This window comes from Streptopelia decaocto (assembly GCF_964273445.1).
Source record: "Streptopelia decaocto genome assembly, chromosome: 12".
In the NCBI taxonomy this organism is placed as follows: Eukaryota; Metazoa; Chordata; class Aves; order Columbiformes; family Columbidae; genus Streptopelia; species Streptopelia decaocto.
The window spans coordinates 6,052,639-6,122,270 of record NC_138667.1 but is presented as its reverse complement, the minus strand read 5'-3'; the positions used below and the strand labels follow the sequence as shown (position 1 = coordinate 6,122,270).

The 69,632-nt window shown below is 48.2% G+C and overlaps 3 protein-coding genes across 8 annotated transcripts; 1 reads left to right on the top strand and 2 right to left on the bottom strand.

The window, feature by feature from the left end:
- Positions 1–13,356: 13,356 nt before the first annotated feature.
- On the bottom strand, positions 13,357–27,975 carry LOC309445164 (LON peptidase N-terminal domain and RING finger protein 1-like). Its single transcript, XM_082063674.1, has 12 exons — positions 27,406–27,975; positions 24,232–24,350; positions 23,482–23,604; positions 22,594–22,722; positions 21,739–21,868; positions 20,911–21,004; positions 19,147–19,261; positions 18,398–18,519; positions 17,841–17,999; positions 16,962–17,124; positions 16,724–16,870; positions 13,357–15,655 (listed from the first exon to the last, which is right to left on the bottom strand). Exons 1-12 carry the CDS (start codon positions 27,794–27,796, stop codon positions 15,458–15,460), a joined length of 1,890 nt encoding a protein of 629 aa, XP_081919800.1. The 5' UTR covers positions 27,797–27,975; the 3' UTR covers positions 13,357–15,457.
- Positions 27,976–44,666: 16,691 nt separating this feature from the next.
- On the bottom strand, positions 44,667–55,652 carry FAM114A2 (family with sequence similarity 114 member A2). Of its 3 annotated transcripts, none has more exons than XM_082063792.1 (14): positions 55,462–55,652; positions 53,767–53,987; positions 53,194–53,293; positions 52,634–52,729; positions 52,264–52,376; positions 51,174–51,308; positions 50,850–51,008; positions 49,253–49,376; positions 48,224–48,303; positions 47,411–47,539; positions 47,071–47,210; positions 46,230–46,302; positions 45,586–45,639; positions 44,667–44,869 (listed from the first exon to the last, which is right to left on the bottom strand). In XM_082063792.1, the coding sequence occupies exons 2-14, from the start codon at positions 53,974–53,976 to the stop codon at positions 44,768–44,770; spliced, it is 1,515 nt and encodes a 504-aa protein (XP_081919918.1). In that variant the 5' UTR covers positions 53,977–53,987; positions 55,462–55,652; the 3' UTR covers positions 44,667–44,767. The 3 variants fall into 3 exon arrangements, with proteins under 3 accessions (XP_081919918.1, XP_081919916.1, XP_081919917.1); XM_082063790.1 differs by lacking the exon at positions 55,462–55,652 and adding an exon at positions 55,175–55,277; XM_082063791.1 differs by lacking the exon at positions 55,462–55,652 and adding an exon at positions 55,175–55,277 and having other exon boundaries at positions 53,767–53,978.
- On the top strand, positions 55,272–64,888 carry MFAP3 (microfibril associated protein 3). 4 transcript variants are annotated; one of them, XM_082063794.1, is made up of 4 exons: positions 55,311–55,361; positions 59,046–59,137; positions 59,655–60,116; positions 61,470–64,888. In XM_082063794.1, exons 3-4 carry the CDS (start codon positions 59,837–59,839, stop codon positions 62,213–62,215), a joined length of 1,026 nt encoding a protein of 341 aa, XP_081919920.1. In that variant the 5' UTR covers positions 55,311–55,361; positions 59,046–59,137; positions 59,655–59,836; the 3' UTR covers positions 62,216–64,888. The 4 variants fall into 4 exon arrangements, with proteins under 4 accessions (XP_081919919.1, XP_081919920.1, XP_081919921.1 ...); XM_082063795.1 differs by lacking the exon at positions 55,311–55,361 and adding an exon at positions 55,788–56,295; XM_082063793.1 differs by lacking the exon at positions 59,046–59,137 and having other exon boundaries at positions 55,272–55,361.
- The last annotated feature ends 4,744 nt before the right edge of the window (positions 64,889–69,632 follow it).

Genomic DNA, 69,632 nt, shown 5'->3' with positions numbered 1-69,632 from the left:
TGGAAAGGGCTGGAGAGGACACAGCTCCTCCTCAGAGAGCTATAATTAATATTTGGAAGCTGCTGGCTGCTCTGGCAATCCCAAGCTATCCACTTTGTGCCTGTGCCATTCACATCTCTCTCCTCCTGCTTTGTGGAAGATATCTATTATTATCTTTATTAATTACATACTGCAATGCACTTAAAATAGGGAGGAGGGGGAAGGAATGGCCAGCACTTTCCCACCATGGAAAAGCAAAATGTTACATTTTGTACTTGTTGAAAGTAAAAAAAAAAATCTTTCCTTTCACAAAGTGTGAGATGCATTACTAATTGCACAATTATTTTGTTCTACGGCACTCGCGAAACAGAACTTGGAGTGCTTTCAGCAAATTCTGATGTTGAGGAAATAATGACTTGTTTTTAAAATAGTACTAAATTAAGTGGTCTTCCTTTATGAGAATTTTTTCTTGGGTTTCTAGGATATTTCTTCCCTAACTGTTCTTAAGATAAAAGAAGCAAAGCTTTGCTGAATTAGTAATACACTGGAGTTGGTGTGGATGCTGAGAAAAGGAAGGGGATGAGCAGGGGCTGCTCCCTGCCCACCTCCCACTGCCTCTTGCAGCATTTGAGCCCTTTTCTGGCAGGTGACTGGGCTGCAGAAGGTCACTTGGTTCTCTTCAACAGATGTTCCCAGGAAGGCCAGATGACACCTTACATGGAAAATGCATTCTGTGCCCTACAGAGGTGCCACCAGACATCACGAATGCATGCAGCTGGAGCAGCTCCTGCTCCCCAAGGACAGAGCAGGGTGCTACAAGTGCTCCAGCTGTCCAGTGTGGAACTGCAGCAGTGGAAAAGAGAATGGTAGTATGTGGCTTGTGCTCAGTGAGAGGGACAGTGGCAGAGCTGGATTATGGCAGATGAGTTCCTTTTGCAAGGTATGCACAGGCTGCAATATGTAAATACTCCCAGGGAGTTGGATTTTGCAAGGCTTTAGATTTGAAGGTCCTAAAAGTTCCCCCAGGGTGAGAGGTAGGATAGCGCCACCACTGCAGTGCTGGGCTGCAACATGTTCTTCCCTGGATGCTCTGGGTAAGCCCATCCTGTGTCCCTCTCACACCACATCTTGGCCAGCGAAACTCAATGTAATACAACTACAAAGCTAATGACACAGAAAATAGCACTATGGACTTTTTTGTGTGTGTGCTTCTCCCTTGCTGCTCTCCCAGCAGTACCACCACATACATAAAAATTGAACCTTTGGGCCAGGCTCAAGACTCTCTTCCAGCCCTGCCCTAAGCTGAGCCTGTGCTTGGCAGCATGTGAGAGCAGCACGGACAAGAGAGAGCAATCTTGCTCAGCTCAGCAGGTAAGCACAGATGTTTGGAAAACTAACCTCTTCAAGACTAGAAGAAAAATAAGTCTGTTTCTGCGAGATTGATCTGCTGGCACCAACAGAGCGATCAGCTGGACTTCTAGGAGAGCGGCAACAAACAGCAAATTAGAAGGTGTCAGCCCGCTGAGATTTCAGACAAATTAGAAAACGAAACGGTGATGCTGCTATGCTGTGCCTTTCAGTGGCTCTTGGCTTGGCTGAGCCAGCTCCTTGCTTTCCTGCAAGCCAGCCCGTGAGTGCTGCGGTGGCTGGTGGACCTGTGCTAAGGCGATGGGAGGTGGTGGCAGGGTGGGAGCTGCTGCTGGAGCATCCCAGGGGATGCTGCACCCAGTGCTGATCTGGCAGCAGCCACCGGGCACCTTCAAACAGAGCTGTTCCTCCCACCAGCCAAAACTTTGAGTTCTTGTCACTTACCTGTATTGTTAAAGCAAGCTTGAAGCTCTTCTTGCTTGTCCTAGAAGGCTTTGAAATACAGCTACACAAACCCCAAAATACCAGAGCCCTGTATGCAGCAGGAGTGCGGGGCAGACTCTGCAGGGTGCTTTGGCCAGTGTGAGCACACACAGTGAATCAACCTTCTGCTCCAGCCTGCTGTCAAAATGAAATTTCTGCATCCACTAAGGAGCATCCTTAAGCAGCATCCCTGTTAACTTCTGCAGCCCAAAGGCGGATCTGGATTTTCCTTAATGTCCCCCCAATTCCATCTAATTGTGTTGTTTCTAAATCTCTCTTTTCTTCTGACAGAAACTGAAGAAGAAAGTGTGTTGTCTTCAGAAACCACCATTCCCACAGGAGGTCAGTGGGTCAAACAACTTGAGTTGCCTTCACAGGCTGTGATAGTCTGGTGACAGATGTTTCCACCAGTGTACAATATTTCAGTTACCGTTGTTTAGCAGCACTAAGGAGGATCTGAGCACCCAATGGAAAATCTGTCTTTATCGCCAGATGCTGGGGACGGATCCAAGGGGATGATCCTCCCAATACTTTCATCCACCAAAACTGGTATTGCTCCAAATGAGATGGATCATTAAATATCTCTGCTGATTCTGAAAGCCTTCAAAAGAAAAATTCCCACATTACAACAGCACGTTATCGAGGAGTGCAGGTTGACAGTCAAATTCTGCTCAGGTAAAAGCACTTAAATGTGTGGGGTTTGTCTTTTTCTGAAGTCACAGAATTATTAAGAAATATTTGTCCTTGGTTCTAAGGAGACAAAACTTCACCTGACATTTTTGAATGTAGATTAACGAAGTCTGCTTTCACTCCTTCTCCCATTCCCATTGAATAAAGGGAAACACTTGCCATTTTCTCCTGCCACTTTTACTGTAGATATTAATGCTCCTGTTTGGCTGGAATGTCTGGAGCGACTTAAACTACCTCCAAGAAATTATTGCAATAGCTGGATGTGCAAGACAGGCAGAATGAAGAATCTGCAAATAAAGTGGGGGAGGGAGAATGCTTTCAAGTGTTTTATAATTACTGAGTTTTTTAATCCTGTTTACATTTAACTTTACACATTAAATTCATAACCGTGGTGTGCAACCAGGTGCAGCAGCAACATACTAAATCTTATTAAGAGGAGCAAATGAAGAAGATGGGAGGATTTGGGATGAGAAAGGAGGTTGTGATGGAATTAGCACCTGCTGATTTTCATCCTTTCTAACAATAAATTGCTTGTCAAGAAACTCAATGGGGACCAACTACTGTCAGTTAACTATGCACTTGAGAAAAATAATTGGAATGCAAAATGCAATGGCTCACAGCAGTCTCCAAAGCATCCTGGCTCCTTGAGCTTCCATCCACTGGCCTCTGCCTTGCTGCAGCTTGGCATTGTTCAGGGGCCTTTCCGCTCCTCTCTTTCTCTCACTGATGCTAATTGCTATGAGGTTTATTTAAGAAACCCTTGTTCAAACTTAAATACAAAATAATCTAGAGCACTCTGTCTGGATTGAACCACTGCATCTGCATCTTTTCAGCCCTGCCAGTGATGCTCGAAATGAGTTAGATTTGAACCAGGTTTGCTATTAGAACAGAAACAAGGACCCACTGATTACGTGACTCGCTTAGGGAAGTCTCTTAGCTGACACTGGTGCTTAAACACTATCAGCCACTTCATATTAATAGCTGTAGAAGTGAAAGTCAAGTGCCATCATCCTCCTTATACAGAGGCAGAAGTCCTGACCCCAGTGACAAGTGACTTTCAGTATTGCTCAAAAAAATAAGTGCCAAACCAGAAATTTAATCTCCACCTGGGGATTCTTTAAAATTCTCATTGCTGACACAGAAACAGGACCATGAATTGTAGAGAGAAAAACAATGGAGATGTGGACATAACTTCAGAATTTATATTTCTATTCTTTTTTTCTATGATCAATAGGTACACCTGATCCCATGGGCTGGGCTGCATCCTGCACCTTCTCTTGAGCAGTGTGTCCCGAGAGCCCTCCTTGCATCCCAGTGCCTCTCGCCCATAGGAAGGAAGGTAAGGTGCCAAATCAAGACCTGAACCCAGGGTTAAATCTGGGTTCAAAAATACAATGAGCTTTCCCCCCCCAGCCTCAGTCATCTGGAGGTAGAGGGTTCTTACACAGATGAGTTACACTTGGTCAATTGAAGGATCCCAAAGTCTTTGCTCATCATCCCTGGGGCCACCCAAAAGTGTCACCCTGTTCCCAGCAAAACTCCAGAGACTCTCAGGCAGGGCAAAGGCACTGAAGCAACCATGTGCCACATTGTTGTGCCCTGTGAACCCACAGCTGCAAACCCAGGGCTGAGACATCCCTGTCTCCCCATGAGCACCTGGAAAAACTAATCTTGGTCTAGCACAAGCCCAGGAGCCTGGCCAGCCTGAGCTTGCTCATCAGCAGGATCTTTTCATTCATGTAAGAAAACATTTCCTGCAGAAAACAGAGAAATGAGAGCTTATCTCTGAGATATGTCATCTCCCAGTGCCACCTTCAGCTCAGTGTTACTGTGGAGCTGCTGGGGGACTCTGACCTTCATGGGAAATGTTAAATCATTGCGGTTTTCATATTGTTTAATATTCCTCATTGATTAGTTTCCATCTCCCTGAAGGGAAGAGAATTTGACTGAGAGCCAGAGATCAGCAGCACTCAGTGCTGTGGGTGGTATTGAGCTTTGGAGAGAGAGAAATCTGACAAGATAAAATGCAGCAAACAAATTTCAAAAATAAAGGCAAGAAAAAAAAAACTTTCAGAAGGGATGTTTTTCTTGACCTGGACTAAAACCCAGCTGCCATTTCCATAAATCTTTAACTCCCAGAGACAAACATTGACAGTTTATTTCAGCTCCAAACCACAGATTTCATCTGTTACAGCTACAGAAATATTGTGTGGGCCTGGTTGTTTTGTTGTTGTTGTTCGATTTTGGTGTTTTTTTTTTCTTTTTTGCCAAGAATTGGCTGTATTTGCTATGCCCACCCAAGTGCAGGTGTGTGGGTGCAGCAGCCTTGTGTCTTCGCCAGTGATCCGGGCTTCCAGTGGCAGGATGCTGTGTGCCAGCTCCTCACCTCACCACCCTCGCATGGACAGGACTTCCCAGCCCAGCCTGGAGCAGGCAGGAGGAGGCCGAGCTGCCTGTTCAGCTGGTACAAGCAGAGCCACTGCCAGGGCACAGGCCAGCAGAAGCAGGGCACAGAGCTTGGGGGAGGCAGTTTTTCATTGATGGGGGGACAGCACAGCTCCCATGAGGATATCATGGTTCTCCATACCTGGAGCATCCATCCTCATAAATCCACCCCTGTGCCAGATGTGCTGAATGAAGCAGCGCCTCTGAGCAGGGAGGGGACCCATTGTTACAGCCTGTTTAATTGCCTCAAAGCTCATTTTGAGGAACCGTAAGCAGTAATCTCCCTTCTAATAGAATAGCCAAGAATAGCCATGTCTGGGCAGCTCTTTCTTTTTAATTAATCTCATCTTGGCCCTGGCCTCCCTCTCCTAAAGCTTGTCCCACAAAGCCCTGACTCGTCTCTTTCCACTGAGTCATGCACAGCGCAGATCCCTCAACTCCCAAGCTGTTTCTTCCATCTCATTATATTTTTAAAGCCTGGGTTGGTTCTTTCCCTCACCCTGTGTCCAGCCAAGTACACACTGAGATCTGGTTTATCAAGTCAGGTTTTCATCTCCTGCCAGGAATCCCAGTAACAACCTCCAAGGGGGATCTGGTGCTCAGCACATCCTGTGCCACGCCGCCTGTGCCGCAGCTTTCGGCATGGGCAGAGGAGCAGCCCCTTGCAGCAGCTGGTGCAGGGGAACACACCACTCTCTTCTGCACAGTCATTGCCTCCCTGGTCCCAAGTTTTGAGGTGTCCAGCTTCATCAGATTGTTGTTACACCTCCCCAAACTGCCTCCCTCCTGCCCTTCCCACTCGCCCGCTCCTCTGCTGTGGTGTTCATTAATGGGGACCTCCCGCCCACCGAGCTGCGAAATCTCTGCTCTCGCTTCTGCTGCTGCATCACAGAGAGAAAAAGGAAGAAAAACAAGAAGAAAACGTTGAGCCGAAGGATGGTCATCACTTTTGTAGTTTTCAGGGTTTCATGCTATTCCATGTCAGCTTAAAGGAGGTAAATATAATAACAGCAGTAGATAATGGAGAAACACTGAGAATTAGGAAATAGCTTTGAATTAATCTCACCTTTTTTATTTATTTTTAAGCACAGCAGTGCACCTCCTAGCTCCCTTATCTTTTTGGGTGCACCTGGAACTGTGAAAGCTTTAAACTTGCAAATCCTAAGCTTAAACAGGGTAAATAGTTTTTCTTCAAACACTCTAGATTGGTAAAAAAATAAAAGGAAGAAAAATCATGCTCTATATTTGGCCTTTGGATTTGTTGCGTGTGCAGAAGAGGAAGGTTTGGGGGAGCTTATGGATTTATATAGGAGCTGAAAAGCTTGTGCCTGCTTAGCAGCCTTCATTGAAATGCACACAGAAAGGAGAGAACTGCTCTTCTTACATGCCAGTGTGAGACACAGTGCTGCCCGGCCGTCCATGAGAAGGGTACTGCTGCAACATGAGCGCTGGGGATGGATTTCCCCCAGCTTTATTCAATGCCTTTAAAAATTACTTTCTAAGCATCCTTTTTCCCATTTCAGAATAAAACTTGCCTTCTCCCTACTGCAGTTATTCATGCAAGCTTGATAAAATACCCGGGAAGGAAAACAATTTTCCCTGTTCTCAATCTTTCAAAATTCTAAAAAAAAATAAATGTAATCATCTTCCTAGAAAACCAATAGTGATAACAGTGTGTCTGAGTGATGTCAGGAGTGGTGATGGAGACAGCCTGGTACCCAGCTCCGGCAGGATCCCCAGGGATCTCCGCTCCAAAGGAGCCTGCGATGGGCAGAGTGGGGAGCGGTGTCCTGACAGTGGTGCCAGGGGTGACTGTCAGCAGAGGATGCTCCGCCAGCACAGATTTTCATCCCACTGCTCAAGAGCTCTGACAGCACATGCCAGCTAAAGCCAGGAGTGTGCATCAGCCTAACGGCACCGCCTGCATCCCTTGCTGGGGAAACACACTCCAGCCACACCACCCGTGGCATCTCTGTGCTGCAGAATGTGCAGCCAGGGGCACCGGCCAAGGGGCTGTGACCTTGCGGCAGAGGCTGGCTGGAGGGATGAGGACAGCTCAAGCCATTTCCCAGAAGCAGACAGATCACATCCTGTCTCTGTGAAATAAATAAGTTTTCCAGCCCGCTGGGAGCAGGACAGAGCATTTCCCTCCACTCAGGGCTGTTCACCGTGGGATGTTATAGACCTTCAGTCTGAGCTGGGACCTAAGATGCAAGAATGAGATTTTTCCCAGCATTTGAGGTACATCATGCCAGACTTCTTCAGGTTTAATTTTTGGCCAGGAATTTGCAAGAGCTGTAAAGAGGATTTGCACTATGCAGTTCATTTTTTTTAGCTATTTTCAGCAAAACAGGGCACTGCATATAAGAAGAAGAAGAGCTGCTGCAGCAATTCACTGACCTATGAATAAAATTTGATGAGGAGATGCCCCCATTCAGTCCTGGGTATGTTTTCAATGTATACCACACTCCCCAAGTACCTGGTGGTTGGTCATGAAGAGTGAATAAATCTGCCCAGAGAACAGAACTCAGGTGGATTTCAGTGTGATGTGAGAAACCCTAATGAAAGAGCTTTTAAGGTTAAAACTCCTGTTTTTAAGGTATCTTTTGGAGTTCAAGAGCAGGTTAATGTGCCAGTGGAGCCAGATCCATTTCCCAGCTTTTCTTTGGGAAGAAAAGACAAGGATCCACATGCTTTCTGCATGCTCAAAAAGCAAGAAGCCAGAGAAGGCTTCCAATCTCTTCATATTGATTATATTCCTTTCCAGTCTTGACATTTACAGCACTCCCTAGTTTGAGCTCCTCATTTTTCAGTGTTTGGGGCTAGCTGGCAGGTTTTCAGTTTCCATCAGTGGAGTAAAGTGCATGGTTACCCCCACGAGAGCACCCAGAAGAGCCAGGGGAAGTCTGGAGGAGGGAGCAGGACGGTGTTGTCCTTACAGCGGAGAGAACGAAGAGGGACAGATGCAGCTCCACGACACAGCCTTACCTGCTGCTTTTCAGTAATCACCCTATTTAGCTGTTTTTCTGGGGTTTTTTTGTTTTTTTTCCCCCGTCTCTTTTTTCACTATTAAGATTTATGGGGAGGAAGGTGCCCAGCTGCATCTGAACGCAATAAACCTCTTGTGGCTGGTGAAAACCAAAGAGCTATTCTTCCAGCTTGTTAGCAGTCAGGAAGATGGAAGGAAGTGGGAGGAATCCAAAGGGTGAGGATTTTTAATGCCTCACTCGTCACTGCCGAACCCAGCGCTATTTATGGTGCAATTATCACTGCAGACAGACTCCTTTATCATCCAGCCAATATTCTGGGTAGAAATCCTATTGCAGCCCAGCCACTCCATATATCATTCGGTCGCAGGCAATGGCCAGATGAAGAAGTTCACAACTGCCAGACACTGCTTGTCCGGGGCATCCCTGCCCACCCCATATTTGCTGTCCGGGAGGAGGCTGCTGTCCTTCTGCCCTCCCAGCAGTGTCCAGAGCAGCGGGAGGAGGTGAGGATGGTATAGGGCTGTTCTGCACAGCAATGCCGATGAGGGCTTCCTACAGGAATCTGCTTCTCTTGGGGCACAAGAATGGTTTTTTTACTAGTTACATAGAGCCAGCAACAAGTCTGCTGGACTGAGGGTGGTTCAGGGCAGCAGGGGAGGGACAAGGATTTGCAGAAAAGTGACAGGAGCTGGGTTTTGAACCCTCTGTGGTTTGATAAATGAGCCACAAGGCAGAAGAGAGGGAATCAAGTGCCTTACACCCTGGCCGTGTCTCTGAATAGCAGTTCCCTGGGTCTCCGCATACCCCCATAGCTCTGGTGCACCCTCCTCACCTCCTGCCTGGAGCCATTGCCCCAGCCAGCGCTGCAAGCATCATCCTTCAGGAGACTTCTTGGGTGGGCAGTGCAGCTCCGAAGACTGAAATTTTGATTTTTTCTCTTCTTTGTCATCCAAAAATTCTTTTTCTCTAGGGAGGAAACTGCATTTTTCTCCTTATTTTGTGTGGAAGTCCCTCCCGAAGTTTGGCTGTGCTTCTCCATGAGGCAAAAGGGTCTTGGGCCAAATTCCCACACAACCCACTCCTCTGGCTCATTTGGTATGAGAGCGGAGCAGACTGGCTCTTGCACAGCACCAGTGAAGCCAGGTTTCCTCTTGAATACTTATCCGGAAAAAGATTGTGGTGTAGATTCTCTGGTGTCTAATAAGGCATGAGCATCACCTTCTCCCCATTGGCAGATGTAATTCTCTTTTCTTCTTCTCCTCCTCTCTTCTCTTTTTCTCTTATGTTTCATTGCCCATTTTCACAGACCTTGTCAGGACTTCAATATATCTGGAAGCTTCTTCCCCTGTGTCAAATGTGGGTGGTACTGGGCAGCTGCTAGTGGGAACCAGCAAGGACGCACGCAAGGTTGCTGAGTCACAAAGCCTAATTTTCCTGGAGAATCAGACTAAACTCCCACCCACATCACTGTTTCCACTGCCAGGGCAGAGCCGGGATGCGCCCTGGTCTCCACTCCGCCATCTCCCCTTTATCTTTCATTGCACAGAGCCGGGCTGCATTTATTAAGGGATGAGCCTTAATACTTGCAAGAAGTAGAATTCTTGAGGCAGATAAGCTAAATAACCATTGCTCACGCTGCCTGTTTACCTTCTAATTGTCACTGACACCTGCCTTTTCACGTTCCTAGAGCTTGAAAAGGGAGGAACAGATCTAGGCAATGTAATTTAATACCACAAACATACTGGCTTAATTGCAATCCCCATAAGCCAGCCACACAAAACTCTAAACAAATTCGACTAATTTATTTCAATTTGCACGAGTCCCCCTCTCAAACTGTAATTAATGGAGGAAAACAACTAAGGTAAACACAGCACAGCTGAGAGAGCTATCCTTGCTAAAAGTCACATTTTATTTTAATAATGCTGTATTTATATAAGTTACACACTTTTAAGACGTTTCTCGTTTCCTCAGCGTTTAATCGGTCCTGTAAATATTTTGCCTGGGCTGAAACAGTTTTGTGAAACCAGAAATCAACAGGGAGAAATCAACTGTCGTGGGACTGGGGACAGTCACACACTGCGTGGGATTAATTCCTCCCCCAGGTGCTTCCTAGGGGCTGAAAGCTAGTCCTGGATCAGGCAGTGTGGGAGAGCTGGGAGGCAGCCCCGTGCAGCTGCCCCAAATCCAGGGCTCCCCAGCTGCAGCTTGGCAGCATCATTGGTGTGATGGGCCCAAATGGGTTTTATAAAGCCCATAGGAAGAGTCCATCACAGTAAATCTGTTTCCTAAAGGTCTAAATGACCCCTGGTCACACTGAGACAGCTCTACCTGTTGGATCTTCCAAGGTTTCCTGCTCCTACTTGAATCAGTGTTTGGCTTTGCACAGCTCCTCTGCGCAGCACAACTTGGGGACGTGCTAGTGAGGGACCTCCAAAATGCTACTTGATCTCTGCTCTGGGTTGTCTTCGGTGCATGTCTGCAATCACCCTGCTCTGCTCTGTACAGGACAGAGACTGATTTCACACCAGGTACAGCCTCGCCAGAAGAAGCAATGGGCCATTTCTTCAAGGAGATGGGTAGGTCCTACTTGAAAGCTCCAGCAGTGGCTTTGAGTTGTTTTCTTCATCACTTGTCATTTTCCATCTTTGAATACATCCTGTGGGTGAGTTTTCTTGAAAGAGATGGCACATCTGTCTTCATTGCCTTCTTTTTTTTTAAAAAAAAAAAAAAGCAGGAACAATGCAATCTATCCTTCATTACACCAGCTGGTATTGCTAAAGGATGGAAAACAATTAGGTGCTGGTTTTCTTCCTTTTCTTCCCACCTTCATTAACCTTAACATGTACTGTACTCTTCTTCCAATGTGAGTGCAGTCTTGCTAGAGAGGAAGATCTCAGCTCAAACAATCTCATGTTGATTTTCCACTATCTCAAGTACCAGCTGGTCTAATTAATTTGGAAATGCACCATTTGTTAAAGAAAGACGAGGTGCTGTCTGACACCTGTTTTATTAATTACTTGCCTCTTTAGATAATTGCTTGCCCACACTATTAGGTGAGGGAAGTTGTCACCTATGTCTCAAGCTGAAGGTGCTGAATAGGAGGGGAGGAAATGGTGCTGTTGACAAGGAGGTCAGGAAAGCTGGAGAATGCGTTTTGGGATGATGGGAGAAGTGCCAGTGCTGGTTTACACCTGCCCAGAGATGTGAAACACAGGTGCAGGATACATCTCAGTATCCACAGAGGTGAGGGCTGGATGTGGGGGGAAAAGGGACCCATTTGGAGAGTGGTCCCCTGAATACCAGGGACTGTGTCAGGTGACCCTGGACAACATGTTGCCTCTTCCCACCCCCAGTTCCTGCCTGTAAAATCCAGAGAAAGATAGAGAAGTTTGTTTGAAAAGCTCTGATGACAAGGGTTACATAAAGGCCAGAAATCATTAGTGGATACTGTTGGGATGTGCAGGGGAGAAGCTCACACAGAGATGGAAAAACACAGGGAGAAAACAAACCTGAGAAGCACAAAGCACCGTGGTGCCGAAGGTCCAGAGCTCCTGTGCGGTGTGGCTGGGCAGCTCGTCTCTCCTTGAACCCGAGTGCCTTCGAGAGCCTATACGAAGACGGACCACCTCCCCATGGATGTGGGCTGCTGACCTGGGGGTGAAGCTGCCACGTGTGCTGCCATGGAACCTGGGGCAGAGAGGCAGAAGGTGCCTGGAGCTGCCAGCTTCAGCTGTGCCAGGCAGGACCAGATCTGGCCTCTCCACAGGCTCATGGTGGAGGATGTGTAGCAGGAGCCCTTAGAGATGGGGAAGGAGCCCCTCCCGGCCACCCTGATTCCTCTGTGCCCCCACAGACAGAGTCAGGTCATAGCAGCCTGGCTCCAAAAAGCTGCCAAAAGGGATCTTGAAGGGAAGTGTATCTCAGGAGAGGATGGTTTGATGGGAGCCAGTGATGAGCCCAACATCTATCTCACGGTCCCACCTGATGGTGGGGATGCTGGGGTTCCCTTGCCCAAGTAGACATTTGGGGCAGGGTTGGGAAAGCGGCAGTGTGGATGTGACCAGGTCCCTCTGAGCTGCCCCTAACCCGATCCCAGCTACTTAGTAAAGAAACTCATTGTCCCAGTGGGGCTGTGAGATGCCATGTCTGCTTTTGCAAAGGGTCATGGGACACCATTATGTCCTAGCTGTGTGCTGGGACAAGAAGTTACCTCATCTCCCACCTCTGAGCTGAGGCCATGACCAGCAGAGTGGCCAGAGGATGAGGACACTCCCCAACTGCTCCAGTCCCAAGAGGGCAAACAAGACCTCCCTGGTCAGAGTGGAGAAAGGATCTCCCAGGACAGACCCCGTGTACCTTGGAAAGAGGACGACATCACAAGTGATGCACTGGACCAGTCTCCGTCTTCACTTCTGTGCTGATGGATTGCTCACGGCAGTCCAGCCCTACTTGCTGTGAAGGGCCAGGGCTGAGAGCGGGGCTGCTTTTGGGGCTGGGGGTGAGAAAATCACGGCCAAGGCTCTGGCAGCAGCTCATGCTGCACATTTCGCCGCTGTGCCTTCCTCCTCACCCACACTCAGCCTCTTCCTGACATCTAGTGGGAGCAGGGGAACATGGCAAAGGGATGCAGTGCCAGCTGCAGACTCACGGACATATAGACACACGTTATCTTTCTTCTACCATTGTTCCAGGTTTCCAGGTGTGGTACCAACCAGAGATGTGCAGAGGAAGTTCCCTTCCTGCCCTGGGTTTTGGATGGCACATTTGGGAGGTAGAAGAAAGAGGTGAGGCAGGAGCAAGAGACAGGTGAGAGCTGTCCCAGCAGGACATCCCTGTGCTTGGGGTTGAAGACCATCCCCTCTCCATCCAGGGACACTCCCTCATTTTAGACCCCGCACGTCTCCCTCGATCATCGCTCATCTCTCATGTCAGCTGCCAAAAACAAACCTGCTCCTGGCTCGCAGTCCTCTGCCCACAGTTGCAAAGGTGGGACAGAAACACTTGTTCTTCACAGCATCTGAGGGACAGACACCCTCCAGGGTTATCCCACTCCAGTCAGCATCTCTACCATACTAGCCTCCTGGATCCCATCCTTCCCCAAAGCCTTTAGCTGCAGTGATGGACAGGAGCTAATTCCTCCTGCCTTGTTTCACACACTTGCTTTCTGTGAGCAAAGCCACCTTATTTTTTTCCCTTGTTGCCACTTTTGCTGGACTACGTTCACCACGTCTATCTAACTTGCTATCTGAAGGCCAGGGTGCCACCTCTTCACACATCCTCATCTTCCCTCCTCATACCCAAGCACTTCCATCAGTGAGCTGCTAAAAGTCAAGCACCAGCAACAAAACAACAAAAAGGTCTTTATTTCAATGACCAGAAGATAATTTAATTCAAAGAGCACAGATACTAATACAATCCCCAAAGGCGCTCCAAGCAAATGGGACTGATTTGGGAGTCCCTTCCCAAAGCAGCCAGGCAGCTGTTGCTCTGGTCCCCAGCTCTCCCCCAGTGTGGCCATGGGGCAGAGCCACATCTCTCCCCTGCATCCCCCCCATGCCACTCCCTCCCTGGAGGGATCCGCAGTGGCCCAGGGAGCTCCCACAGCTGGGGAACTGGCAACTTGGGGTGTAGGTGAGGGCCTTGGAGTGGCGTGGAGGTGTCATTGAGAGAGCTCGCATTGACCTTGCAGCAAAGGCAGGCACTTCCCAAATTTCAGCGCCACCAGCACACACCCACCATGGGACCACGAGGCATCCCTCCATCACCTGCCCCTGCCCACTCCGATCAGACATCCTGAGGACGTAGCCCCTCGGGGGAGTTATGGTGCCCCACAGACAGCAGCAAAGTGTGGGAGGATGTGGCTCAAAGGCAGAGGAGCAAATCCAGCTCTGAGCTGTCCCCAGCCACCCTGTGCTCACTCTGGTCCCTGGGAGCAAACCCCCAAAGCCCCCAGCCTCCCCTGACTGTCGCTCCAGGGAGGCACTTTGCTGAGAGGAGGGACCGAAACCTCTCGCTCCTGGGGAGAGCAGGACAGGGAAAGGCGGTGGCCCCGGGCAGGGACCTCTCCAGAGCTGTGTCCAGAGCCCCCTGCCCCAGGCTCAGCCCAGCAACACATGCAGGAAGGAGCATTGCAGCCCCGGCCTGATTTTCTCTCCCCGCCACACACCCAACAGTCCCTATATGTGTGGCAGAGCCTTTGGGAAAAGCAAGGATAAAATTCTGGAAGCAATGTTAATCCAACAACTAAGTGGATGTCACTCCTAAAATTTAACTCAAAGCCACTGAAATTATGGATGAGACAAAAAAATCCAAATGTTCAGGTTTTCCATGGAGGAAAGCCTGGGCTGTCCAGGGGGATGCTCGTTTCCCTATATCTAGAGACAAGCAGCTGCCAGGCACTTACGGGTAGGCACTTGCTCCCCGACATGGGCTCACAGCCTCGGTCACCGGTCCTACCTCCTCCCCTGAGGTTTGGCTCCCTGTGACTTCATCCTGTGCTTTTTGGGGTGATCCTGAACTGTTCTGGGTCTGAAGTGCAAAGATCTGACCTCGGCTCAGATCCTGATTTTCTCCTGAGGATGCAGCAAGTTCACAAGAAACACTGAACATGGGAAAATTGCACTAGTCAAGGAGCAGAAAGTCTCAAAAACCACTCCTAGGCTTAATCCCCTCACGCCATCAGCTCCTTCCAGCCCCCAGATCTGATCATGCAACCTGAACCCAGCCAGGCTCGGGAGCAGAAGACTTTTTGGGTGTGAGGAAAAGTACCAATGCTGCCAAATTCCCTGCTTCCCACAGCATTTCATGGCAGCAGAGCAGCCAGCAGCCTCCAGCATGGGGAAGCTGCTGGCGAGTTTGGCACTGCACACATGGCACAGCACCAAGTAGAGCGGTGGGAAAGGAGACATCCAGACCCAGGAGCACTTGGAGAGCAGCATCTCCTTGCTGTGTGGCCATGGAGCTGGTTAGGAGCAGGGCCGTGAGTTTCAGATTAATTTAATCTTTCTTCTTGTTGGAATAGGCATCAGCTCCTGAGGTTGGGGGAAGCCACCAGGACCTCTCTGCCTCCCAGTGCCACCACTCCCAAGCATGAAAATCTGCTGCATAGAGCAGGACCATCTACCAAAAACCCTAAGTTGTCCTTCAAAAAGGAAGAGACAATATTGGCACTTGATCCACTGCCCTAAGGAGAATCCTCCTTAGCACCAAACCAGCTCAGCAAGTGATTTTGGTTCCTGAGACAAAACCCAGCTTTCCATCCCAGTCCCCGCTTTGGTGGCACAGCACAGCCACATCATCGAGCAGCTCCCGGAATGGTGCGGATGGTGTGGTGTCACTGCTGGTGCAGCACTGGCCCCACTGAGTCAGGCAGAGGGTGCCCAGCTCATCGCTGAGGCCACTTTTGGGGAGGCTCAAACCACACGCAAAACCATGAGGCAACACATAGAGAAACCCAAGGGGTTGCGGGGTCTCCCCTGCAGAGAGCACGGGGGCCGGGGGGCTCAGACGCGGCCCCGGGGGTTGTACTCGAGCAGTGGGTGGCCGGGGGGCGGCTGCTGCAGCAGGGAGGTGAGGATGCGCTGCAGCTGGGTGAGGCGGGCACGCAGGGACGTGCTGGAGAAGAGGTTCAGCTGGTAGGACGGGTCAAGGGGCAGGATGGAGATGAGCCACCAGCACCACGTCGGGCCATCTGGCAAAGCCTGGAGGGGACAAAGGGAGAGATCCTCACGTCAGGAGCTGCAAGGCGAACACGTGGCCTTTGGGCAGCATTGCTGATGGGAAACTTTTGCTTTTGTCAGGATGGCAATGCCAGCTCTGGCTAAGGTGTTCCTCTGAACAGCGCTTATGTCTGTCCAGGCTCAAAACTGCTGGATAAACTAATTTAATTTCCAGACAAACATTCCCCAGAGAGTCTCCAGATACAGATTTAACCAGGAAAAGTCTATACAAAAGACACAAAGAAATATCTTGTGCATTTCTTTTTTTGTAAGGCATTGTTTTTTGTGAAAATCATCACTCAAAAGGTGAGGTGCAGGCCAGGCAGGCACAACCGCTGGGCACTGCTTTTGTATATCGGCTTTTTTAAAACCTGAGCCAAACTAAGAGGGAAATGCTCAATTCAGCTGAAGGAGGATGAGTCATTTTGTAATTTTGAGCACAGCACGGATGCTACTGCTGCCCAGGACAGCCTTAGCCTTGGACAAGCCAGCAAGAGCATATTTGTAACAGTCCAGACAGGAAACACTTTCTTAAAAGAGTGAAAGCTAAATTTGGGGATTTTTTTTCTCCAGCATCTGATTTTGTTACAGCAATTTAATATGCAAACTGGGTCCTGCCTTCTTAGCTTCCCAGCCCTGGCCAGGTATCGCTGTCTTAAAGGAACAAAATAAGAAAGGAGACCACAGACTTGCTGAGCTGTGGTGTTTGTTTCTTTGCCCATTTGTTTGTTTGTTTTTCTCAAGTGTTTTCAAATCCTGATAGTTCAGTTTCTTGGTTCCCATTCAGGAAAAGACTCTGGGAAAGCTTTTAGAACTCAGTGCTCAGTTTCCAAGAACAGTTTAAAAATTAAACATTAAATAGCTTTAACAAACAAGCCCTACCATCTCCCTCAGTGAGAGGTGACATAACTGGTAATGGGAGTGAAACACAGGGTTTGCTTTGCTCATCTTGGGGGTGGCCAACAGGGTGGTTAGTGCAGGAATGGTGCAGCTTCAGGGGCTCTCTTGGTACCTTTTCTATTCAGAGCATCCCTTCCCACAGGGCATTACCTGGATGTCCTCTTCCTTCTCCGGTAGAGGTCCATGCTGCATCAAAACATGCCTGGAGGCAAGGTCTCCATGCTCACAGAACCGCTGAGCCAAGCAGTAGGTACTTTCGTGCAGACACTGCAGCTCCTGCAGCTCCTCCCCGGCCACCTGCATGGAAGGAAGAGGGATGCAGAAAGTGTTCATGGCAAAGCTCTGTCCCACCCCAAGCAAGGGCTTTTGCCCTGGCCCTGCCCATTACCTTCTTGTCCTCCAGGTACTCGATGTCTGCAGTGTTGTAGCCGTCCCTGTGTCCGCGGCTCAGCACCCGGAACCGCCGCTGGCCAATGGTGTCCACCAAGGACCTCCCGTCCGCCAGCAGCTCGATCTGCCGGATCTCCAGCATGCAGCCATAGTCAGCAAAACTGGAGGGAGCCAGAGAGAGAAGAAAGGGGCTGAGCTGGGATACGGGTGGTGGGAGAGCTGCTTCTCCTGAAGGCACCATCTCCAAGGAGGAAAAGGCCCAGGAATGAGCTGGCTGGGAGGGGGCAAATTCAGAGATTCACTCAACACTGTTGAGTTACCACTTGCTGCTAAGAGGGTGGGGAACAGCGAGCACACCGCCTGCACTCCCTTGGATTTGCCATATACTAAAATAACTTTGGTCCTTATACTGCCCTGATGTCTACTGGTCCTGAAGATACCATCCCTTGCAGAGACATCCTCCCAAAGCCCAGAAGATGTTATTTATCTCATTTCATTTGAACAGGACTGAAGCATGGTGCGGATATGTCATGTAAATACAGGTATTTAAGAGAGCACTTGGGTTAGGAGCCTGAACATTGAGCCCATCTGAGGTCTGGAGGTGCCACCAGGAACATAAGGATGGCCACACTGCACCAAACAAAAGCCCGTTTACCCAATGTCCTCTCATAGCTTGTTAAGGACAAAGTATGAGAAATACAGCAATTTTCAACTGCTCACTAAGAGGAGCTGTAGGTCACAGCCAGGGAACCACGCAGCTCAGAAATATCCTGAGCCAGAAGCTGTTCCCAGACAGCTTTAAGAGCCACTTTAAGTGGCTCTTTTAAGACAGCTTTAAGTGGTTTAAGAGCCACTGACACCTTGCCCAGGAGCTCACCTTTTCCCGTCCTCATATATACACATGCCGAACCTCCTCGTGCCGGTCTCCTGGCACCGCCGGATCATGAGGCGGTAACGAGGTTCGAAGACATGCAGAGGGCAGGCGATTCCAGGGAAGGACATTGTGCATACAAAGATGGGGATGTTGTTGGTCAGGCTGAGGGATAGGAGAAGAGACCACTATGAAACCTCCCAGAGCAAATCCCATCCCAAGGGCACCGCATCAGCTGATCCTCCCAACCAGGTCTGTCCTTTACCCCAGGAAGTGATGCTGCAGTGGGGAGCAACACCAAAGCTTCCACTTGGCTCACCAAGAGCCCAAGGACAGACTCTGCCCACAAAACAGCTCCTTGCAGAGATGCTCCCTTATCCCCAGGTACCCCATGGGGGATGTCTGCACGCACCCGGCACTGCTGTGACGTGGTCCTAGAAATGGGACGGCCATCAGTTGAGCAGAACCAAGTCAGAACAATGGTATGTGGTATGGACAGTCCCCTCGGAGCACCTCCCAGCCCCCGTGCACACACACACACACCAGAGCAGATCCCCGCTTACTTGGAGAGCTCTGCCATCTCTGCCTGGTGCAGGTCCCGGCGCTGGGCCAGCTGTGCAGGGAAGGTGGCCAGCATGATGTCCTGCAGCAGCACGGTGGGGCTGTAGCTTCCGTCCTTCAGGTACTGAAAGAAATCAGACCCAGAAATAGGTTGGAGAAGAGCAGGGGGGGAGCCCTGAGGCCCTGCCAGGCTCTAAATCACGCTCACTTTTATTGGATCTGAGGGTAATTTTAGATCAGAGAAAGTCAGGGATAAAACCTATTGAGGGATGTTGAACCATCTAACAGGATGGGATGTCACCTCCACTGAGACCTCCAGATGCGGCTCAGACCCAGGGTCCATCCAACACAGTGTCCTGTTTCTGACAGTGATGCAGCCCTTGTATGACAACCTAATTTCCCTCACGGTCTCATCCGAATCCCTTTTCATTAAAGATTAAATCAAATCTCCAGGCTAGCAGGTTTTCCATCCATTTCCATTTCTAAAAGTAATTAGCATTCACTTCTTTCTCTCTCTCCACCTCTCAGTCCTGTTTACAATCTCACTAAATCACTGTGGCATCTTGTGGAAATGAATCTCTTAGTCTTAATTATCAACTGTCTGGCTATTCCCACGTGAGTGGAGATGACACCGCCGTGCCAGGGAGCTGCTAACATCAGAGCATCGCTCCTTCCCACCCCAGCTCTGGGCACGCTGCCAACAGTACCCAGCTGTCCCCTGGGCTCCATCCTGTGGGACACATGCCCTCACCTCTCTCAGGCTCTGTTTGCAGAGGGGACAGTTGGGCCGGTGGTCCAGGCAGCGTTCGAGGCACTCCTTGCAGAAGGTGTGTCCACACGGCGTTGTCACCGGCTCGAAGAACATCCTGCAAAGGGACCAAAGTTAACAAACCGCAGAGAGCAACATGGGGGAAGGAGTGCAGGTGACCCCAGCTGAGAGAGACTTCACAGAGCCTCTGTCCACAGGGCTGGGTGCCCTCAAACTGCTGTTCCCCAGGCCTGGCACAGCACCCTGCTTTGGAAACCCCAGCTGACCTCAGTCCCATGGTGCAGGGGGTCCCAAAAAGCCCTCGGGGACTTGCAGAGGCCCAGGCTGGTGCTGCAAGGGTCAAGCAGGTTAGGGTGGACAAAGCCATGGATGCAGCTTCTGGTTATCCCCAGCCTTGTACCTGCACCTTCCTTTAATCACCTTGCTGACAGCAAGAGATTTTGCTTCCAGCAGGAATAAGACATTTCCTACGTTCCTTCCTACCATTTCAAGAGAAATCTGCTGCCTTCACCAGCCTTCAGCACTGAAGACAATGATGCTGCAGGGATGCGATGTCATGGGAAGTTATCTCACAGTGTGTCTTCCAAGCTCTAGTAGTCCATGGCTATGAAACTTGCCTTCACTAAAGCTGCATTGGCTAAGGTTTGTTCATTACTCCTGTTCATTAAATGTAAATGTTCCTAACTGACTTATTCCTTTAATTAGAAGTCTGGCCTCAGACTGTTGGACTTTCACAATGATGTAAGACGAGAACTGTCCCAGGCCAGAGCACTGCTCCCCATCCCTGTGAGGTCCCCGTGGAGCCCATCAGTACACACATGGCACTTCTTGGTCCTGGCAGGGCTGCGGTTACTCAGACACACAAAAAGCAGTGACAGGAAAAGTGCCTCCTTCTCCTCTGCTCCAAAAGCAGAGCTGCCAGCAAGCACTCAGATTGCTCACAGGTAGCTCCCGGATCAGAAACGAAATGAAGGTGTTGGGAAAGCCCTGCTCAGCACGGAGCCCTGACTCCTCCTGAACACTATGTTTCTCTGCTCTCAGAAGAGACCTAAATTCACCTAATTCAGATCAGATGCAGCCTTGACCTCTCTTCCTCCCCTGTGTCATTATCCCATGCCATGCCCAGACCTGGAGAAAGCTGCTGTGACAGAGACCTTGACCGTCTTGCACATCCAGTGGTGCAACATCCAGCCCTCTGCCAGCAGCCACTTGCACAACTGCTCGAGGTCCTGGGACACACCAGAAAAAACGGCCTGGTTTCTGCCTGTCCTGTGGCAGCACCCAGCCCTTCCCCAGCCCTGAGTCAGCAGACGGACACGTGCACTACCCTGTTCCCTTTTCCACCTCCAGCAGGCACAGAGCTCAGAAATGCTCCCCTCTGGATTTGCAATATCCCCGTCACAGATGGCATTTACGTGGGGCAACACCTTCATGTTCCAGCCTGCAGTTACAAAGGACAACCACTGCCTCCAGTCTTTGACCCCGCTGAACATCCCCACCTCCACACGGATGGCCCAAGTGATAGAGACCGAACGATGCTGCGCCCTGAGACAAGGTGATTTGAGCTCTTACAGCCTGGCAGGGCAAAGCATGCCCCTATCTTCTCTTATCTCTACCAAAACCTGTGCTTCAGCAGTACTGGGGACTGAGTGTGCAATTAAGATGTGAAGAAAGATCCACACCAGGAAAGAAAACCCAGCAGGTGCTAACTTTTCATCCTAAAAGCTCTCCTGCCAGAGAACTCACCGTATGCAGAGGGAGCACTCCAAGTCAGATATGCTCAGCAGCTCCCAAAGGGATGGCTGGGTATCCTTTGCTGCTGCTGTTTCCTCTTCGTTATCTAGTGGCAAAAAAGAAGGAAAGAGAAGAAGATGCCCCATTTCAATGCCGAAAATTAATCTTTGCTTTCTGACCGTATTCTGAGGTGTAAGTAGTTAATTGCTACGCAAAGTGCTTTGAAGGTTAAAACAAAACTGCTAGAAAATGTGACATAAACCCCCTCTATTAACCCACCCATGTTCATCCATTGCTTTTCCACCTGTGGGTAGAGGAAGGTGGTATCTCCCTACCTCCTTTTGCAGGCAGGGAAACTGAGGCACCGAGAGGTGAAGTGGCCTAAGAAGCTCCCAGATGGAGGTCTCTGGAGACCTACCACAAGGCATCATCACTGCTTTATGAAACCCATATACACAGCATTAATTGAATTAATGTCAATGGAGGTGTCACTGCCTCCAACACATGACACACTGTGTCCCTCACAAGGGAATTTAAGTTCTGATCTAAAACCCATGGGAACCAAAGGAAGCCTCTCCCTAGCTCTACACAGGGAACAAGCCATGTCTGGCTTTAGCAAGAACTTTTCACCAAGCTAGACCCGAAGGTTTGGTTCACCAGCTCAACACAGGAAGATCGGATGCTCCTCACAGGCGTGAGAATCAGTGAATGTGCTGGTCAGAGCTGCCCCTGGGATGTCTGCTCCCTGAGCTGGCACACAATGCCAGCACAAAGTTTTCAGTGCCAAAATGGATTTTAAGCAAGTATTTTGCATGATATGAGATTTTGGCAGATGCTCACCTACCAACCACCGGTCCTGCCTCTCTGCTGAAGTGTCTTGTTCCTGCTGTCGTCCCGGCTGGGAAAGGGTGGCTGTCCCCTGGCCGTGCTCAGCGTCCCCTCTGCCATCCACTGGCTCTCCCTCCTGATCCTAGACACAGCAAAGACAAAATTGAGACCAAAACCTCTTCTCTGTTTGAATACACAGCCTCATTCACCCCACCGAGCCCAACGGCACTGGGAGGTTTCCTGGTGCGTTGCTGCGTATTAACATCTTGCATCTGCGGGACAGCAGGAACACATGGTCTTCACAGACATCCCGGCTCATCTCATGCTTAAAATGTGGGTTTACTCTGTCCAGATGTACCACCTGATATTTGGGTGTATCTGAGCCCATTTTCTCAGATTTTCTCCTCTCCCTAAACCTTTCAAAGGCAAAGTGCAAAAGATGACCTTTCCTTAATAGCTGCTAATGGTCTGAATTGTTCTCAAATGTCATTTTTGGACGAAAAAAAAATTAAAACCTACTTTTTTATTTTCTCTGAATATAGCGTGACTTGGTTGTTTTAAACCCAATCAGAGTCTAAAACCTCACCGGAAGTATTGCAGAATAAACCTGGGAAATGAATGGAGGCAGAAGGAGCGTCCTCTCTTTCCCCAGTCTCCACAGCATCAGCTCCAATGGTGTCTTTGCTCTCCCGCCCTCCACTCCTTGCACCTTCTCTTCCCAGCATGCAACCATGAGCACATGGCTGTGGTCCTGCACAGCCTCCCCTTATCACACCTCCTTTCCCCTCATTGGAAAACCCCAATTTGGGATGTCCCACAGGGACAGTACATCCCACCGCAGCCTCAGATCTTTGCAGGCTCTCTTACCTGAACTTGTGGGGAGGAGGATGGGAACACAGGGCTCCCTCCATCAACCTGGGGACCAGTTGAGCCCTGGTGAGCAACATCTGGGTGTGCAGCAGCCGTGCATGGCTGAGGAGCATCCTCTGCAAGGATCTGCAAGGAGAAAACAGGGCTCAGGTGGTGTGGGGAGAAGGAAGCAGGGATGTGGGTGGGCTGACAGGCTCTCCCTTTCCCCAAAGCAGCCTCGCGCTCCCTGCATGGCACATCAGGGTTACCTGTTTCAGCGCCGGCTGAGCTCTCTAGCAAACAAATACCAGCACGTAAGGAAGAAAGCAGCATGAGCTAGCAAACAAAATTGTGTGTTTTAAGGGCTGGGACCCATGTTCTCTACCACCCACGAAGAGCAGGAAGGGAGTGAGCTGTGGAGGGTACAAGGTCATTCCCCATTCCCCCACCCTTTCCCTCCTGGAGGGCAAGTGTCCATTCATGGCATGAAGTCCCCATGCTGAGGACACTGCTGGAGGCCCCACCATTGTGAGTGATTTTGGTACACAGGTGAGTGCTGATGTGAAATCACCTACAGAAAAGACATTGACTCTCCAGTGGCAGCTTTCAGCTGGTTGCTTTGCCTTGGGTGACTACTGATGCTGCCTCAAAGCCCACCTCATGCCACGTCCGCATCTAAACTCTGCAAAACCTCAGACTTGAAAATATGGACTGAGGAAGGGGAGTTTTGTTCATGGGTGAACCTGCATCGGAGCGATGGGAAGGCTCTTAGACCACAACCTGACTTCACTTGATCGTGCTGTCCAGAGCAGCACAATCGTGATGGACACAAGTCCTTCAGAGGACAAAAGCATCTCCCTGTGTGATGCAAGGACATGGGTCCCCACCATGGTACCTCCCACGCACCTTCTCCATCTCTCTCCGAGCAGGATGGAAATGAGGACTGAGTGTCAGGCAGTGTTCCCATGCCATCAGGGCTTCAGCTCTCTGTCCCATCTTCAGAAGCACCTTCCCTTTCCTGAAAAAGCCCTGCAGAGTAGAAAAACCTGCGGTGACTATGAGACAGTGACCAGTTGAGTATGTGTCCCTTCAGCTCCCATGCAAGCCCCAAGGGAAACTGACTGCAGCCTCCCATCCCAGGCCAAAGCACCCAGACATGTCATTTCTTCCATGCTCAGACCTGCCTAAAAAAGACAGGTCCACCCAGAGCCATAAAACAGGACTCTCCCAAAATGCAGCAGTTGCAAAAGCCAAGCAAACAAACCCTACAGAGACCTAGAGAAGGTGTCAAGGGCTTCTGCCTTTGAAGTTGAAAAACTCTTGCCAATGAGTGCTTGGCAAAGCAGAAGGCAAGCTCCAGGGTTGATTTCACTAAGGGCAGCTCAGCCTCTGGCCAACAATTCCCCGAGCCCTCAGCTGCCATCCCGCACACCAGCACAGCTCCGTGCGAGCAAGGAGGGATGTGGTGCCAGAGCTCTCCTGTTCCTGCAACGCAGCGCTTGCAGCCTGGATTTGCAACTTAATGGGTTTCGCAAGTGTATTTCTGAGCAGGACAAATCCAGCAGTTAGGAGAATTCAGGAAAGGGGGAAACTGCTCCCATAGAGTGAGATTTGGCTCCAAGCACAGCCAGTCGATGGGCCATCCCCTCTGCTCACCTCATGCTCTCCAGGCTCAGCCTTGCACACAGCGTCCAGGTCTTCCAGCGCCCGCTGGTGCTGTCCCAGTGCTGCGAATGCCTCTGCCCGGCACAGCCACAGGGAGCTGGCATCTGGGGCTGCAAAGAGAAATGCCGTCACTCATGTGATGAGTCCATGGTGAGGCAGTAGGGCTGGATGGGGCCAGGGAGATGCCACTGCAGTGGAATAGCCTATGTGCTGCTGCCTTGTGCTGAGCACAGCCAGATTCTGTGCTTCTCTTGGGCAGGAGTCACTGGCCTCATAAGTCTCTGCAAGGAAGCTATTTCCTCTAAATATCTAGTTTTAAACTCTTAGAGGCTCTTGCCTTTGTTTTTCCCCCATCTCACCCGCAACGGCCTCAGCCAAGGGGCTCCACCACTGCCTTGAGGCTCAGCCACGCTGGGATCTGGGCTCTCATCCATCCTTTTGGGATGCAGCAAAAAGGCTGTACCATACACATATCTCCTAAGGGGGCTGTTGCCACAGGAGGCTCCGCAATGTGATTCATCCAGCAGAGCCACAATAACATGTTACCAAACAAGCCTGCAGCTGCAGAGACCTGCAGTCCCAAAACACCAGGGAGCCTCATGGACCCACCTCACTGCCACCGCTCTCCCAAGGCAGAGGAGGAGCCAGGCGGGGGTGCAAGAATCTGCCCCCATCACGAGACCCAGGGTTTTCAAGTATGAGGGAAGGTTGAAATTTCCCAAAGTGGAGGAAGGGAACTGAGCATCCAGTTCCTCGTCAGTGGGATGTCACTGATGGGATCTCTGTGGTGGGGGAGACACTGTTCCCTCAGATGCTGCTGGCTGTGACATCTCAAGCATCACGGTGCTGGGTGCCCCGCACGCTCCTGCCTGCTCCTAAGTAACAGGCAGTGAGATCCTCTTCTCCCCTGCCTCAGAGAAACCCTGTAAATACTCTCTACCAGCACTGACAGCAGGGGAATTGGGGTAGGGGCTGTCAGGAAGCATGAATGAACAGCACCCAAAAGCCCACACAGTGAGGCTCATGGAGTAACCAGGTGTGGTAATGTTTGCGGGTTTGAACCATGGATGATTCCCAGATCCACCCCGTTATATCACAGCTTGCCGCGGAGGTGACCTACATCCACCACGCTGCCGGCTTTCCAGCTAAGGCAACGGGTCCATGCACCCAGCCCTGTGTCCCGCCCCCAGCGCTGAGCATCACCAACAGGATGCTGGCTCTGAGGCCAAACCTGCAGCTCCCTTGGAGCTTATTTTACAATGTTAGTAGGAACCTTAGGGCTCAAATTGGTAAATGTGGGAACTTGCTGCTCCATATCCCATCCTGCAAGCATGCATCCAGAGATGAAATATTCCAGCCCCTAACAACACGTAGAGATGGACAAATGGGTACAAAGTCTAGAGGCTTATTTTCCATGTGGGCAAACCCATTCGAACATCTGCACAGGCTCGCAATAAAGCAATCGATTTGGTGAAAACAAGATGTGTAAAATGGGGCTATGAATTCTGCATTTCTCCTCTGCTGCAGCTATTTTTGATCTATTATATCATTAGACATTGGGGACATATGCCAGCTGGCAGCCCCGGCGGCTGATGAGTGACTGATAGTGCTCCCCAGCCTCCTGGCTCCAGGCATGTTGAGAGGCCTCCTGTGTTACGCCTTCCAGTGCCTTTTTTTGTTTCTTTTGTTCACTTAGGAAAACAGAAGATAAGAAGTTGACAATTCATTTTCTGCCAAGCAAAGAGAGCTGCTCTGTGGGCTGGGCTGAATGGGGCACTGCAAACTGGCCCACAATGCGATGCTGAACCACAAAAAAAAATCCCAAATGTTCTCATGGGTAAACACGTACTGGCTATGTTTGAAAGTGAAGGGAGACCCATAAGAAGTTGAGCACCCCGAAAGTGGTCTGCAGGCTGCCGGAGCTGGAAAACACATCCTGAAAGCATCACCCACGTGGCTGAGCCTGAGCAGCACTAGCAAGCGCAGGTTTATGGGAGCTGCACCTGGGATTGCAATTTCCTCATTTGTTGCCCTAAGCTGGACTTCCCCTGTCCTTTGGGGAACGGAGCGTGCAGGAAAGACCGAGGACAGAGCTGCTTTTCCTCTTTATACTCACAAAGGCTTTTTGAAAAGAGATAGATAATTGTATAACCCAATCAGACAAAAGCCTGGCAGTAAGGAAAGCAGTACTAGAGAACCGTGTACATGCATTTGCATTGAAGGACGGGTGAGCAGTGTATGCGACTGTTGCCTCGGGAAGTTGCATAAAGGGACCCGCTTCCTACCGCCAGCACCAGGATGGGCCAGCCCACTCAGCCCTTTGGTTCTAGGCGTATCCTGAACCTCTGGCACTTTTCTCACAGCAGGTGATGAATAGGTGTCTGCGCCGCGAGAGGAGAGCTGACTGCTGTCATAGAAACGCCGCTGGAGAAAGGACCTTCTGCCTCCACTGTCCCAACCCACTGCTCCAGACACATTGTATAACCCCTTTTATTTAAGCATTAATTTTCAATAAATCCACTTACAGCCTCACCCCCGGGCTTGATCCTGACTCTGCAGACAAATGTTTTGCCAGAGTGGGTTGCACACCCTGCTCTGTGCTGTGGGGCTGCTGCAGGAGCCTGGCCAAGGCTGCATTCTCGCCAGGCTCTGGGCGCAAGGTCACATCTGTCCAGGACTGGAAAAGTCCCAACCACTTTACATAATGGCCACCCCCGGGCAAGTCTCTTCCTCCGACTATGAAATATTGCTGGGTGGCAAGATGCAAGAAGCTGTTTGCGGGTCTTTCCTCTCCAGCGTCTTGCTAATGCCAGAAGCATGTGGCTGATGGGGCACAGGCCATGTGCCCTGCCCACAGCCCTGGCAGCTTGGATGAGCAGTGGGGCTTGCCCAGCCACCCACCCCCTCACATCATCCTAGGACACCTGCAGCCATGGGAGACATGCCCAGCAGCGGGGTGCCCCCTCCCCATCCCCACCAGCCTTTCCAACACTACCAGTTTCCAAGTTATCCCAGCTCTGGGCTGTGCAAGTTTGGAGGGCACTGTGGTGCTGGGACAAAGTGACCTCCATTGGTACCCCCTCCCCAGCAGCACATCCCCTTCTCAGCTGCAGGGCTGGCCCCTCGCACCCAGCATCCTCACCCCTTGGGCCCGGCGGTGCTTACCCAACTCGACCCCTTTCTGAGCCATCCTCAGCGCTTCCTCTGCATCCCCACGGGTGAGACGGTCCCGGACATGTGCCGCCAGCCAGGCCAGCCGGATCTCCCGCTCCACGCATTTCTCCAGGAGGCCGCAGAGCACCACGTTGCACCTCGCCGTCCCAACGCCCAGCAGCTTCAACCTCTCCTGGCACAGCGGGCAGCGGGGGGGCAGGCCCCCCCCAAGGCACGGCTTGCAGAAAGAGTGACCGCAGGACACGGTCACCGGCTTCCAGAGGAGGAGGAGGCAGGAGGGGCAGCGCAACATGTCCAAGTCCCCGCTCCCGGGCCCGAGGGGTTGCCGGGAGGGGCTCTCCCCCCGGGGCGGGGAGGACGGGCTGGGGGGCCCGCGGCTCATGGCAGCAGTTGCAGCCGACGAGGGGAGCTGCCCTTAGGGCTGGTGGTGTCCGCACACTCCGGCCACCGCCGGGTCCCCGCGCATTGACCCACTCCGCTCCGCCCGGCTCAGCCCATCATCCCCGCCCCTCCCGGCACAGCCCGGCCCGGCGCAGGGCTGCGGCTCCCGCCACGTCCCGTTCCGTCCCGCCTGGGCAAGACCCCCCCGAGCCGAACCGGCGGGAGCCGCCGGTGGCGGAGCTGCCGGTGCCACCATTGGCCGCCGCGCTGCGCCGCCCCGCCCCGCCCCGGCCGCGTTTCATAACGGAGCCGGCGGCGCTGGGGCCGCCGTGGAGCGGGACGCAGGTGCGGGGAAGGTGCTGTGGAGTAGAGGAGTTGGGCACGGGGTGCTTGGCGGGGGGGCTCCTGTGCCGGTCCCCGGAACGGGGCGCAGGGTGTTGGGGTGCTCCGGAGCAGCTGGGGTGTGGGGTACAAGTTGTGGCACTCGAGCATGAAGCCATGCAAACGTGCGGGAGAGCTCTCTGGACTAGCTGGGTTGCTGGGTTCCCAGGGGGATCTGGGGTGCTCTGAAGTGGGACCAGGATGCAAAGTGCTGGGGGATGTTTTGGGGTGCCCCAGAGTGGGGCCAGGGCACTTTGGAGCCAGCCTATGGCATTGACTACCTGGGGTGTCTGGGGTGATGTGGAGAGGGGCTGAGACACAAGGACTGGGGGAGACAGGGTGCTCTGGGATGGGGACAGAAGGGTGGGATGCTCTGGGGCACTGGAGACCTGGGGTGCTTGGGAGCAGCGTAGGGCACGGGGTCCCTGAGCTGGCTGAGGTTCTCCAGAGCAGGGCTGGGGTGCAGACTGTTGTGATGCGCCAGAGCAACTGAGGCTGGTGAGACTGGGGTGCACCAAGTGCCCCTTTGCAGACCTCATCATGCAGACTCATCATGTTAGAATGTTTGGAGAGAATGGATGTCCTTCCAGTGTAGATGGGAAACTGCATCTCCTCCAGATGCTTTACTTATCCAGAACTGGACCGGTTCAGACCCTGTTTGGGGAAGGTCTCCTTCTCACTCGCAGACCCCCGGGATGGGTTCTGTGTCCCAAGGGAAATGCATCCCCCCCACCAGGCAGCCATACAGCCAGGACCCAGCAGTTCTTACATAGCAGGTGCTGAGAAAAACAGCTTACTCTGCCAACTCTGAAGCTTAGCAGATCAGATTTTATGTAAGGATGATGCACATTCCCTAAGGGCTCTTTTGTTTGTCCCCAAAACCAAGCCAAACCAAACCTGTGCACCCACTGGAAGGGGTGCTCAGGGAGGGAGATCACCAGTAGGATGTGAGCGCTTACTGGTGAAACACATGCCCCACTAAGGGAGTGGCTGGCAGAGGTTTGGGCTGTGGAGCAGGTTTTGTTTCAAAATCTGCTGTGATTACATTAAACAGCTCATGAGTGACTTTAAAAGCTCAACAACAAAGTATTTTATGTGAGCTTGGAAGGCTTTGCTGCTTGCTCTGTTACCTTTTTGATCCCTTCGGAGTGGAGAAATCTCAGGCGATGCTTAGCAGCACAGCCCCAGCACCTCCTGGCAGTGGCATTAGGGACAGCAATCACCCTAAAAGCATCATGGGGCTGTCTGGGACTCTACCCTATGTGGGTTATTTTCCATATTTTCCATCCACAGGATCAGACTTTGGTTGCCCCCCCAGAACCACGTCACCTTCCCCAGCAGTTGTCCCATGGGCATTTCTCAGATGGACAAGGCTCATTCACACCAGACACTCTCATCTCATGATTTAGTTCTCGCCATGTCCAGTTTTCCCACCAAAACCTGGCTATTCACTAAAACTAAAGATTGCCACCAGGGAGTCCTCACCAGTCTTAGCTCCAGATTACCCCTTAAGAAGGACATGTTCATGGCTCCTGGGCTGTGAAATGAGGGTGATTTTAGCTGCCATGGCCAATTTTGCAGCAATGTGCTTGAAGAGTGCTCCCATAACCTGGTTGTGTGGCTCGGTTTGGGAGCAGCAGCCCTCGGCCACGGGGAGCCGGTGTCAGGTAAGACTCTTCCATCACCCCAGCTGGCTCCTCCAGGAGACACCGGGCTGTTCCCTGGGACCTGCCTCGTTCTTTTCCTCGCCTCCTGATTCACACCACGACCATTCTCACATGTCTGGGCTCTCCAGTGCCTTGTAAGTGGTAAGTAAGTTCTGCTACCTTTGCATAATGCAGTTAAAAACTGATCAATCACAACTCATGAGTCTGTTGGAAACCAGGCTTTGTTAGCGCCAGCACAAGGACTATTTGTTGTCTTCATTCCATCCAGAGCTGAGCTGGTTCTGAACTCCAAATGCTTTTGCTTGTCACTAGTGTGTTTGTGCTGACCCAGTACATAACTGGGAGAAAAAAAAAAAGCTTTAAATGCTTAATGTTAACCACTCTGCTGGCCACATGAGGACTTCCCTTTTTGCGTAACGCAAAACAGATTACACGATGTTCGGGAGCTATTTGCAAAGCACGACAGGATTTACTTTATAGGTTGTTTTGGTTTGTTGTTTTTTTTTTTTACTTTAAAGGTGGGAAACAGCCCAAGGTCAGCACGGGGTGAGGAGTTCCAGGTGTTGCTGCAGGGCAAAACAGCTCTTCCTTGGCTCCCAGCCACACGCGCAGCTTGTGCTTCAGCTCGAGTACAGCCTCATTAATGTGGTCCAGACTGTTGACAGCGTAACATGGGGATCAGGGATTTCACACCAGCAGAAATATTTGTTGCAAGCATTGGCATTTGATTTTGACACACTAGGGATTAAGGAGTGGCTCAGAGGTGACAGTGCCTGCCCAGTGGTGCCTTTTCTGTGCAGAGGGAAGAGACCCGTGTGCTCCTCAGGGTGTCTGCAGAGGCACTGGAGGCACTTGCTAAAACAGGAATATGGACCGAGAATGTCCTGACCCCTTTTACTCACAGCTATCCCCGCTCTGCCTACCAGTCTCCTCCTGAGCTCATGACACTGCCATCATCAGACCTGAAAGTCCTGTTGCACAGAGGTAAAACTAGTTTCCCTGTTTCAAAAGCATGGGAAGGATGAAAGCGTGGGCATCCCAGCTGAGGAGGAGGAGGAGTGGTGTCATCAGCAAGGGCCATGTGGGGCTGATGTGGCACAGATGTGCAAGAGCCAGTGCAGCCTGCCCAGGATCAGCCCCCGCGTTGTTTTTTTCTGCTTGGGTGATCAAGTGAAGAGCCAGGGCCAAATCCAGCCTCAGCAGCTGTGCAAAACCTGTGGCTTGCAGCACCCTTTCAGCAGCACTCTGCCTGGATCCTGGCTTGGCTGCAAGCCTTGAGACTTGGGCTAAGGAATTATTTTTATACCTCAGTATGTGCAAATAACACGCAGGGAGTCATTTGCATCATACCCCTCCCAGCCTGTCAACAAACACATCAGCTTCCTGGAATTTTTGCTTTCTTTGCATCATATTATTTCTAGATCCAGGATGTTATTCAACCACCAGGTTTCTCCATTTGCCACATGTGTTTCAAAGCTTCTCCTGGTAAGTGAAGCAAAAGGAAGTGGAAGCAGGTGGTGTGGGAGACCCTTCGTCTGCAGTCACAGCTCGTCTTTTATAACAAGCATGTTTTCTTTCAGGTCTTTGTATGCAATAAGGGGAGCTGCTCCGTGCCTGGTTTTCTCTTACGCAGAGGCAAGCAGTTTGGTATTTGAGGTCTGCACTGTGCTGACTATGCGTTAGGCAGGGAGCAATCATCTAAATTACATGTTGTTGTTCCTGGGTCCTGCAACTCTGCTGCTTGATTGCTCAGAGAGACCCTGGATCTTAGTAAAGAGGATTAGATGTAAACACGGTTGGGGAATTAAAGAAAACTTTCATCTTTTCCCTTCTGAGTCATACAGGCTTTGCCTGTGGCATCGTCATTCCCAGAGAAATGAGTTGACAGTCACATGGATTGCCAGGACACAGAGCTGCGATGTAACATTACCTCGTTGCTCATGTAACTGGGCTTATGCTTGAACTCCTGGAAACTGGAGCGTCACAGAGGGAGAGCCCAGATCCGTATCTGACTCATTTTACTCTCCTGGACCAAACATCATGGCAAAGAGGTTGGCAGAACATTATCACTCAGTCTTGGAAGCAAGTTTCACATAAAATGAATGCATGGAGATATCCTTTTCCGTGGGCAGTCAGGTACAAGTCACATACTCCTGAGAAGGGAGTACAGCTAAAAGCAAGGTCAGAATTGTCCCCATCATCTGGGGGGAAGCCCTTGGATGGGTGACAAGACCATGGTCTGTGGTGCAGGGTGCTATAAGTTTGCCTTGATGCATTGCAATTGTTTCATTGGTGTTTCAAGGGTAGCTGATGATCCTCTGTCTGTAGGAGATCCTATAGAGGGGCTGAAAGTTAATATGGCTCATTTAGCACTGTCTAATTGCAATGTGCATAAGGGCATGGATAACATAACTGAGTGATTGGAGAAGGAAAAGCCATAAGGACACTTTCTGCGGACATCACCTTTACATTGCAGCAAGCTCCACCACTTCCAAAGGTGTTGGTGTCCACAGGGAGCTGCATCCTCGCAGTTGTTGTCTGGGTGCATGGCAAGCATGAACAAGCTGGGAGGTCCTGCAGCTGAGCATCCCCTCCGTGCACGCCAAGAGCTGCGGGTGAGCGCTCCCCAGCTGCACTGTGCTGCCAGGGGGCTGCAGATCTTTCCTTCGCTTTCTGCTCTTGGTGTTGGCTCCTGTACAAATGTTTTGCTGGATGAGCTTTTGTGTGTCACTTGCTCATCTTCTGCCCTGCCTTAGTCTTTATTCCTTCAATTCCAGCATCTCCACCAGCACCAGCATGGTAATTCAGTGTCCTCCTTACGTGAGGGCAAAAGACCTTCTGCAAAGCCAGTGAGTGGCTTAAGTTCGGCCTAAGACCCATGTCTGACCACGGAGGAGAACAAAACGCCTTGAATCGGCCCCTCTTCCCCACAGCCAGCTGGTGTGATGCACTAAATACAAGCACTGGGCTGGATTTCAGGCAGGATGAGCAGGGCTGTGTCTCTACCATAACTATAAGGAGCTGCCTGTAGGCTCCCTGGCTGGCTGCAGCGGCGGTGGCCGGGGCAGAGCTCTCTGCTCAGGGAGAGGACAAGTGTTTCTGGCTGTGCCCTTTTTTTTTCACCACGGGCTGTTTCACTTCCACCTCTCGCTGCACTTTGGACGGCAGGTGAATCGTGGTTGGGTAACTGAGTCATCATCCCCGTCGCCAGCTCACCCTTTCATAACATGCGGACGTCATGGCTTTTAAAGAGGTCAAGTTGCTAGTACTCAGCGGAAGATCTTTCACCCAGAAACCTGTCCCGGTGGATCTGCTGGAGCAAATTGTAGGTTTTCCTTTGCAAGAAGCTTAGCACCATTTCTGTGTGGATTTTAGGAATGTAATGGGGTAAGGTTTGGGGAGTAAAGAGCTTGATCTGCTCTTCTGAAAGAGTCAAGGCAGAAGTCCTGGAAAGCTTTGCAAGGGAGAGACAGGTGCTGTGATAGTTGTGTGTCCTTTGAACAATTTTTATGAAAATGAATCCCAAGACATTCAGTGAATAAAGCTCAGCTATAACTTTCAGCTGCTAGTTAACAAGGCAAAAAGTCTTAATTTATGGATTTTCAGAATGAGGGGACAAGCTGCAGAAGGACACAGCCCACAGAGGAGTGAGTGTGAGTGCTCTGCTAGACCTTCCAAAACACCCTTCACTTGCAAGACTTACGTATTTTTGGGGTTTAACTTTTCTTTTTATTCAGTGCAAAAGTAGAAGAGTCATTTCATAGGAAACCTCTGCCTGGCGCTTTGCAGAGATTAGCAGATTGTAAGCAGGGCTGCAGGAATCAGCTTTTCTGGGAAAGTCAAGATTTCTAACTGTTTCCATTTTTAGTGGAATGAAAAAGCAGCTTGAATTTTTCCATGAAGAAGGTCACTTGGGAACAGAGGAAAGATTTCTTTTTTGTCTCTACCTTTGAGAGGCTCATTTCCCTTACAGGACACTTTATAAAATAAAACACCAGGGTTTACTGAGCACAGCAAGATGCAAACTTTCATCACAAAATAAATGCCTACCCTTCCTGTTCTGAAATTGTTGACGTTCACAGAAAAATGCCTTAATGTGGGGGCACCTCTGCATAAAATGGTATGGAAATCAGTTCTTTACGTGTGCCTAAGTCTCTTGGCATCTCTGCTGCTACAAGGCACCAGACGGCTGTATGCCATGCGCAGTCCCTGCAGGTATCCCCAGATGCCGTGAGCAGGGCAGCACAACCCCTCCTGCTCCCTGAGGACCAGCCAACGTCATTATATAAAGAGGAGTAAATGTGTGTAAACAAGACTTGCTTAAGTAACTCTACGGCTGCCAGTTTCTCTCGCTAGTCTCCCTACTCCACCCCTCCAGAGCCTGATGCGATGGGTGTTCAGCACAGCGCAGCCCACGCTCCTCTCCCGGCCAGTTGAGGGCACATCAGCTCCAAGGAGTTCCAAGTTGAACTGTGCAGATGTTTCAAGCAACTGAGGTGGTTAAACACCCCGATGCAGTCAGACATTGTGCCCAGCAGCACTTGGGGAGCTGCCGGCTGTCACGTCTGTGGGTAAACGCTCATCCCAGCGCACCCCGGTTGTGCTGGAAGAGGCCCAGCTCCCTGTGGCTGAGGGGCCCCAGCATCCCCAAAAGCCAAATGTTCCACCTGCTTTTTGCCTCCTCCACTAAGTGTTTGTAGAGCCCTAATCCACACAGCTGGTGTGAATGCCTGTGCTGTTAGGCCCATTCACATTGCTTGGCTTCAAACCACGGCTGAGATGAAACCAGTACTAAAGGACACCAGATAATATGAAACGGTTTCACCCCTGCAGCGTTCTGGGGAAACTTGACCGGTTTGAATCGAGGCAGCACAGGGGCACAGAGGGGAGCGAGCTACGTGCAGGGCGAGGTGCCAAAGGCAGGACAGAACCTCTCGGCTGCTGGAGGAGACGCCTGGATGTTCTCACAGCTGGTCCTGGGGTGTGTTTTGCTTTTTGCACTTGTGCCACAGGAATCTGGCTGCTCACGTTATATTTGCACAGAGCGCAGCGGCCCAAAGCAGAGACTGTAAAACACAAGCAGCAAACAGTAAAACTTGGCCTGGCTAAGCGCTCGCCATCACCCAGCAGCACAGGATATACCCAACACTGGCTCCAAGGACATAAAAGTGCTGGGATTTGGGAACTGTGTGGACATACTAGTGGGGTCAGCTGCAGACAGTCGTTTGTGAGCTTCACCCACTTCTGGAGATGGGTGCAGAAAACAATTTTAGGGCTTTTTATCTTATTAGGTGAGATTTCTGTCATCAGCTGAAAAGCAGAATCTCACTCCAGTGAGATGCAACAACTCTCAGCTCCAACTGAGCATCTACAGACATGCTTGACCTAAGAAAACAGAGCCTGGCACAGCGTGCTTGAAAAGTTTCCAACCTTTAAGTTAAAAAGCAAAGGCAGGGCCTTCCCTTTTCGTGTCCAGACACAGAATTTATTCCAACAGTTTCCCATCCTGTGGGAGAATGGCCTAAGGGGACTGCAAAATGCCACATCTCCATATACTGTTTGTAACTAGGTTGTATCTTGCACAACAGTCCTGCATACTTGCACTAAGGGGAGTGTGAAATATGGAAAATAACTCTACATGAGGTTATTTTAGATTAAGGCACCCTTGTTCACACAGCAATAAGACACTTACTTAGACTTGGTCTTTCCCAGCTGAAGCCAAACCAGCACATTAAAATCCAGTTTAGCTTTTGGGGTTGTTCATTTTTCCTGTCTTTGTGTTTTCCCTTTAATCTTTGTGCTGGATAATTAAGACAACATTTCTCAGCATCTTTCCTGATGTTTGTTTTGATTATACAAGAGCTGGCTGCATTTGTTCCATAAAAACAACATTGAAAGCCACATTCTCTGGTTTTGAGTAAAATCCTGCACGGTGTTGACTCTTTAACTCGAGTTTGTCTGAAATCTGCATTACTCAGGAAAATACCCTTAAAAATAAAAAACCTTAAGGAAAACAAATCAAGGCAGTGATGCGGCAGGGAGAGCTTGTGCTCAAGTTTGCGCTCAAGTGTTTATAGACGGTGAGACTTTTAGGCTGAGCTTAACGCTGCCAGCAGCAGTGGTGGGTGCAGGTGTTGGGCGCCATCTCCGCATCCCAGGTCCATGTTGGACCTGTCCCCGGCCCTTACAAAACAGCCGAGCTGTTATGAAACGCGGGGACCCGCTGTCACACGTCCCATCCCCGGTAGATGGCGGTGCCAGCTCATTTTTCCCAATTTTTTGGTCCCCTTTTTCCTGGTGCTGCGACCGGTTCCAGTCCCAGGAGGGCTGAGGTGGGGTGGGGGCTGCCGGCTGCGCCCCTGTGCTGGGGGCTTCACTGCACAAAAGGAAAGGGGTTTTGCTTCCCCCCCCGCCACCCCGATCCACTTTTCATATGTTTTTGGTAAATTTGAAATCACAAGCGTTTGTAACAGTTCAGCACAGGCTCAGGCTGCTCCACCCCATAGCAAGTGGGATGGAAGGGACAGGGAGGATATTGGTACTACCTAATGTTGGGGGGACTGTGCAAAGCCAAGTGACCAGAGCTCCTGGATTTCCATCCAGCCTCTTTCACGGTCTTGAACAAAACCTGCCTGTGCTCACCCAGATCCCGGCTCCTCACCTATTGCTGTTCCTTGGCTGTTTCCTTTGCAGGACGGACAGATAGCACAGGGTAGGCAGCGTGACTGGATGGATGAATAAATAGCATTTCTCTTTGGAGCCTGCAAACACCTTTATTTAGCTAAAAGTGGCCCAGGCCCCCTCCAGTGTGTGCTGCCGTTTGCATCCCCACCTCCTCAGCATGCCCAGGACAAGCGCTGCCACTCCAGCGTGGAAAGGCTAATCTTTGTCTTCCTTCTCATTGCTCTTTTCACTGCTATGATCCTGGGGCAAGAACAAAAAGAAAAGGGATGCCATGTGAGGGGAGTGCTGCATGTTTTGTTTTCCATCACCTGGTACCTGTAGGAATTTAATAGCACCTGCAACCATCACCCACACAGGGGTTTGCAGGTGCAAATCCCTTGGGCCAGCCAGGTCCCAGCACGGAGCTGTTGGTGGTGTTACCTCCTCCGAGTCGCTGTCAGAGCTGCTGCTGCTCCTCTTGTCCTCTTCCCCAGCTCTCTACAGGGGCAAAGAGAGAAGGACAAGCATCACAAGGGACCCCGACACCCCATTTGCTGTTTGAGCTAGATCATCGAGTGAGCGAGATGTCTGGCCTTGTGGGTGTCTTAGGCCAGGCTCTGCACCGCTAGAGCTGCTGCGGACCCATGTGTGCCCATGGCCCTGCAGAGATCTCCAGAGCCAAGAGCAAGGATTCCGGGATGTGAGCGGTGCAGACAGCATTGCTGTCCACGGCAGTGTCTCATCTGGGTTGGAATAGAAGAAGGAGGGAGAACTAACTAGGAATATTGGGAGCAAAGAGAAAGCTATCTCTCAATGGAAAACATACACACTGTAATTTCTAGGCTGTGCACGGCACAGCTCCATCTGCCAGAGGTGTGATGTTGCTGTGGGTCAGACACAGCTTCCCTTCACAGCCAGGATGCCCATCAGTTGGGGCTGGTGCTTTCTAACACCCTACAAACCATGGCCGCTGCCCGTGCCTGCCTGTGCCAAGCATCCTTCCTCATGGGGGTCAGCTCCAACCTGGGTCGTTCATGTCCTCACCACGCTGTGCCCACCTGCAGAGGTGGCCCTACTGTGAAGCTGCCTGTCTCCTCCTGGGACACCGATCCTCCTGGCAGGAGCTGGTCCCATACCACCGCATGCTGGGCAGTGGGTGCTTGGGGTGCTGGGTGCCCCACAGACACTGCACAGTTGGTCCAGGGGGTCCCCAGCACAGCCCCCAGTATCAGAAGGTTTGGGAAGTGCTGGGCTCACCCTGAGCACCACGCTGGGGATTTCAGGGCTGGAAACCCTCTGGCAACTGCTTTGCAGAAAAGTCCATCATTCCCCTACCTTTTCCTTCTTCTTCCTCTTCTTCTTGTCCTTCTCTTTTTCTCCCTCAGTCTTTTCCTTCTCTTCTTCCTTCTCTTCTTCCTTCTCTTCTTCCTTCTCTTCTTCCTTCTCTTCTTCCTTGTCCTTTTCTTTCTCCTTCTCCTCTGTCTCCTTATCTTCCCGTCCAAACCCTACAGCAGGGCACAGAGGGAGATTCTTTGCTCACATGCAGCATCCAGCACACGCAAACCCAGCACGTCCCCCAGGTTCACACCAAACACTCACATTTCAGGATTGTCGACATTTCACCACAGCCAAAGGGCTCTGGGGCACGAGACTCTCGAACCTACAACACAGAGGAGACCTAAAGGAGCAACTGGAGGGTGGAGTAAGGTGAGCTTTGCGAGGATGAAGACATCTCCATGGACCCCACCATTCAGATTTTTCTTCTCCATGGGAGAAGATGCCCTGTGCACCTCCTAACACACAAAACAGCAGGTAAAGGGCTAAAGTAGTAGCGGTCTCCAGAAAAATATAAAATAAAATAAAATAAAATAAAATAAAATAAAATAAAATAAAATAAAATAAAATAAAATAAAATAAAATAAAATAAAATAAAATAATAAAAATCAGACTTTGTGCAGAGATGGAGGCAGACAGAGAAACCTCAGGGCAAATGTGCAGGGATGCCTTCACCTTTCTGCTGTGAGGAGGTGAAACATTACAGAAATACTTAAAATTACCTGAGAGTGAATCAATAGAGAGCAGGCGTTGGGACTCTCAGGAATCCACAGCAGAAAGAGGGATGGCAGGGAGGGAAGTGGAGGCAGCAGAAGAGAAGCTGAGGGCAATGGCAAGAAAACTCAGCATTGATCGGGTGCTCGAAAGGTGACAGATAAAAGAAGAGCAATTTCTTTCAGAATAGCAGAACCCAAATCCATGAAACAGCTCAGGCAGGTCAAACCCTCCCTCTCATACAGAAATGGCACAACGGGGCAGAGGAAGGGCAGCGGGGGTGAGGGATGGGGTCCCTTCTGCTCGCAGGGAAGGGCAGGGTCGTTACCGCAGCAGGTAATTAGGGAACGGTTTATCTTCCAGCCACTGATGGAGGGAGGCAGGACGTTAATGCTTTCTTTTAATGTTTTTATGGCCAAAAAAAATGACATCATCTGGCTGGTATTTGAGCTTTTAAAAGAGCCAGTGGCAGCCTCTGAGCCCATATCATTGATTTGTATTTTCTAAGCAGGTTTGAAAACCCTGGGGATGCTGCAGGGCAGTGGGAAGCAGCGGGGTTTGGGGCAGCATCAGGGGAGAGCAGAAGTGAGGGAAGTGGTTGGTAAAAGGCGTAATCAGTGCAAAGTTAAAATCTAATTAATAATGAACAGTAATCTAATTCATTTCTGTAATTAAGAAGTGCAACTGCTAATTGAAAATAATTACCTTTTAATCTAAAATCATTAAAAATAATCAAATGTTAACAAAAGAAAAGCAGATCGTGGGAAGGTGCAGAAGGTGTAGCTGATGCCCCAAGTCCTGAACACCAAAGCTGCTCCATTATTACTGTGGCATGTGCCCAGTCCCAAATCTGTGGGGATGTCCCTGCCTTGTGCCTTCACTGTGTGGGGTTAGCAGACAGGAAAGGCACAAAGGTACACAGAGGTGGACTTCAAGCTTTGCACTAGGAGATGGGCAACCCGATCAAAGCCCAGCAGGCAGGATTGGGAAAGGGTAGCGCTGCCCCAACACATGCTAAGAAATGCCACCATGGGTGGTGACAACCCTTTAATTCCCCACCGCGCTGGTAACCCTGTCCCTGGGGACCAAGCCAGCGGATTTCCAAGACATGGGGTGGGCTTCCCTACCCCCGGGGCTCTGCCATGCTCCTGTCCAGGGGTGTCACCCAGCACCCTATGCAGCTCAGACCTTGGGTGGTGGCTCTGATGATGGCTCTTTTTCCCGTCCCATCCCAGACTAGCAGATCCAGTTCTGCCTGTTCCTTCAGAGCCCCATTCCAGGCAGGCAGCTCTCCCTGCCCCAGATGCGCTGGTTACCTAAAGCCTGGGCAAGCAAACCAGCTCTGTTGTCCACGCTGACAAGCTCTAATTTTTTCTTGATAGCCGAGCAACACGCGAGGTGCACGTGGATCAGACCTGTGGCTAGCACAGCACACCTTTGTATTCATACCCCACCAGGTATGGTAGCCTAGATGCCTTACCTGCCAGACATGATGGGTTGTGGTGGTTGTGCCCACTCCCATCTCACCCAGGGGACTGAAGTCCTTCTCACAAGGCTCAGGAACGATGCCCGATTCCCATCCCCAAGACCTCACAGAGCACCAGTTGTCCCAGGGATGCTCCTGCTGCACCCTCTGCTTCACCCTGCCCTCCTGCTCTTCTTTTCCAGCCCAGAAAACTGATCATGAGAGTCTGTAAATCCCCTCGGTGACATGAGGGACACAGGGAAGCGCCTTACCTGGAGCTGAAAAAGGTGAGTGGCCGCCTCGATGCCTGGTTGGCAGCAACAGAGGATCTGGGTATTTGAGTGTTGCGGTCTCCTCCCCAGTCCCACTGTCAGAGCAGAAAAACTGGCTCTGCCACCCCCCAGGGACAGCACATGACACTGGGAACACGACCAGTTGCATTTAAACCTGCAAGAGGCATTGCCTGCAGCACGGGCAGGAGCAGAAAGACCTCCTGACTTTTTTGTAAAGAAGCCAGGGCAGCTCTGGAGGCTGCAGACATCCACGGGGACCAGCCAGGGCACTGGGAAATCGGTCTGGGAATGTGCTGTGGTCAGGACCCTGTTTGGGTAGAAAAGAAGAGATTTGGGGGTGTCCTTGAAACCATGGCGAGAGGAACCTCCAGCAGGTCCTTGCTCTCCTCATGGTGGGAGGTGTTGGGCAGCTCCAGGAAGTCCAGGCAAGGCCAGACCAGGCAGAGCTCAGTACTCCCAGCTCCCTTGGATTCTTGTCCTTGCTGCTGGCTTTCACTCCAACATATCATTAAGCAAATACATGTCAGCAGAGAGCAGTTACCAGCAGGTCTAAACACTTGCATAATGTGCTTTCCCTCTAATGCAATGCCCTCATTTCTAATAGCACCAATATGGGATAATAACAGTAACAATGATGTCAAGGAGGGCTTGTGTACCTGAAAGCTAATTTGTTTTCTGCACCTAATTAAAGGTATTACCCTTCCCACGAGATTTGCCTCATTTAAAGCCTTCAACTCCACAATAAAATTGCTCCCACAGTAATTTTATTTTAATTTACAATAATTGCAGCATGCATGGAGCCCCCTCCCACCATGCAAGACTAACCCTGGGTAACTCGTGCAGGGAGCAAGCAGCTGTACAGAAGTCACTTGTCCCAAAAACCTGGCCATGGCTGCCCCAGGCCTCCTTCACAGAAGCCTGCACCAGCCCCAATGCAGAGCAAGAGCCCCCTCGGCAGGCTGAGGTCAGAAACAAGGGAGGGGTTTTAACAGCAAGGGTGGATAAAAACTGGAGCAGTTCAGCCAAACCAGTGGCAGGGTCCCTGCTGCTGCAAATTCTACAATTGACAGCAGCAGTGCTTTCTAGCAGAGATGCTTCAGCTCACACACAAATAATTCGGGGAACTCCCGGCAGCCAGTGCTCAGTCTGGGGGTGAATGATGGCAGCGATCCTGCCCATCCTTGGGGTGACACAGCGGGGAACTCAGGGTACCACCTGGGAGCTGGGTGGAGAGGTGCACAGGGAGTACAATACGGGATCTGGGGAGGCTGTTCGGTTTTGGGACCAGCTGGCATCCACCCCTACTCCTCCGAGCAGCTCCTGCCACTGCTTTAGGAGGATCCTCCCCCACAAACACCACACTCTAGCCTTATTTTTAACTGGTGACCTCATTGTGCTCCCTGCCAGCCCCAGCTGGTGACCTTGTTGCTCACTCCCTGCCAGCCCCAGCCAGGCTCTCAGTGCTCTGACACACGGTACCTAAGCCTGCAGCATCCTCCAGTTCGAGCAGCCCAGGGGACATCCCTGCCATCGCTCCCTGGACACGGGGACACAAAACATCACTACTGGGACCTGGCTCTCGGGGATGGCCCTGGCCATCGGGCCAGGCTGCAGCCACCAGCATCTTACAGCGAGGGGTGGCTGCCAGCCCCGGCAGGACAGCAGAGTGGCGGCTGCAGCCACCTCAGGGTGCCAGCCCACAAACCCGGCGGGCTCTGCTGTCACCCCGCAGCAGCACAAAGCCACCTGTCAGCCAGCACCCGAAACACCAGCGCACAGCCACCTCCTCACTGCTGCCGAAGCGCAGAGCTGTGAGGGACTAGTGAAACCCCCAGAAAACAGTCATTAGGAGAGTACTGGGCACTTACATCCTCAGTTTCTGTGCTAACGAGCCTTTGGCTACAGAATACCACCTCTGCTTAAATCACATCATTCACTGCTGTTACTTTAGAACCCAGTGCACTCACGTGAGAAAGAAACGCTGGAGCTCTCCTCCTCCTGCCATGAGTTCTCTGAGTCAGGCCATTTAATTTGTGTTGTGGGTGACCCATGAGGAAGACTGAGCCTTTTTTATATTTTAAACCTTTTCACAGCACCTGCCAGGAAGGAGGTTTTATGGCTGCAAGTAACAGAATTTCTCCCAAGGAAAGAAAATAATTGTGGAAGGCATTTTCCCCCTCCAAGTCACTGCCAGCATCTTCACTCTTATCTATTCTCAGCCACCTCTCACCTCCCCAAACACTACCAGAAGTGCTCAAATTACTGCCAGCTCTCATTAGGTTCACGAGCAAGGCAAGGCAGAGCAATAAGATCTCCAGACAGGCGGATGCTGAATTCTGATGAATCCTTTGGGTAGGAAGATTTTGCAACTGTGGAACTGTTTTTGCTGGCTATCTACCGCAGTCCTTGCACCGGCACACAAATGAGGCTGGTGCACATTTGATTATTGGCTGCTATAACCAAATCCAGGTGGGCGCATGACTGAAAGAATCACTGTCTGCATCTTAAAAACAAAAAAACCCAACTCATTTCCTTTAATTATGAAACTACAACAAAGCACTGTAGGTCAGCAGAATTTATTTGTAAGAAAAGCAGTTGCTGCTTCATAAAACCCCATTGTTTCTTTTCCGACATTTCTGTAAATTTAGGCTTTGCAGCAGACGCAGAGCTGCTATTTTACACCAATGCAGGAATGGGGAGCTTGGCTGTGGGAGCTCCCGCTCCCCAGCCTGGGTTCAGAGCCCTTTGCTATGAGACAGTCCTTCCCATGAGAAAAGCCCCAGCTGGCCCGGCCCCAGAGCAGCACCCAGCGCTGCAACCACAATCAGGGCTGAGAATTAAAAACTCACAGTTCTTTCTTCTCATCTCATTTGTGCCCATTGCTATCGTGATAGCTCTTAACTGAAATTGTTATCAAAATAAATCCTTTCTTTAATAATGCTACCACCGTAAAGAAGGAAAAATATAGTTTATTGTAGTGCAGATTCTTTTTACCCCAGACACACTCAAGTCCAGTTTTCTTTAATATGCAAAAAAAGACTCTTTGGAGATCTGATCAATCGAACCAGGACTAAGGCAAGGCTTTTTCCATATATATATAAAATGAGAGGAGCATTAGCCAAAAGGTATTCTAATAACAAAAACACTTCTCTACTGCAGCAACAGAGCAATGTTAAGCCTTCAGTACAGCAGAAAAGTGCAAGACGTGCTAAAACCCAGAGGATTTTCAAAATGGGATTTGAGCATCATTGTTACCAACGAGCAAGCAGAGAGGCAGGTGTGACACTCAGTCACCTCTGGTTAAGCTATTCTGGACTTCTTGAAGTTCCATTTTAGCTGTGCATTTCGGCTCTTGTGATTCCAACAGAGGCTGCTCCCTCCCCACGGGCAGGCTCAAAAGACAGAAATTGCAAAAGGGAACAAAGCAGAGAACTTTCACAGCACAAAGGAACAGATACTGTAAGTGGAGCAGCTTCTGAGACAAATTAGGACTCCCGCTAACAGAACCAAATTGCTTCCTCTCCCCCTACTTTAATATACCTTCCAAGAAGAAGGAGCATTGCATTATAGTGTTTTTACACAGAAACAGGAGAAAAGCAGTATCTGAGTTTGTGAAAAGTCTGTGGCTGACATGTCAAGCTGAACTGAAAAAGGGGAGTCCTCCTACTATATTCTCTCATTCAATTGCCCAAACAGGAATCAATCCCTTTTAGCCAGTTCTTGTTTATTGCTATAAAGGAAAGTACCCACATTCTTAAGGCCAGATCAGCATTTTCTCAGCTCGTGCTGAAGCAAGCACTTCGCGAGAGAATGAGAAACAGCACCCCAGTGAGATTCCCCATCCCACATCCCTGAGTCATCAGCAGGCATCTTCAGGAACCCGGGGCTTCTCTTCAGCAGCAGCAGCAGCTCGATAAGGGATCCCCTCTGCTCTATTATTTCCAGCCTAGGAACTGCAAGGTTCATAATCATAAATATTTGCCTCTTCTCGCACCTCCTACCCAATATTCACTTCAACACCAACACAGAGCTATCAGGAACCTAATTATGTCTCACTGACTTAAAAGAATCACACCATGATTTTAGCTAACTCTTTAACTAGCCAGCTGCTACTCTTCTCCAGCACTGTCTTCACAGTCCAGAGAGTTTCTCCAAAGAGCTTGTTAACATATACAGCAGAGGGATTTCAGGGAAAAGGTACAGACAGCCCATGAAAACAGAGAAGCGATCTGCACTTTAAGTCTGTCACGTTGTCCACCAGCCTGGACTATGCTAATCACATCTCACAACGTGCTCTAAGAGCTGTCATTGTCAGACTGCATTTAATCATAGTTCTTGCAGCAGCAGCAGCGATCAGAGTTAATCTTTTTCTCTTTAATAACAGCCATTACATCATTCTCCAGCATGGAAACTACAACGTGGGAAGGTCAAAAAGTTCTTAATTAGAAGGATTTTTATTGCTGTGATAGTTCCATTCTAGCCTCAATAAGAGAGATCTGCAGTACAGGCAGCAAGAGCTGGAAGGCATCTTGGATATATGAAGCACTGTTTGAAGCCTACGAAAACAAAAATCAAGATACACACATGAATAATTACACTACCAATCAGCTTTACTAACCACATACTCATTTCAAACAGCATTGATTAATGCACATAAACAGACAGCTAGCGCTTGTTGGATTTTTTTAAGGCTTCATTCTAGAAATCAATTAAATACTACATTTTTGAGAAGCTTTGTGCCATTAGGCAGAAAAGCAACTGGCTTAAAAGCCACCAAACAAGATCAGGTGCAATTCAAATGCAGGACACTGTTTTCAATAACGGCTGAGAAGAATTTATTTCAAAGTGAAGCACAAATGGAAGAACACACCAACAGGAAACACCCATTTCCTACCACACCTCAGTAGTTTATAAGCATTGAGAACCAACTTAACAGCCGGGAAGTGTTGGGATTCTTGCATGCTAATTTGTGAGCTTGTCTAAGGTTTGACTTTGAACATTTAAATTCTAGAAATCCAGATTGCTGAATTTAATATGTGGCTTCTGACCCATCCTAACTGTCAGCTCAGACCACATAAGCCTCACTCTTCACTAACTCATCTCTTGCGCAAATCTACAGGCATTTATTAACACTTTTAAGTTATTAGATAGGTAAGCAGCATCTCAGACCATGGGTTAGAGAACTTTGCCTGCATAAGGATAAAAAAGTTGAAAAAACAGCATATGTATTTTTGAAGTATTAGTTTAAAGTTTTAACTTTAGTATAACTGACCTCTAGAAACACTCCAGTGATTAAGGGATTAAGCACATCTGCTTTCTCTTTGACCTGCAGAGATCAGACATATATTATCCTGATTAAAAATTTGATCACATTTCTTCAAGCAAGGTAAAGCTAAATCCTCAGTAAGTTTAAAATCGCCATGTCGCCCTTGGCTATAGGAAAGCAAAGTGACAAGCTGCAGACGACCTGCCCCGGAGCATGAAAATAAGAACAATGTTATCCACACATGCACAATGAAAGTCATATATGAGTACACGCATTCCATCTTCAAATGAACTGTGGATAACTGGAGAATTTAGAGAAAATGATGTTAATCTCCAATAACACCTGAGTGTTCTGGAAAATCCACAGCAGGATCACAAACCTCATTTGTTTCTGTCTCCTCAGTACTGTCAGCATCACTTCCCACCCCCACCCTGTGCCACACTGAATGCAGTTTCTTTCCCTTGTTTCCAGAAGCTCAGCGTACATTCAGCTGCCACAGCTGGGAGAACACTGACCTAGAAGACCAGTTCACAGGGCAAAAAAAAATGCATATATAAATGTGCAAACACAAAAAAGCTTTGTGGTGAAGATCCCAAGGCTGTAATCAACTAATCACATCTCATTCCTAAAAACTACAGTGTAACTCTTACCCCTGCAGTCGTTAAGCATGTAGTAAACTCTTTAGAGAAAGTTGACAGTTCTTTACACAGCACAATCGTCATTCTGTGGAAGAAGAGTGGGAAAACCATGGAGTAAATACATTCTACAAGAATAACTTTTTTTCTAGCATTCCTCTAAAACACAAATGCCTTTTTTTTCCATGCATATAAAGCTAAATTAAACCCAAATTTATATAGAGCATATACACGGTATACAAAGATCCAGAAGTTCCCTAAATAAATTAGGGAGAGTAAAGATGGAAAAAGAAATAATTTAAGCAGAAGATCTGTAACAGCACTCAGGACAGACACATCCACTCAATAAGGAACTGTGCTAACTTGCTTTTTTTACTGAAAAGTGTCATTTTCTGAGCTAGAAAGTACTGCATATTTCATACACTTGCCAAGTATCTCCCAGCATAAAATAAAAATCTTGTGTTATGCATTATTGGTAAGATCAATCTACTAATTAGTTGCAGTAATTTTACAATATCACGTTCCTAACATACTAAATGATTAACAAAGACATAATTAACAATCACTTTTATACAACCGCCTTGCCAAATTTTAAATGTTTATCTCCTAATTAGCACAAGCTTAGGGCAAACATTCTTCTTGGCTATGTAGAAGTTTCCAAGTAGGGTTTCCTCTTTCCTATCAGGAAAGAGACAGCTGAATTCTGCTGGAAGATAGTGATGTCACCCACTGCAACTCTAAACATAAAAGCAGAATTCAAGAGCCCTGCATCCCATGGATTGGCAAAGAATTATTAGACAGTTTAATCAGTATGTCAGTAATTATCTGCTAGACATTTGCTAAGAGATGAACTTACTGTGAAAGGGACTTGGCTCTGTCTGTGGCCGTCACCTCTTGTTTCTGACCATGGAGAAACAAAGCTGCGGTTTTGTGAAACATTTCAATGGCACATGCTGTCAGTTCAGCCAGGCTTCTTATGGCAAACGCATGAATATCCTGCAAGAGTTAAAAAGATTCCCTATACCACACAAAAACTAGCAGCTTTTATTATTTAAAACAAGCGAATCACACAATTTACTATCACTACACTGCCCTTTCAGACCTCAGAATCTGTACAGAAATAGAAATCCATAAACTCTGGGAGTTACCACTCTAACTTAGCAGCCAGATACTCTCTTCCTTCATTACTCAGTTACCTCTACTGATCTTTTAGCATCATGGTCACCATCTCCAGATTTTACTTCTTGGTCTTCTTCACTCTCTTTTTCTTCTTTTGGAAGATTACTGTTGAACTGTGCTATCCATTCATGAGCAGATGTCCTCACCTGCATGAAGATATGCCATAGTATTAAACGACTGGAATGAAACTCCTCTGCACAGCACAGAAGATGGAGTATTGGATCTCTCTAGAGCAAAGAAACAGCTACAACTCCTGACCTATCGAGGAAAACCAGGACAAATGGTCCTAGTGCCTCCAGGGTTGGCTGCGCTGATGTAGTTAAGGGAAGTTATTTCTCTAGCAGCGGGTGCTGGAGTTTCCCAGGAAGACCACGGCTAACAGAGGTGCTTTAAAAAGCTGTCAGCAGAATGCTGCTGCCACTTGGTGGATCTGAAGGGTAGTGAAAGGAAGGCAACTCTACCTCATAACAGCTTCTGAACCCAGTACTAGCAACTGCTCTGTACCAAGAGGAGGACTTCAGTTCATGACTATAGGTTGTTTTCACTGTGGAGGCTGAAGGCTGACTGCTCCTGATTATCTTTGCCACCACTCACTACTGCCCAGTGACAGGGCAAAGACACACTGGTGTCTGCTGATGTGGAGCCAAAGCCATTACAGAACAAGATTCTGCTCCATAAAGTCAAAGGCCCATCGCTTTTCCCTACCATTGTCAAAGGATCTAAAGCACAGCTTGTTTTCATGCCTTTGATATTCTCACAAGCAAAGCAGGACTGAGCAGCAGTTCCTGTGAGGAATCTCTCCAGCTTTTAGAAGACAGGAAATAACTCACCATGATCAGTTTGTCCGGTTTTGAGGAGATACGTAATTCTGAAAACAACTCTGTTACTTCTTTTGTGAACTCCTCATCTCCTAAAGGACAGGAAAGGAATAAGCAGCACTTCAATGCACAACCAGTTCTGCACAAGTCTGTCAACTGTTTCCTTTATTTCTTTTTGAACCATCACCTCAGGCAAGAGTGCATCAAACCTGGTCTTTTAAAATATAATGTATATGTTAAGTTCAGAAAATGTGGATACACCAGTGCCACATTGGCTTTTGCTTTCTCAATCTTACTTTTGTAGCTAAAGTAATTCCTTTTGTTTTTTTCTTACAGGCAGCATTTAATAATGCACGAACTTGCACACCACCTGAAATAACACTTAAAGCCTGTGGTTCTCCTCGTATATACGGCAAGACAGTTGGTCACAGTGGGGGGAAGGCTGGAAGATCCATCGTGTGCAAAAAGATACATTAAATGTTAAATGATAGCATATGCAGGTGTGTAAGCCCTTCCTGATGAGCCATTCAGGCAAAAGCAATGCAATAAATTTACATTTAAATCTGTGTAATCCTCAAGAATCAGATGGCTCTGGTATATGGAGGCACCCCTAAGTCTTTTGGTCTGTGTTGCTAACTCTGGTTTAAAAAAATAAATAAATAAAAAGGCTTTTTGCTTTCCCACAGATTGGACAACTCTGTTTGGTCTTTCCCTCATGGTCAAGGAAACGCAGCATCTCTTTGAATTTGCATCTTGGCTCAAGGTCAGCTGTGTGAACTGCCCAGGAGTCAAGCAACTCTAATCCTGCTCTGGCAAGAAATCATTCCTGCTACAGAATTAATGCACAGCAGCTTTTCAGAGATAAAGGGTATTGCTACTTGTCATGCTCCTGGCCACAGACAGCTTTAGGATTAAGTATCCAGCTAAAGAATAACTTAATTTTGGCATCGTGCCCATTGCTAGTGATAAGGGCTGGTTGGCTCTACAGTGGGAATTTCTTTGAGAACCAGCTTCTCCAGCCAGGACCTGGGACTCTCTTACCCATCTTTTCTTCCTCTTCTTCTTCAAAGAATTCAGGTAAGGAAAATGCTTCTTTGAGCTGTTCCATTTCCTCCTTCAGTGTGTCCAATTCTTCTCCATGGAGGGCATTTAGAACCGATTTCACCTGGTTGGAGGTAGTACAGACAAAAAGAGAATTATAAATCCAACAAGAAAAAGAAATAGGATGGCAGATGCAGCACTGGTTTACATCACATGTAAAAACATCACTTCGTGAGAAAGTGGTATTTTCCTACAGGAAGAAGGAAAGGGGAAAAGACCTATTTGTGAAGCCCCATTAGGTAATAATGGATTCTTAAAGAGTTATTAAAGTTTCTTTCATAAAAAAAAGTGAAAGACTTCTGGAATTTCATGCTGGTCTGCCCTCCTCCCTGCCTCAAGACTCTCTGCTTACAAAACTCTCCTCCAGACCAAGGCAGCAAACAAGTGGGTAGGAGGAGAGAGTAATTTGTGAAAAGTTGTTGAAGACATGCAAGAACTGAGGCTAACTGGGCAAAGAGAATGGCTCTAGGAGCTGAGGACAGGACATAATCATAGAACTGTTTAGGTTGGAAAAGACCTTTAAGATCACCAAGTCCAACCATCAAGCTAACACTGCTAAGTCTACCTCTAAACCACGTTCCTCAGTGCCACATCTACATGTCTGTTAAACCTTTCTGGGTGTGGTGATTCAACCACTGCCCTGGGCAGCCTGTTCCAATGCCTGACAACCCTTTCCATGAAGAAATTGTTCGCAGTATTCAACCTAAACTTCCCATGGCACAACTTGAGGCCACTTCCTCTTGTCCTATCTCTTGCTAACTGGGAGAAGAGACCAACACCCTCCATGCTACAACCTCCTTTCAGGCAGTTGCAGGTAGTGAGAAGGTCTCCCCTCAGCCTCCTTTTCTGCAGGCTGAACCGCCCCAGGTCCCTCAGCCGCCCCCAATCACACTTGTTCTCCAGGCCCCTCACCAGTTTTGTCGCCCTCCCCTGAACTTGCTCCAGCACCTCAAGGTCTTCTGTGTAGTGAGGGGCCCAAAACTGAACACAGGATTCGAGGTGGGGCCTCACCAGGGCTAAATACAGTGGGACAATCACTGCCCTAATCCTGATACCAGCCAGGATGCTTTTGGCCACCTGGGCACACTGCTGGCTCATATTCAGCCACTGTCACCAACACCCCCAGATCCTTTTCCACCGGGCAGCTTTCCAGTCACTCTTCCCCAAGCCGGTCAGTGCTGCCTGGGGTTGTTGTGACCCAAGTGCATGACCCGGCACTTGGCCGTGTTAAACCTCATACAACTGGCCTAAGCCCAACAATCCAGCTGGTCCAGATCCCTCTGTATGGCCCTCCCACCCTCCAGCAGCTCAGCACTCCCACCCAACTTGACGTCATCTGCAAACTTACTGCGGGTGCACCTGATCCCCTCATCCAAGGTAAACATCAGATCATAATGCAGGGGTTAAAGTGAAGTTGTGTAATCAATTGTTTTATAGCAAGTTCTGAGCACTTGATTTTACATATATATATATTTCTAATATTTTTTCCCTGTTCAGCTGAACTCAAAATAGCAGGCGAATTGCTCAAGGCCATTACCTTTGATTCACTCTCTCTGGAAAGCATCTCTAAGGCCTCCAGATGCGAAAGACCCTGAAACTCATCAAACAGTAACCCATAATGGGCTTTCTTCTCTGTAGCCATGGTAACCTCAGTAGCTGTCTGCTGCTCTTCTTTCTCCTTTGCCTCTCGTAAGACCTGAAAAGGAAAAGCAGAGGACTCAGGTCAGTACCAGCAGATACAGAATATGGGAGGAGAAGGCTTTTGGTTCAATAGTAAAAATGGTTGCTTAATGACAGGACTGTAAAAGAAGGGAAAAGAAATGAGAGAAACCAATGAGGAGCTGATATGGAACTGCCATACCTGAGATAATGTAGAGGTCCTGTTCATAAGGCCTTTTGTTTTTTTGAATCCAGGGTCTCCCTCAGCTATTACATCCATTGTCTTTTTCCCAATGAATTCCAAGGCATCCAGACCTCCACTAATAACACTTTTTCCCTAGGAATCAGATTTGGACACAGACAGCACATAAAACTCACAGATGACTATACAATTGAAAGAAATTAATTGGGGGATTTATATCAGCAGTGTTATGCCAGACACTCATATAAAAGCCAAACTGGTTTCTTGTCACCCTAAAAATCCAGCCTAATCACCACAAAGAGAGCAGAAGGACATGGAAAGAGCCACAGCACACTATCATCCAACAGTTTAATATAGCACTCAGACAGCTGGAGCAATCTGCTGGGAAATACATTTCTATTTTGTGAACAAGCTGGTTCTCAGCAGACTGAAGTATATAGTTCTCATCCTTCCAATCAGAGAACACTAGACCTGTGGGTTTTGGTTGCTAACTCTTGTTTAAGCCTTAAAAGCAGGCGCAAGCTTTCCATCTGCAGCTCTTTCAGATTCAGGGGCAAATCGACAAGACAGCAGATCACAAGAGCACAGTTTCTAAGGGTAATGGGTTCCCTTGAAGTGCATTTCTCATAGTCACAGGAGCAAGCTGATTTCCAAGCAATTTGGGCTAGTTTCACAGAAAATTTTGAAGAGGAATATGGATTTCATCTCTAGACAGTTCTGTGGAAATCAGTGGAAATATTCCAGGAATGAGTTTGACCCTGTATTTACCTGAATACTCTAAAGGGAGCAGAGATAATAGAATACAGAGGTGACACAGGAATGCACGCACCACACAGTCTGCCTTCATTTTTTTTTGATTATGTATCAACACTCAATACAAAACTATCAAAATTCGAGACAATTTACACATTCGGTGCCAGCAAGAAGCAAGGCACAGGATACAGGCCGTCTCAAGGTTGAAGTAATTTCTCACCATTCATCCCACAAAAATCAAAATTAAAAGTTTCCTTTAAAAATGTTCCAGATGAAAGGCAAAAACTTCGATGCTCTCTTAAACTCATATTTTTTCCTGCATTCCCAACTCACTCACTGTGCTTTGGACAGCAGTGGAGATGGTTGACAGAACTCCAAGAGCCCCAGCAATGGGAAAGGAACTGACATCATCAACTGGATCTGTGTTCCCAGCACCAGGATTCTCGCTTCCTGCATCAGAAGGCAGAAAATTAACTCCCTCACTCCCCAGAAAAAGATCCTGTCAGCTGCAGTGGAGAAAATCAACAAACATCAAGTGTCAGCCAGGAGCCTACTTTTCAGAGCTACCAGAAATAAGTAATAGAGTATTATTTTGGCACAGAGATATCTACCTCAATATGCAAGATGCCGACCACGGTGATGTTATTTTGGGGTTGATTATATTATGAGAAATGTTTCAATGTTGTTCTTATGCAGTAAAAACTGACCTCTTGTAGCATCTCTAGTCTCTGAAGAGATTTCACTAGGACTGGGGATCCCAAGGGTTGTTTCTGCTTTTTCTATGACATTTGAAATACCTTGACCTAGAGAAGACGGCAGTATTACTTTAACCATGAGATACAACAGAAATCAGAACAAAATCAGGATTAGGGCTGCATATTGGTTTTTTATTATTCTGGATTCCTCCTGCTCAAGACAGTTTACCCTGCACTAAAACCTACTGCTACACAGCTTGCAATGTAATGAACCCACGTTTTATCTCAGCTTTTTAATCAAGTTGTAATTACCAGCTGAATACCAGTTAAAAATACCGTCTAAAATCATGCAAACATCTTAAAACTTGAAAGCAATTTGGCTGTGCAGATCTCCTTAATATCACTGTACCTTTTGGTACAAGTTTTCCCTATTACATGAACAATTCTCTTGATATTTTTCCAATAATTGCTGCTATAACAGAAATCCCCTTCTCTGGAAAAAAGCTCAAAAGCACTTGCTTGAGGCATGAAGCATGGTTGGAATATATATCAAATACCAGAAAGAGCCTTACCTACAGTAGCTACAGTAGCAGACGCAGTTGACAGAAGAGATTTCCCCCAGCTTCCCCAGTAGCCCCAGCCTGTCTGAACTGGAGCAGGAGCATCTGAGACCTGTAATGAAGGAAAACAAAAGAGAGTGATTGTCCCAGTTTTAGCTGGGATACAGTCAATTTTCTTTCTAGTAGCTGTGTTTTGGATTAAGTATGAGAAGAATGTTGATAATACACTGATGTTTTGGTTGTTGCTAGCTAGTCAAGGACTTTTTGGCTTCCCATGCTCCACCCAGTGCAGGAGCTGGGAGGGGGCACAGCTGGGCCCCAGGCCAAAGGGATATTGCTCACCACATGACATCATGCCCAGTATATAAACTGGAGTTGGCCGGTCAAATCACAACACTGATGCAAGTATTATGGTGAGAAGAGGAACACAAACAGCCTGTGATGTGTAACTTTTGTACAGCATTTTCTTTTCAGATAAACAGCAACGTGAATTTTCAGTAAAGGAGTGGGGCTTATGCTCAGAATTCTGTGCTCAAAGCCATGAAATGTGACGTCACGTTATCTGGAGCCAGCGCAGGAACGTACCTTGAGGGTTTCAGCTGGTGGCTTTTCTGTGGCAGAAGACTGGCTTGGGGGTTTGGGCTCAGGTCTTTTCCGAGTCATAGGCGTAGGCTCAAGCTCTTGCTCTCTCTCTTCATTACTCTCAGTGCAGCCAGCTTCCTCTGCTTTCTGTTCACTTCCATCTTCGTAAGAGGTTTCTTCTTTCAGATTTTCACCGCCGTCTTTCTCAGACATGACTACAAACACTCATAGAAAGCAAAGCAGATAAAATATTCACTTCCTTGTACATTTTGACATTAGTTCAAAAGCATCACATTTGTGGTTTAAATAATTAAACACAACTAAGACAGAAATCCCTTCATGTTGCCGCACATACCCACATAAACAGATTGTATTTTTAAGCAAGTGTATACACCAAGTTGCACCTGACTGGAAGAAATGTCACATTTGGAAGTTTAAAGTCCCACAGAAACATGTGGCTTTATCTGACACACCCTCTCCACGGGAAAGAAACAGGTTGCTCACTCCAAAGAGCAAACAAAAAGTACAAAAGGTCCTCAGATAATTCAATCCATTACTTGCTCCACTAAAAAAAAAAGCCAAATTAAATAGCTTGGGATGGCTGGTTGGATACAAATGGGGATAGCTGTCACAAAGCTGAGCAGGTAAGGAGGCAGCAACCTGTTGCCTTCTGTATTTAGGGCTGAGCTTCGCCAGGGCGTTACCACCATCCTGGAGGTGAAATACACTCCAGCTGCCACAGCTCCCGGCCCTGGCATGGCGCGTTGGGATGACGGTGCCCACGAACGGGGCTGCCACGCTGCGGCCTGCGCACGGGGACAGAGGCTTCGCTGCTCTGCGGGCAGCACCTCACCAGCTGCAGGCACAGACCTGCGGGGCACAGACCTGCGGGGCACAGACCTGCGGGGCACAGACCTGCGGGGCACAGACCTGCGGGGCACAGACCTGCGGGGCACAGACCTGCGGGCACGGCTGGGCCGGGCGTCGCCTGGTGCGAAGCCGCACCACCTGGGCAGCTCCCCCGGCCATGGGATGCTGGTGGCTTTGAAGGCCGGAGAACAGCGCTATAGGGGGGGAGCTCCGGGTGAGGGGCTGGGGACGCCGCCCATCACCCCCGCATCCCGGGCCCGGCCGGCCCAGTCATTCCCCCTAGCAGGCTCGTCCCCCTGGGGCACCCCCCGCCCTGGGGCCGCCCCCAGGGTCCCATAACCCCCCGATGGGGCTGCCTGACCCACAGGGCAACCCCAGCCCCCCCAAAGCCGCCCCACGGCATTTCTGCCCCATCGGGGCACCTCCAGGTGCCCAAAGCCACCCCGCGGTACCGCCTGCCCCACGGAGGGCCCCTAGAGCCCCTTCCCCGTGGGACCCTCCGTCCCACAGAGGTCCCTTCGAGGTGCCGCCCCCGCCTCACCCGCCGGGCTGGGCCGCCCCGCCAGCTCCGCGCTCCCCACACCGGGCGGACCGTGACCATAGAGACGCGGCGCAGAGCGGCACCCGCCGGCTGGCCCCGGAAGCGCGTCTCGGCCCGGAAGAGCGCGCGGAGAAGCGCATCCGGGCGGCGGGGCTGGCGGCGGCGGAGCTGCGCGGCGGGGCTCCCGGTGAGAGCGGCACAGACACCGCGGGGGCGGCGCCGGGCTGGACCCGGCCACGCCGGAGTCGGGGGGAATGGCGCAGCGGCGCGCAGGCCCTGTCCCGTACCTCGCTTTTGGGCACAGGAATGCTGCCGGGGGTGATGGCGCGCTGTTGTGGCGTGACGTCAGGTCCCTGTGACGTCATGCCGAGCGACGTCATGCCGCGTGACGTCATGCCGGAGTTCCCTCGGCCGCAGCGTGGGGGGTGTCCGCCGTGCTTCCCGCAGCTGCAGCGGGGCCACCCCACGGGCGGGCGCGAGTGGGGCCGGGGCCGCTCGGGGCGGGTTCTGTGCAGCGGGGGTTGTGCCCGAGCGGCGGGAGCTGACAGAGGGAAGGAGGCTGGTTCTGGTGGGCGGCCCATCCCGTGCCCTTTGGGGGCGGCCCCGTGACACGTGTCAGCCAAGGGACCACGCGGAAGGCGAACCCCCACGTCACGTTAGCCCCACGTCAGCCACACGTGGTGAGATCTGCTCAGGTCTCCTGTCAATTTGCTCCTCCTGTTGTTTTCTGGAGCTGTGGGTTGCCCCCGGAGCCTTCACTGGTCCCAGCACAGGGTGAACCCTCCCTGTGGCCTGTGGGCACACCCGTGATGGTCTCGTCAGACCGCTCCATCTGTTTGCACAAACTTCCTGGGAGTTAATGTCTTCAGGGCTCTGCCACGTGCTGCTCCCAGATTTGAAAAGGGATGGACTGGACTCCTTCCAGTGGTGCCCAACAATAGGATGAGGGGTAATGGGCACAGACTGAAGCATGGGAGGTTCCATCTGAATATAATGAGAAACTTCTTTTCTTTGAGGGTGCCAGAGCCCAGAACAGGTTGTGGATTCTCCTTCTCTGGAGACATTCAAACCCACCTGGACACCTTCCTGTGTGATCTGCTCTGGTGAACCTGCTTTAGCAGGTGGGTTGGACTAGGTGATCTCCAGAGGTCCCTTCCAACCATTCTGTGATTCCGTGAAAGGGTCAGAGGGGCCTCACGGGATGGGCACAGCAGCCTGTTTTCTGTAAGAAACCACGCTGCGAGTAGGAAGGTGTGCTCTGTGCAAAAGTGATGCATTCAGATCTATTTAGTGTGCATTGTCACCCATTAGCTTGTTGTAAATGCTAAAATACATTTCTACATCACGTGCCAGAAGTGGGAGTCAGTCAGTCTGTGGTCTGTCAGGTGTGTCTCGGTTTATTGCTTCACTTCTCTCCAGCTATGAAATGATGTTATGAGCAGAGAATGTAAAGCCCTATAACTTGCAACCTCTTGGGCCACAATTTTACTGTGCCTTATAAATGTGTGTAATTTTAAGCACTATCAGTACTTCCATTGACCTCAGTGGGACTACTTAGAGTGCTCTCAGTTCAACAGACAGGCGTTTTTTCAGGATAAGAGCCAAAGATGACTCATACAAGTGTATGCATCATGGATTTTTATGTTTCCATCACTATTTGTTGTTACAACTTACTGTTTAATAAAGGTTAAATATGTTGAGCTCAACTTCAGGTTCAGTTGTAAAATAGCCAGTTTCTATTCTGCACATTTCGTCTGGCTTGAGCTTAATGCTCTTGGGAAGAATTGTTATGTTGGCACTGCTCTCACTTTATCCTTTTTGGATCCTTTATCAGCTCCAGCAGCTGTTTTGCATAAGCATGATGGCTGAAGAATATGGATTTCGCAAATCATTTTATTTTTCCCTACACTTGGCAGTGAGAGATCATTGTCTGCTTAGCAATAATGGCTTTTCCAAAAGCAAAATGTGACAAACAATTTCTAATAAATCAGACCTCGAAGAGTTTAGTAGTAAAATTCAATGACCCATCACCAATGTTTTATACATTATGCAAGCTCAGTGCAAATATGGTGGAGAGCATATACAATTACTCAAGATAATTACTCTTATGAGCGAAAATGTTGCTGGGTATTTTTTGTGTTAAATCATTGACTGAGGTTCCTAATGTCATTTTAGCAGGAGTGTCACAGACACTTGGAAATTTAATAATTTAAATTTAATAATTTAAAATGATAATAACACAGGCAAAGTACCAGAGGTACTGGAATTACTCTCTGATAAATCTGAAACATTATTAATGGGGAGGTTATTGTTTTGGAAGACTGGAGGTTATTTTGTGCGTTTGATTCGATCCTGAAGATGAGGGTTCGCTTCATTGCCAAGCTCTCACCAGCTGTAACAGCATCAAACACTGCGAAGTCACGTCCCAATGCATGCAAAAGCCGTGAGGCGCAGCAGGATTCCTAAGAGACAGCAGCCGGGTGGTCGAGTGATGCATGTTGAAGATCTGTGACCACAGCACCCCACTTGCTCACGCAAGCCGTGACAGACACTCAAATGGCAACCCTGGCTATCGCCGCTCTCAGTGGTCCACAAACCACTAAAAACCTGCAGCCTGCCCGCAAGAAATCTGCACAGGGTTACCAGAATAAGCAGGTCAGTTGTCAGCAGCCTTCTGGAGGCTCTGAAACCCTCAGAAAACGCTCAGGGTCTAAAGGAGGGAGGCTAAAACCACTCGTAAAACGGAAGATCAGTTGTTGATCAGTCCTGGGGTTTTCTCAGCCCCGTACGGTCGATGTGGCTGGGATGCTCATCTCCGGACGCCACAGGGCTCGGTAGCGCTTTCCATAATGTGTAACTGGTGAAAAACTGGAATGAAAGAGGCCTCGGTGCTTTGGTAACTGTTTAGGTGCGGGAAAGCTGCAACAGAAATGGGGCAGGTACACGTTTCTCATTGACATCAAGTCTGAAATCTGGTTTGATCTTTGACAAATTATTTTTAACTGAAAAAATGCCTAGTCTCGGTAGTGTGTTATCAGCAAGTTTTCCCATTCTGAATACACTTATTTTTTCTCTGCTGAAAAGATAGTTAGTACAAATCACCTGTATTTATTTATAGTAAATTATTTTACGTAAGTGATAAGACTTCTGTCTGCTTTAGGCAGTGTTAACTAGGGATTCTGAAAGGATGAGAAGCGTCTGCATTATTTATTAGGAAAATGTATTCTTTTGTATTGTGGTATTTGTGAAATTCAACTCTACCAGCATTTGTTATTGGCAGAAGGCAAGATGGTAAGTTTGAAGTCACAGTCAGCAGGATGGAGTGATATTCTTTAAGATAGGATTGTAGCTTGTGGCTTCTATACTTTGTAAATTGTTTTTTAGGGCTCTGGAGCAGTCTAGAGGGAAGCAGAACTTCAGGGGATGCATATTTGATTAGAAATTTCCTTGAATCTGCTTCCAGGAAAATCGATTACAGATTTTCTCTTATCGGCGTCATCTCATTTTTGTTACAAGTTGGTTTTATTTTGGCTTTTAAAAATGGAAAATCCTATTGTCTTAAGATATCTTTTGCAAACATTATTTGAAGAGTGTGAGTTCTATCCCTAGACAAAACATTTTTTCAAATTACTGTGAAAAATGGGGCAGCATTTGGGTAGAGAAGACAATAAACAAGATACAACCACTGAGATGTAGCACCATACAGTAAAAGATTTTCAGCAGGAGCTTCTCGTAAAACAAACAAGACAAAAAGAGGCAGAGTTAGAAAATACAGCAGCAGCAAGAGAGATTGCTAAAAAGGAAGGATGTTTAGACATCTGTGTCCTGATATTCAGAAATACATGTCCTGACTTCCTCTCTCTGGTTGTAGATAACTGCCAGGAGACTTTTCCCACTACTGAAAATTATAAGGATCTTGTTTAGTGTTTAGACATAGAACACTGACCGTGACTCTGAAATCAAGTAAGTGGATGTATAAATGCTAAAAAGGAGATGTGTTTGTGCTTTGTTTTTTCTCTAGATGCTAAATGAAAGACTGGCTTTAGAAAGCCAGGGCGTAAGAGCACTTTGATACTGGTGGAGAGGGAGGCAGAAATTATTTCCTCTTTCTTGCTTTTCTTCCTCTGTTAAGAAACCACTTTTTCTCTGTTAACAAATGCAGAATCCACTTTCTGACCCTAATGATAGTTATGCATTTTGAGTAGTCTGAACAATTTGTTCTTTCAAACCCTTTTCCCCTTAATGATTATTGTTCCTGGGATTACGTATTTGGATGGGAAGATGAACATCTAGAGGACTGAAGGTTGTACTAATACCTTCTTACCCTCATTTCATAACCACGTTCTGAGCAAAGCTCTGATTTGGAAACTCTCGGCTGACAGTTTATGTTACACTAATCGAAATCTGTTTACTGGAAATGAAACTCGAATACACCGTAAGCTCGCTAGCATTAATAAACTTAATTTTTTTTTTCTTTCAGTTGGATTTCCAGTTTCTGCTTCTAATATTGATGGTCTTGAAAGTGCATTTGGATCCAAGACGTTTTCTATCACTGAGCAAATCAAGAGCCTCTTCTACTATCTCAGAGCAATGCAGACAGCTTAATATCATATGACCTCATTTCTCCAAATTAAATGAAAGAAGAATTTTCTCTAGCTTTCCATGAAGCTCAGCTACTGCCTGTTAATTTTGACTGTTAGTGCTGATCTTTCAATTGGATTTACGCTGGAAAATGTAGCTTCTAACAGGACAGTTGCTTTTGAGTCTTTCAATGCATCACTTCATACAGTGTCTCCAGCTTTACTGAGTTCTCCAGCACACCATGATCTCATAGCCAAAGAGGGGACCAGTATTTTAATTGAATGTAAACTGAACATCAGCCAGTATGAATATATTCTCTGGTACAACTCCAGAGGACACCTGCTTGAACAGGAAGATGAAGGTGAGCTTTCCTGCTGTTTTTTGTCCTTCGGTATTCCCCTTTTACACAGTGTCTGAAAACCTCTGGAACTTTATTATCATTTTCTCTTCCTATCCTCCCATTGTCACAGTTGGGAGATAAGGAGAGAGCAAGACAAAGCCCATGTGAATTATACCTGAATTCTTCTGTCCTGGCCCATCCATCCCGTTGTGGTGCCCTGCAGAATCATTTCATTCAACAGGCATCACAGTATTCAATACAGAAGAAATGAATCTGCATCCTATGAGATAGTAACTGATATTTTTATTTGTTATTGCTCTGGGTTATATTATATTTTTCCAAACACATGACTTAAAGACAATTCTCCACAACTTGTGACTTTTTCCAGCTGGTAGTCAGTGCTTTAATTTTGTTACAGGATTTTTTAAAGCATGAGGTAACTTATTAAATTTATTTTCTGGTTTACGCACCAGTGAGACTGTGGAAACTAATGCAATTTGTAATGGCCAGTGGTGAAATACATGCTACTTAACCCTTTTATACAGAGTGAGAATATATTTTCCTAGCCATTGGCTCTTATAGTTCTGTCCCTGTAGTTTTTAATTTTCAAAAAATAATGTATTTTAGAGATGCATGTGGTTTTCTCTACCCTATTAGTATTAATGAAGGTCATTGAGCTAATTGATAGGATCTCCTCGGAGGCTATCTTTCTGCCTTAAGTATTCAGTAACCTCTTAGTAGTTATAATGCCATTTGGAGATTAGTTCAAAGTAGAGTAATTAGAAAAATGAGTTATGAAAACAGTTTTCCCCCTAAGTTATAAATGCATAGGAAATACTGTATAAAGCTCATTTCTTTTATTGATTTCTTTATACATGGATTTTGTATATCAGCACTGCATGCTCAGCAGAAAACTGTCTTAAGAAAATCCTGGGTTCTTTTGCCAGCGGAGCCATTTACAGACTCTGATCTTTTTCATGGGTCACTTGGCTTTTGACTCCGAATGTGTGGAAAATCAGACTTTATAGAGGACAGTCTTTCAACGTAGCGTTACACAGCAGGTGAGAAGCACTAGTTAAGAATTGGGTTTGCTGTCAGAAGGAGCTAGCAGTCCAAAAGCACATAAGAAACTGCAGATGAGAGAAACCAGAGTAGCAAACAAGCTGAATAAGTTACCATAAAGCAGTAGGACTGGTGACTGGGTTATGGCTTTCTGTCTTACATGCCCAAAAAGGAAATTTCAATCCTTGCTGCACTGTTTGTATGATGCTAAACGTGGACTGCTTACTTCCACGCTCTGTCTCCTGTTGATGGAGCAAACAGCATGTGTAATTTTTGCTTCATTAGCTCACTTTATTTCTTTTGAATCTGCAGGTGGCCGGTGGAGGATTGCTGATAATTCCCTTAACATTACAAAGGTCAAGTTTGCTGACCGAGGGCGATACACGTGTGCAGCTGTTGGTCGTAATGACACCTTGTATTACACAGTCACCCTGAGGGTTATCTTCACCTCGGGAGACATGAGTATCTACTACATGATCGTGTGCCTCATTGCCTTTGCTATCACCCTCATTTTAAACATAACCCGTCTGTGCATGATGAGCAGTCACCTCCGCAAAACCGAGAAGGCCATCAATGAGTTCTTCAGGACGGAAGGGGCTGAGAAGCTTCAGAAGGCTTTTGAGATAGCCAAGCGGATCCCCATCATTACATCTGCCAAAACACTCGAGTTGGCCAAAGTCACTCAGTTTAAAACCATGGAGTTCGCTCGCTACATAGAAGAGCTCGCCAGGAGCATTCCCCTTCCGCCTCTGATCCTGAACTGCAGGGCCTTCATGGAGGAGATCTTTGAGGCTGTGCGCGTTGACGATCCCGATGAAGTTGGTGTGGAGGAAAAACAGCCCCAAGCCTGTGGTACCCAAGCTGCGATATACCCCGTCAACCCAGAGATCAAGCGCAGCATTTCACCAGCCGGGGATTCAGACGATGGGTCCGTGAACGAACAAGGTCAAGAGATCGCCGTTCAGGTCTCCATTCACCCGCAGTCCGAAGTGCAGAGCATTGACACTGTTTCTCATGACAGCTGCCAGTTTGCACCTTCTGAGGAAGGCGCCTGCTGAGTCTGGCAGTTCACTGTTGTGAAGGAAGCACAGGTGACCTTGGGATACTGCGAGAAAAGGGTCTGCAAACAACCTGCCTCAGTCCCATATGCACAAGAGTTTTCTAAGTTGCCAAGTGCCAGAACTGTTACTGAAATGTTTTCTGTCAGTGTTGATCTAACGATGTTCAGTCTCTTAGAGAAGACCGTTTGGGAATATTGTGCAGTGGCTTTTATTTTAAAGCAAGCTTGCTATACTTAAGATATTTACGAAACAGGAATTCTTTGTTCTTGGCTCCTTGGTAGCTTCTGATACTTCTGACCTGTGTTAGAAGTGGCCAAGCCAAGCAGTACCACTTGCAATAAGATCTTTTCCTTTGTGAACTCTTTTCTTCCTTCACAAAGTGGAGCTGGAATTCCTTTGAGTCAGTGTTGTTGTCCTGATGAATTGAGTGGTGTGCTCTTTTTGAATTGCCTCTTGGTGCGTGTAGCCCATCAGAACCATGGTGAGCTTGAACAAATAAATCTGTTTTGTGTCATGTGCTTCAATGTTGCTATCAACATGTACTGTACTGAGGAAAAGAATAGTGCCAGGATCTGCTGCTGGTTTAAATGACTTGTAGTAGTTTTAAAGCAGCTTAGAGAACAACCAGGTAGTCTCAGATTTCTCTGCATCTGCAGAAAACTTGTGTGTACTCCAAGTGTGCAGAGAGCAGATCGTTGTGACAAAGCTTGTCGCTTGAACTTGGTGCTGATTGCCAAAGCGCCTTACCCTGGTGCTGTCTCACAGAATGGAGCAGTAACAGCACTGCCGGCACTGTCTGTATTTTGACTTTGCTGATTTCATTCACTATAGAAAATCCAAAGTTTTATATTGTATTTAACATTGTTGTGAGGAAAAAAATGACAGTAATCACATAGTGGCATAATTGAAAAATTATTTCACCTGCAGATCAGGTGTCTCAGGCGCTTCTTTGGGAACAGCGTTATAACAAAGGAGGTGAAAAGCAGTGACAGTCCTTTTGCTCTGGCTGGCGTTTTCAGAACGCAGTGAGGAGAGCGCGGTTTGCGGAGGGGGTGGCCGAGCTGTTTGCCAGCGCTGTGTGCAGGAGCAGAGGAACCCGCTGAACCTGCCCCGTCTCTCCTGAGGAGCGGTGGCGGAGGGAGCGGCGCAGGTGCCGACATACGTACACAACGTAGGTACTTCATTGAGGATCTCCCTGTGGCTCCCTCAGCCGTGGAGATCCAGCCATGAGGAATCAGTGCAGATGGGAATCTAGTTTCTTTTTTCGCTCTTCGGTGCTGATATTTTTTTCTCCTTAACATATGTAAGTTGTATCACTTAAATAGCATTTTACATCCTGTTGAGATTTAGTAGATGTAAGGCTTGTAAGCACTCCACAAATTAATTTCTTACAACTACTGGAAGCATATTGCCATATAATTTTAACAACTTGGCAACAGGAGCACCATTTAATTTCCCACAACTCTTTTTTCTTTCCTTATTATTACAGAAATGTCAGTTGAACAAGTGATTCTGGACGGCTTCTCAGGATTCTTAAGAGGATTTGACATTACGTTTACATGAGTAGAGATGGAAAACAAGCAGGCACAGTGGTAATAACAGGGTGGGGCCATCTGTTCTAATGCGTGCTTGTAAAAAAGGGTCTGACCAAATTATATTTATCGTATCATGTCTGAGAATGGGAAACTGAAGCATCTATTACCATTTTAAACTACATTCTGGGGAAAGTTCTGCAGTCATACACCAGTAAATGCAGTCAAATTAAGGATAAGGGTGGTGTTGGTCAGGAAGAACAGGCCCAGCTTTGGGTACTGTTGCTTTCCCACCAGCTTGGTGCCATTTCCAAGCCTGTAGCAAACTGTATCTGCTTCAGGGAGTAAAGCCTGGTGTAGGAACAGACAGTAGCTACTACCCTCAACAGTAACTTCTTTTTTACTTCTATGTTTGATGGCGCTTTATGTCCAGGTGAAAAGTTTGTGTTGTTTTGTGTAACCTGTCTGGTTTCTTTAAGCTTTTTGAGGTGATCAGTGTTTAAAGATACTCTTGCGGATAAACGCCTAGTTCTCTTAGAAGCCCTGGTGAGATGCTGCTGGCTTCAATTCTGTACTACAATGAGCTCTTCAGGTCTGTGACACATGCACAAATGGAGATTTGGGGGTTTGCACCATATTGGTTTTCCTAGTTGAAAGAGGTGAAGGCTGAAAGGGAGAATGATCTGGTTTAATCTCCTTTGTGCCACAGGCCATCAGGATTGTAACCTCACCTGCCTTTTTTTCCCCATAAACAGCTCTCCCTGCTTCTGTGGAACTGTTGCATTATATATGGCAGTAGCAGCTTAGACATTTTGCCCTGAACTACATGCACAACATGGAGATGCAGCTACAAAATCAAAGCTCCATTTAATTGCTTCCTAAGAAGCAGTTGTGCAGTCGAGATTGACAGATGTCTCATCAGAAGTAGCAGCTTACAGGCAGCAGAATGACACCAGAGGTGTGTCAGATGGGTGTCAAGAGAGCAGTTTCTAGATTAGCTCCATCTGTTCTTTGACTTTACTTTCTTTACAGAGCTCCAGGTTCTCACGAAGCACAGTTGCTTGGTGTATGTGTGTCCTCTTGCCAGTGGAGAGGAAACAATGACCATGCGTAAAGGTCCTTGGAAACGCAGTTGCAGTGTCAATTGCTGTATAGCAAAGCTCAGAGTTTTCCTGAATTGTTACAGGATTTTGTTCGCTAAATTAATTTCATTCCTGAGAAGAAGGCTGTTTTGTAAGGATTTCAGTAAATGGGGAGAACCTACTACACGTAGGAACTGATCCTACTCCCACTGAATTTAATTAGAGCAGATTTGAAGCTCCAGTGTATTTTACAAACAATATTACAGGATTTGTATCCATCTGAAAGCAAGGATAGTGGTGATGTTATGCAGTAAATGTGATTTCCAGAGAATGAAACCTGACGCTGGTTTCCAAACGACTTGTGAACTGTTCTTGTTACCCGGAGCAGATGTGTGCACTTACATTTGCTTGATGCATCTAATTGAACGTTAACATTGAAAGATTATGTAAAAGTCAGTGTTTCTCTCTTAACTTTTTGTAGGACAAGGAGAGTCTACAGTGGTTTCCTTGCTTTAAGCTACATTTTTTGACAATCACAGGCTATTTTATCTCCTCTTTTTGACTTATTTTTGTTTTAAATAATGCAAAACCACCTTGTTATCCAAGAGTACCTAAAACTAACTTTGTAGTGGTTATTTGTATTACCTGGATTGTAATGTAACTGTTTAATGTAACCACATAGGCTTTCATACTTTCATAAAATGAATTGGTAGATTTGCAAAATAAATTAAAAACAAAACCCTCAGTTTGTTCGAGTTTTCTTTTTTGTCCCTAAGGGGTGATGAGTAGCTGTGTACCGGGGTTCAACAGCAGCTCTATTCAACTCAGCAGAATGTTGTTACCAGCCTGACCAAGGTTGTTGGGATGTTCTGTCATCTGACAGACCCTTCCTTCCATGACATTGTTGAGTCTGTCATTTTATTATGTCTCAAAGTCCTCAGCACCATCTGTAATAATTGTTACCAGCTGTATTAACAACCAGTTACAGACTTGAAATGGTTTCGGGAAGGCCCGTGCATTCTTGATTTCACTTGTGCAAGCTAAAGGGTGATTGTGAAGTGCAGTGACCTTCGCCCACAAACCTGCATTTTCTGTTCATACCTTTCTCACGGGATTGTACTATTCTATATTGTAATCACCTTTTGGGTTTTTTCTTTAATCCTCTTCAAAACCCAGTATACTCGGACACAACTTATCTCCTAAAAGGCAACACAGCACAAACGTGCAGTATCTGAAGCCTTTCAGTGACCAAGTCTGTGCCGCTGGTTTTGCAGTGAGTTGCTGAGGTGGCATGAAGGAATTTCCACTCCTGTGCCAAGGGCAGCGTGTGGGATGCTCGTGCTCTGCATTCCCAAGGCTGGAGATGTAGGTCTGACTTAACCCTTCCTCTTTGCTGGCCAGTGGTTTGTTAAATTACACCAAGAGGGAATAGCATCCCCTGGGGTGCTGTGCTAAGGATACTGAGAGTGGGAGGGAGGGGCCAGCCCACCTCATTTCAGTGACCAGGCTTGGGGTCCTGCTCCCTTTGCAATCAATTCAGAGCATTAAACTCTGCTTGGGGATGATCCCAAGCCCCTGCCTAAGCAGAGCACGTACTTACCACCACTGGTTACACTGGGAAACCACATTTCCCATGTGAGTGCGTGATGCTGCACGATACGGATGTCTTCCCTATGGGCATGTCCTGCAGCTCAGAGTACAAGTGCCCCCCAATTGAGTTTAAACTGCAGTCCCCACCCCTCCAACACCAAAAATCAGCTTGCTGAGAAACACTATATAATATGGCCAGTGGTGCTGTGCAAGTGTGAATGAGACCAGACTTCACCTACATTGCTTTGAAGGAATAGTCTCTGGTTGCCCAGTCTCTGCACAAAGCAGATAATAGAATCCAAGCTGAATTTTGAGGATTTTTCCATGAGAATCAGGAGCTTAAAGGAAGAATTATTTGACCCATACTCCTCAGGCTGGGTGGATGTTTGGTCAGCATCTGCTTTCTATCTCCATGTTATGAGATATGCATGAAAAGTTTCTCAAAGCTCCTGTAACCTGACCATTCATGATCCTATCCACAATGAATGAATTAATAGGCATGAATTTAAAGTATTTTTCCATCTGGATACCAACAGATCATTGAAAAGGGAGCTGTGCTAAGGATCATGGTACTTTAATTTTAGGTGTACTCCTTAAAAAACTACAATTTTTGTTAATGTTGCATCACTCTCATCACGTGAGTCAAGTCTCCTGCTGGGGACACCATCACGTCATTCAACTCAGGCAAGTTACAGCGACTCCCATGCAACCAGGTCATTCCACACCAGCTGGGTCTCCTCTCCATTTCTTTACTATATAGCAGCTCATTCAGCTGTTTCCAAATACTGCCAGCTTTTTTGCATGTGGAAGGGACAATTACACCAACACAGCAAAAAGATTTAAAAAAAAAATCATTTTGCTAGATGTCCAAATATCAAAAAATCCCCAAAAGCTGGAAAGCTGCACTTTATCCCTGGTAAGACAGTGCCTATTCTTTGGTCACGCCTGGTTGCCAATGATTGTAATAATACTGAGCAATTAGGCCTTTCATTTTCATTAGGCTAATTAATTGTTTGCACAGTGCCCTGAATATGGAATCATTTTCCTTTGGAAAGAGTAAAAGGATTAGAATGGCTTCATCCCAAGATGCTCAGAACGTATTTTATTTATTTTATGGGAGAAAAATTCTCTCGCGCCCCAAATGCAAACCATATACTGGAGTGTTAATGCCTGGGCTGGGATGTTTCCGTCAGCAGAGATGCACACAGATCACACATATGTCCACCCATCTGCCTCCACGCTCCATATGGTACCTGGGGTTTCTGCTGCATGTCGATGAGTCCGCAAAGAGGCTGGAGCTGCTGTTGCGTGTGCGATGCCGGGTTTGTTCTGCGGCCGTTGTCAGACGCTGGAAGAGCACGTCCCCTTGGAGAGCCACCATCCAGGGCACAGGTGTGTGCCCAAGGCAGCGCCGCTGGAATGACGAGTGTTGTGTTGTGATAGCGCTCGCAGGGCAGCACACCGGGGTGTATAAACGTACTGGAGACTGTCTCAAGAGGTTTATACTTTAAGTAAATCAAAGACAAATGAAGTCTGGGCGAGGATTTCATGCAGAAGGGTACCCAGTAGATACAATATTGCAGAGGCTATTGCTAGCTCTGCTTTTCTTACGTTTGTCCTATTCAGTGCCCCTTGGTGCTATCATATTATTAAATATATATTTCATATTAAATTATTCCAAGTGTAATACAAGCTTGCAGAAAGCCATTTCAGTGGAAAGCGAGGGGATGTATTCAGCCTCAAATTTAAGGGAGAAGCTGCCGTCACACAAACTTCCAGTAAAGAAGTTAGAGATAGCTGCTGGAGTTCCCACTGCCTTTCCTTCTCTCTGCCTCTGTTACGGGCTGGCTGCAGGAGATGAAAGTTATGTCCCATGATACTTTCTCTTCCTCTAAAGATCGGAGCACTGAGAACAGCCCTGGGTTAGAAGGGAGCATGAGAGGCCACCCAGGGCCTGCCCTCAGCCACAGATGAACATCCCATCTTAAGAAACAGCCGCTGTCAGAGGTGTCGCATCTCCCAGGCAATCTGTTCCCTTCTAAACTACCCCAGCTACTGGAAAGATTTCCCTAATATCTGCCCCCAAGCATCTCTAAATTCATCGCCCATCTCATCCCGTCTGTGCCTACTGCTGCTACATCTCAGGCCAAGTCAGGGCCACCCCAAACGTGCAGGACAGGAGTCAGGTAGAGCCATACTTGGCTTTATGTGCCTGGTGTGTCTGAAGAGGTCATTCTGTGCTCAGGCTAGGCCTGCAGAATTTAACTGAAAGTCAAATTCCTTTTGTTTTTTTAAATGCCTGGATGTCTGAGTATTGCTTCTTGGGCTTTGGACATTCTTGCTGTCTAAGTGTGCTGGGTCATGCAAATGTCCCTGACATCAGTGCTGGCAGACAGCATGTCAAATGAGTAAATCCAGTATTGCGGGTGTAAGAGTTCTTGCAACAGCTTCATACATATATGCGGTACGGGATGCCAAGCAGCCACTGCATGCATGTCCCACAATTATCTCAAGAGCTTTTCAGCATTTCACTTAATTTCCCTCCTTGGTGTCTTCACTTCCCTTCATGGTAAATAATCTGAGTATCTTGCCTGGTCAATGGGAGAATCCCAAATTCTTGTTTTTCTTTTTTGTTTTTTCCCTTTTGTGAGTTTTGCTTGAGCTTAACTCTCCTAAATAATGACTAGGGAGAAGGACAATGCCCCAGAACAGACACAAAGGAATTTGGACAACTGTCCTAAATTAGAGGATGGGTGTACTTTGGAAATCCTATATGTATCACACTCTGTTATAGAGAGTTGGCTTTAACAGCAAATCTCTTGCAGCAGGGTGTCACTTCACTTCCATACATTATTTGAAATGCTTTATTAATTTGATGACCTTGTGCACTCTCAGAAAAAGCCATTTATCAGTGTTTTGAGGAAAGATAACTCCTCTGAGCTAAAGGGACTGGTTTGTTGCTCAGATTTATTGCTTGGCTGATTTAATTCACCATTCAAACGTGATGATTTTTAGCTGCTGGGCAGTGGCCCTTTCAATGTTGAAGCTAATTAACTGCTAGAACTCCTCTCAGTAAGGCTGTTTTCTTAATGTCTTGTTTTGTTTTTGTTTTATTTGTTTTTAATCCACAGAAATAAAGCAAACACCATCCTTGAGGCACAGGTTGCACGGATACGGTATCAGCACAGACACAGCACTGTGTTGAATGAT

Bases quoted from the DNA above. Each gene is read 5' to 3' on its own strand.
- LOC309445164 (XM_082063674.1), bottom strand. From the start codon at position 27,796: ATGAGCCGCGGGCCCCCCAGCCCGTCCTCCCCGCCCCGGGGGGAGAGC. The intron at 23,605-24,231 runs GTGAGCAGAGGG...TCTACTCTGCAG, and splicing joins CTGAGCCTGGAGAGCATGAG to GGCTTTTTCAGGAAAGGGAA. The intron at 16,871-16,961 runs GTAATGGGCAGG...CCTTCCATGCAG, and splicing joins AGTACCTGGAGGACAAGAAG to GTGGCCGGGGAGGAGCTGCA.
- FAM114A2 (XM_082063792.1), bottom strand. From the start codon at position 53,976: ATGTCTGAGAAAGACGGCGGTGAAAATCTGAAAGAAGAAACCTCTTAC. The intron at 52,377-52,633 runs GTCAGTTTTTAC...CTTCTGATGCAG, and splicing joins GACTAGAGATGCTACAAGAG to GAAGCGAGAATCCTGGTGCT. The intron at 46,303-47,070 runs GTAAGTTCATCT...CTTCTTCCACAG, and splicing joins AGAGCCAAGTCCCTTTCACA to AATGACGATTGTGCTGTGTA.
- MFAP3 (XM_082063793.1), top strand. From the start codon at position 59,837: ATGAAGCTCAGCTACTGCCTGTTAATTTTGACTGTTAGTGCTGATCTT. The intron at 60,117-61,469 runs GTGAGCTTTCCT...TTGAATCTGCAG, and splicing joins GCTTGAACAGGAAGATGAAG to GTGGCCGGTGGAGGATTGCT.